A 58,783-nucleotide genomic window follows, 5' to 3' on the forward strand; every position below is an offset into this window, starting at 1 on the left:
AATCTAAACAAAATTAAATTGCATTTAAATTCAGTTAAAATACATTTAATTTAAATTAGACTACACTACACTATAAAAATGATTGACTTTTAGTTAGGTGAATGAATCAAGTTTTGTGAACTTACAGAGTCTAACAACACAATGAGCATGCATGAAATATATTAACTTTATTTAATGCGCATGCGCCAGAAATACTACGTCACGATGACGCACTACTTCACTAGAGTTTGAAAAATGCACTGTTATGTTTCTGTAATCGCGATTCGTGAGGAAAGGAAACTGAAGCTGCGCAATTAGGAAGAGAACGCCACGTTTGATTACAGATGAGACGTTATACTGCAATAATGAGTCAAGTAAGTATATCTTGATGCTTTCTTTATTTTAAAATTTTCACCGTAACATGGCAGTTGTTATTGCGATTAAGAGTGTAACACATTACATTATTTTCATCGCAGACAGACGCTATAGACTCGGGAGGTGAATTAATCAGGTTTTCAATAATTTATCTATGATTGCATTCTAATAATTTCTTACATCATAATATGTTCGCGTGTGGGTGTGTTCGACGAATTTGGCTGCTGAAAAAATATATAATTTAATTAAACCGACTTTTTAAATCATTTAAACATTACTAAATGACAAATTTGCTAAATACAGATCCAATATTGTAACACTCGAAGACATTTATATACATTTAATACATATAATCAATGTTATAACCACCATAAATATTTAATATATCACTCTAGAAATAATGCTTGTAATGTAGCATTATTTTTTTATTTTTGCATTTGAAGAGTGAGTTGTTCAGTTACTATTTGTTTTTATGTTATTTTTTTGTGCTTATCTGGAGTTACACGTTCATTTTGCAGGATCAGTTCATTTGTGATTGGAGATACAGTGCAAGCGGTGTGGAATCACAGGCCCTTATTGATGAGGTGATGTTAAAGTTACATAATTTGTCATGAATTGTTGCACAGACAGCACACCCTGATCAAGCTGAAACACTGCTATCAAGTCACTTACTATCCCTATAGCTTTTAAATACTTTAAATCTTCTCCATTTGTAAGTAATAAATTCCCACCTGTGCATTTACAGATGCCCCTATAATCTTCATATATTTTACAGGTATCAAACCAAAGGAAGAGGGCCGCAGAATTGCTGTGTCAACCGTGATACCAGTAAATACAGGAACATCCTTCATGAAGATGTGCGCGGTAAGCTGAAACTTACAAGCCAAGATGAGGAAACGTTTGCATGGGTCTTGGGTATGGAAGTAAAATAATGGCAAATGTTTTTGAAACAAAAAAGCCTGTTGAATTGCACTACTTTAAAAAAAAAAATGCATTGCATTAACTATGCTTGCATTTTAATGCATTGTATTTTTAGGGCTTGCATTGGGTTGAAATTTAAGCTGTGAATATTTCGATTAAAAACATTTCAAACCCATTTTCATTATTAAAAATCCAATAATCAATATTCACCTTTAATATTTTACTTCAAAAATATTCAAATGATTTAAAAATACAACCTATAATATTTAACAGGTGATTTTCGGTCAAAAAAATGTTTCCGCTTCGCAAATTCAGTGGTTCGAATTGGACAGTAAATTCAACTTTAACATCCAGGAACTGCTAGCCTGGAAATCCAGACCCAAATCCGAAAGATTAAGGGTCTGGCATTGAGTAATATAAATCACCCAACTCGAGGGGCGGCACCAAGCATGTATTTGAAAATCTCACTGCACGCAATTGGATAATACTAGTACGACCAATCACAACTAAGCCCCATACGCCTAGCTACCAGCGGAGTTAACTGGTAGATTAGACTCTTGCCGGCAAAACAGTAAAAACATCCTTCTTGCAAAGGAACGTTTCGAGCACCGTCTTCGGTTCCTCTTTTAGATTAAAGTCTAACTCTTGTTCATTGTAGCGGCCAAAGCTGTTTCAAACAACTGGTGTTCATCCACAGCCATCTTGCAATGTTACTAATGACGAATAATTTGTATAATTATTTTCGTCACCGACATTTTTTCACAGACGAAAACGAGACGATAACTAAATAAAAACCAGTTTTAAATGACGACAACTATGACGAAAATGTATTGACATTTGATTGGGGAATGAATAAACTGCTTCATCAGGGCAGTACTAAATAAAAAGAGAACACAATTTTGTGTTATCCCTCTTATTACTATAATTATTAACATTTTGCAGATACTGCAAGTTGTATATAAACTTTAAAGCGCAACTGTATATCTATCACTTTCATTCAATTGAGCCAAATATAATAATGGACTGGATCTGTTTTTATAAACAAATGTTTTCCTTCTGTTTTTGTTTTCTTTCTTCAAGGTATTTTTTCTGACTTTCCTGCTTCTCTGGAACATTTCCATTCACATATACTCTGGAGAGCTTCTGGGACATAGACATAAACAGCACTTTCCAACAACTTCAAAACATTTGGTGACAAACGATTTTGGTTTTCTTGTTTTTATGCCGTTGGAGTTCTTCAGATTTTGTTTTGTTTTTTGTTTTTAGACAAACTTACATTCACTGTAATTGAGTAAGATTTTAGAAGAAACCATTTGGTCCTGTTGGTGCTAGTAAAGGTTTAAGAGCTTTAATATTTTTACTTTAATATTAAGTCTCATTTGCTAACATTAGTTTATACATTAGCAAAAATGAACTAACAATGAACAATTTATTTACTGTATTTATTCATCTTTGTTAATATTAGGTGTGTGTGCGTGTGTGTGTGTGTGTGTGTGTGTGTGTGTTTTTTTTTTTATGGGGACCAAATTCCAAATTACCCCAAAAGTAGTAGTACCAGTAAATTACATGGAAACAAAAACAATTTTATATATCATACAGAATGTTTTCTGAAAATGTAAAAATGCATAATGTTTTCTGTGATGTTTAGGGTATTTGAGGAAGAAAATGATTGTGCATATAAGCTTCATTGTCCTCCAGACTCTTTCTAAAGGAGTTAAAGTGTTGTAACTGTTTGTGTTTATGTATAGTGTTTCTTTTGATTGTAACTAGGTTATTAAGAGATTTTTTTTTTTATTAAAATTTGAAATGTACTAAATGACAACTTTATTATAATTTTTTTTTATTATAAATGTATTTAATTATATAACGAACGATGTACATGTATATTACATTAAAGTATATTTTAGTTCACATTAATTGCGTGTTAGTATATTGTGTAGTGCACTTAAAGTATATTTTAAAGACACTAGAAGCTGTAATGAAAGTAGATATAAAGTTGTATTAAAGTCCCACTTAAGTTGTTCCAAAAAATCACTCTTAATGGCAACTTATCGCATTTTATTTCAACTTATTATGTGATACATTTTAAATTAATTACACTTAATGTGCATTGAGTGTGCCCAAAACAATACATTTAATTCACACTTAAGTGTATTTTTAACTGACATTAAAGTATATTTTAGTTCACATTAATTGCGTGTCAGTATATTGTGTAGTGCACTTAAAGTATATTTTAAAGACATTAGAAGCAGTAATGAAAGTAGATATAAAGTTGTATTAAAGTCCCACTTAAGTTGTTCCAAAAAATCACTCTTAATGGCAACTTATTGCATTTTATTTCAACTTAATATGTGATACATTTTAAATTAATTACGCTTAATGTGCATTGAGTGCGCCCAAAACAATACATTTAATTCACACTTAAGTGTATTTTTAACTGACATTAAAGTATATTTTAGTTCACATTAATTGCGTGTCAGTATATTGTGTAGTGCACTTTAAGTATATTTTAAAGACACTAGAAGCAATTATGAAAGTAGATATAAAGTTGTATTAAAGTCCCACTTAAGTTGTTCCAAAAAATCACTCTTAATGGCAACTTATTGCATTTTATTTCAACTTAATATGTAATAAATTTGAAATTAATTATACTTAATGTGCATTAAGTGCGCCCAAAAGATTGCATTTAATTCACACTTAAGTGTATACTTTTAAAGTATATTATTTGTGTAATAAGTACACTTTATAAAAGTACACTAAAGTGCACTTTTTTTTCACAAGGGTTATTACACGCATCACATTGACACACCACATACTTCTCACTTTACATCGATGATACATTCACTCCATGCTGACACTGTGTTACGGACTTTACAAGGACTCAGTACTGAAGAATCGACGTATTGTAAATGTGCAAACATTTATGATTGATGTAAAAAAAAAGATTTTTTTTGTATTTTGAGATCTTGTATTTATAAATGTCTCCTATGTGTATTTAATATAATTATCGATTTATAATAATTAGGGGCTGGTATGTAGGAGCCATATAACGGGAAAGTCATGTGACCAAATGATAAGGGGTGTGTCATTAATTAAGTGGGGTTAAAACACCTGTTGTGTGTGTGTGTTTGGATGGAAGAATGGGGGTGAGTGCTGGAGCACATATTTTGTTGACCGTGCAAACCTGAACAAAATAAAACAACATGCAAGCTTCAAAGAAAAACGCGTCACATAAGTTATTCCTCCACTCAGCTCCTTAGCGGTCTTTGGATTGTTTTTATGTGCCGCTACAGGTTGACTTGTAACATCTTGTCCAGGGACTACGGATGAAAAATAGCCTTTGGCTAATTCTGGTACATTTACAGGAATGTTTTATTAATGTACAATGTCCCTGTCAAAAAAAAAAGAAAAAAGAAAAAGAAAAAGTGTGTTGCCATTGATAATAAATAAAAAGTTTGTGTTATTTTTTATTATACATGCATTAAAATGAAAATGTACAAACACAATATTACACATATGCCCCATATTTAATATATATGCATATATATTTAATATATACAGTATATGCATATATTTAATATATACAGTATATATATATTAAACATTTAAAACTTTACAAATATATGTAAATGCTACATAAATAGCAAATTTGCTTTAAGCTGCCATGTTCCAACTGCTGGTCCCTGTCTTTGCAAAAAGCTGCATTTTTTGTGGAGGTGACTCGTCCACACCTGCACTGTCCTGTTGAAGGAACAGCCATATAATCTTTCGCTGACCAGAAATTAAGTGATTCTTAGAGATATCCTCATATTGAACTTGTATCATATAGCCTATCTTAAAATTTTCTCTATAAACAGAAAAGACTATGAAAGACTTGTTTACATCATAAAAAATGAGTGTTTACATTGTTTACACATTCACAATTGAATTCAATTTGAAAGAAAGGAGGAAATAACCAACGCTCTCTTCTAGTTTAGCTGAAGTTATTATCTGGTTCAGTTTAAGATTCAGCTGCACCTTATCAATTTTCACACATATTTTATTTTGTGGAGCTGGCTGACACACGCCTACTGTCATGTTTCTGGTCACACTACACAGCAAGAAGTCCTGATACAAAGTTGCATTCTCGTGCCATATAAGTCCTTAAGGGTGGGAGTGTGGGCACCCTGGAGGCTGACAACGAGGTGGCTTTGCTGAACTGGAAGCCTCCAGTGCAGCGCCGGCAACTCAGGAGACCAGGAAGGCGCCGTCGGTTCAGGGAGCCAAGAAGGATTTGCCCTCACACCTGCACTGAGGAACCTAATCAAATCAGTGGCTATGGAGACAAACAGGTGGCTGAACTAATAGAACAAACTGTAAAGCTAACTAGAAAAAACAGTGAAAACCAAATTAAAACAGAACATACATGTGGCACCTACATTGTCCTGTTGAAGAAACAAACATACTCATGTTGGGCTGGTTTAATAGAGTGGTTAGAGTTAGAGTTAGAGTGCTTCTTAGACTAAATCAAAAGACCTGTCTTTCTATCGTTTTGAAATACAGTTTAAAAGGATTTCAAATAGAAGACCTAGAAAACATAGTAGCATGTTTGAAGTCAATGTTTCTGCTTCTGATGCTTTGGGATCCTGAGGCTTCCTCCCTGTTTTGGGGAACCTGCAGGCACAAGTGCTCCCTGTGCACACCTTTTGGGATCCTTGAGGGCATATCTGCTCCCTTCGGTGACCAAGCGGTAGAGACCTGGCAGACACTGCTGCTCCCTGTGGGGTCCTGGCATGCACAGGCGCTCCCCCACTGGGGTCCTGTCAGGTAAAGGTGTATCCTGTGGTGACTTGGCAGGCATGGGTGCTCCCTGTACGGAAGAGGCTTGGGGCTTCTCCTTCCTCAGCAGCTCAGGGATCTTCAGATTTCTGTTCTCTGGGATCTTGTCAGGGACAGGCACTCCCTGTGCACAACAGGCACTGCTTTGTGGTCTTCAGTGTTGCATCAGAGTGCAGGGACTGAGCCTTCTCAGATGCATCACTGAAGGATGTCGGGCATGAAGTTCCTCTGCCTCCACTGTTTCCCACCACAGCCCTAAGGTGAGGTCACCATACTCGGGCTCCTCAGAGATGGGCCGTGGAACCTCCATTATTGCCCACCACCGCCTTGCAGCGAGGGCCATGGTGAGCTCATCTGAGAGTTCAGGAGATAAGGACTGTCCTCCATTCTCAGGTAAACCAGTGGGCATGGTTAACATACTCATATTGATTTTGGAATTGATGGTGAAAGATGATCTAAAGAATACCGACAGAATGCAAATGTCTCTGACTCGGCGCGATCAGTCATTTCAAACGTTTCAAATGATATTAATAATCGGCCTTACAGTCGTTAAGTTTGTTCCCGGCTTAAGAGGCAGAAGCTAAAAAAGCCTTAGCCTCTGAGACGGGCCCTTTAACAGTTTTGTTTTTGGGGTCTACTAGAATAGGTTTTCATGCATGAATGTTCAGAAAATACATAATTGTTCATTGCTGCAGCACATCTTCTACCAGTCTGTAATCATTTTTCAATCCTGTTCCTATGAAGCCCCTAATGAAAAGCACAATGTGCTCCGATTGGTCGGATGGGCCAGTGTTCTGACTGGTCAACCTCTTTGAGCGTGTTTCGGAAACGTCACATCCTTACCATAACCGTGAGCTTAACATGCTAAACACACTATTAATGCAAGTTTTAAGCAGGCCTCCACCCCTTTTTTGCTTAAACAAGAAATATTGTGATGCGTACATTCCCAGAAGGAAACTCAAATTGAGGCGTTCCAGGGAGATAAGAAACAGTGCTGAGCCGAACTGATATAGAGAATAACACTTTGGAGTGGACATTTAACTTTGCAGGCATTTTTCATGCTCAAACAGCAACATTACACAATAGTTGAAAATGTAAAAAAAAACAATAGGTCCTCTTTAAATGTTTGACAAAAAAAAAAAAAAAATCAAATTACTGAACTCATTTATTTATTTAAACAACCATAAAATATACAGGAATCTCTTGTTCTGAGTAGAGGGACAGCAGTGGCCATCGACTGCACCAATCACTCTCCTTTTTCCACAAAAAAAAGGACAGGAAAGCTAACAGAAACCTGCTGACCCCCTCTCAGCCGTGAAGCTGTTTTAAACAGATTTCCAGTTTCAATCATTCCAAAATCAAAGCTTGTAAAGAGACAAACACAGGTTTTCTGACAGGCCATCAAAGAAGGATCGAGTGGTTTCATTTGCTAAATCAAAGCGAGCATACATGCCCAAAACATCATGTTAATAAGAGCCAGAAAAAATATAATATATATTTATATTCATATATCAACATACAAAGAGATCAAATGCTGTTCTACCATTGGTTTACACAGTGTTCCTCATCCTGGAGCAAAGCATGCTGGGAGCTGTTTGCCCGTTCATTTTCAGTGCTTTTCACAGACGTAGTGTTGAACTTCTTGTGCATCGTAGATTTGTTCTCACAAGCTGCCCCTTCCCTCCATACAGTAATTTATGAAGGCACAAAATGATGATGAAATATGGAAAGTAAAAATAAATACCATAGATAAAAAGAATAATTTATCCTAAAACTGAAGATGGAGACAGTTAGCTTTTAAACATCACTCATGCTTGTGGCCAGAAGCACGACAACGCTGATGTTCATGTCCTCGATTTTGCCCTTGCGGTTTTGAAACTATTGAAACGCTGTGATTATTATTTTTTTTTCCCCCTCAGAGGGACAGAGAAATTGACACGTATTAAAATCGGATTTTAAAAAATAAATCATTTCTTTACCCAAGTTGTAAATGATCGATTCAGAAGTGCACACTGACTTGAAACTGTTGAAAGCATCACAAATATTCCAGTCTTTTGTGAGGGACTGATTCAAATCTTCTCTCACGATCTGAATCTCAGATGCACTGTGACAGTGTCAAACTGCCCGTGCAAATGTTGGTCCCAGGCTGCTGATTCTTGTCTCGTTATTGCCATGTCGGGAGGTCCGCCCATTTATCCATTACTTTTGTGTAGGGCAAGATGTGCTGGCAGAGGTTGAGCTGATGGATAAAGGGGCTGGGAGCGCCAGCCTGCTGCGCCTCATATACACGTGTATTTGTGTGTGTGCGTGTGTGTAGAGAGTTAAGGCTCTGCGGAGTGGCCGGCCGCTGGGTAAATTAAGACAAGATGTGAGCCTCTCCTTTCCTCCACCTCAGTAAGTCTCTGAGTCAGAGTCGTTTAGCTCGTCGTCCTTGTAGAAGCCGTCGTGGCGGCCGATGCTGTTGAAACTGCAATAGGAGCTGTGTTCGGAGCGGAGCATGGGCAGACTGTCGAACGTGACGCTTTTAGTGGGGCTGGTGTAGTGATTGATGGCACTGAACGTGAGACTGGGCACCGCACCTCCGCCGGGAGACACTGGCATCATGGTGGCCAGGATTAGCGCCAGGCAATCTGCCACGTCTTTGTTAGGAGCACAAGCCAGGGCTGGAGTGTAGCCTTTCAGAGAAATGAGAGAAGAGTCTTCAGAATGGTTTTATGCTATTATGGTAAACAAAACTGCCATGTGAGAATTAGGGATGCGACAATGCTGAAATTTGGGCTCATACTAATGATTAAAAAAATATTTTCCAATATAACGTACGGATAAATTAAATTATACAAATATTATTATATAAAAGTTTTGTTTTATGTATCTGTAAACCCTGCAACCAAAATACCATAATTTCTTGATTTTTAAATTTCCATGATTTACAAAATTCTATTGGTTACTAACAAAAAGAGGGGAAAAAGGTTATAAAATTTACATATACAAAGAAATATCTAAAAACATATACACACAGCACCACTCAAACGTTTAGGGTCAGTAAGATTTTATGTTTCTGAAAGTAGTTTATGATCAACAAGGCTGCTTTTACAAAAAATGCAGTAAAAACAGCAATACTGCCAAATATTACAATTTACAATAAATGTTTTAAAATATAATTTATTCATGTGATGGCAAAGCACATGAATTTTCAGCAATATTACTTTTGTTACAGTGTCACATGATATTTCAGAAATCTTTCTAATATGCTGATCTGGTGCAAAATATTTCTGTTACTTCTGATCTATTTAATAGATACCCTTGATGAATAAAAGTATTATAATGAATAAAATCTTACTGATTCCAACATTTTTCAATGGTAATATGTGTATGTACGTAAAAGGATCACCAACTTTTTGCACATTTCTAAGCATAATATTTATTAACAACTCTAGTCATGATTATGATAAGGTTATAAATCATCAGCATTTACCATTTTCATCCACGGCTAGCACACTAGCACCCTTAGCTAGTAGTTCTTGGACAACCACAGTCAAGCCATTCCTGGCAGCAACATGCAGGGGCCTGGAAAATGAGAACTTAATATTAGGCTTAATCTTTAATCAGGCATGTGATCAGCTAAAGGCAATTATTATTCTTAATTTTTTTTAATTAATAAAGAATTATCTTAGTATCGCAATAATACATACGATTTGAACAAATACAACGCATATACATACTGAATAAAACAAATTGAGTATTTATGATAATCATAATAATACATTACATTATAATACAATTTACAATGCCCAACTAAAAAATAAATGAATAATAATTATTATTAATAATAATAATAATAATAATTTGCTGTTTGGATTTAAATAGGCAAATACTTAACAAACATTATTGATTATCATGTTTCTAGCATGTTATATGTTTGGCATATGATTCTTCTATGATCATTCCTAATTGATAAGAGTGTGTAGCTTTTCATTTCTTAAACAACCATGTAGGAAGACACATCATGGCCATATTCCAGGATGACAATGTCAAGATTCATCAGGCTCAAATTGTGAAAGAATGATTGGGAGGGAGCATGAAGAATCATTTTCACACATGAATTGGCAGTCCAGACCTTTAATTCATTGAGAGTCTTTGGAATGTGCTGAAGGAGACTTTACAGAGTGCTGGACTCTTGCATTGTCATTTCAAGATCTTCAACCAAAAATGTATGCACTTCTTGATGGAAATAACATCACAAAAAAATGTTTTCATCAAGAGATGCATATATTTGTCAGCTTTTATTTTGGCGGAATATTGTCAAAATTCATTAAGAAGTTACCGGGCAACTGGTGAGTAACGCGTTTGGCGCTTTGAAACCCTGGCTTAAAATGTTAATAGTGTCCCACAGATGGCGCCACAAGCTCGTGCACCGCCGTGAGAAGCAATCCATGCATAAAATAAAAGTATTAGAAAAAGTAACATTTAGCAGTTTTAGTAATCGTTTAAGGCCATTTCGTGATTTCAATCATCATACAGTAACCAGCCACCACCCCAACAACTTTTTTCTTGGATTTAATCAATTCACGTGGGTCATACTTTTAAGGTCAGAAAATACGGGGGGAAAAACCCATCCCGTTAATATATTTTGGTACATTGGTGCATCATTTCTACGTGTTGACCGTACGTTTGTAAAGCTGCGTTGGTGGAGTTGATGAGGTTTCTGTCAGTGATCTTCTCCAAGATCAACAAGGCACTGGTTTCATGACCCTATAGAGAGCAAATGAAAATCAATAGTGTGAGTAACAGATAGGAGAGAATCACCAAATCTATACTAGATGCAATGTCCCATTGCTTGAGCTCAATGCAGAACGCAAAAACAACTTCTACAGAAATAAAGACATAACAGAACAGTTTCTTACCTTACTGCAGGCCAGATGGAGAGCAGTGTTTTTGTTGGCATCCTGTAGCGTGAGATCTGCTTTTGCACTGCTCACTAACACCTCTGCCAAACACAGACAGACATCAAAACCAAACACAAACTCAGTTAACTGTAAACGAAAAAAACATGAGATTTGAGTGTCAAACTCCTACCGACGGCATTGGTCTGGCCGTTCTCTGCAGCCATCATGAGTGGGGTTTTGCCTCCAGCATCCACACAGTTCACCTGTGCGTTATGACCCAGCAGGAGCTGCAGACACTCCACGTGATCTGTGAATGCTGCAGCGTGAAGAGGGGTCCTGTTGCAGAGAGAACAACAATTACAGCCTGGACCTCAACCACAACAAAAGATGGTAAATAATAACAATTTAACATGATTATTTATCATCATAAAACATTAAAAAAAATTGCAATCTAATATTTCCATTTTATTTCAGCTTTATTCCAATTGACAAAAACTATTTTTATAAGCATTTAGTTTTTGTTAATAATACTTGTTTGCACACCCTTGATTTTCATTAAAGAAACGAAAGAAAGAAATGAAAGTAGCATAGGCCATATTAATCTTACCTGATTTAAGAATGAATACAGAGAAGTATGAGTGGTACCTGTTTTTGGAATCAGTTGAATTGACGATGGCAGGACTAAGTGTTTCTATCAACATCTCAGCTGCTCCTTCATTGTCATTTATACTGAAGGTCATAAAAAAAACAGAGCTTCAATACTTGCCCTTCTAACACACACACACACCAAACCAAATCCACTTACACAGCGCAGTGAAGGGGGCTAAACGTGTTCCCCTCAGTCTTATGAAATAACTCCTGCTCCAGCAACACTTCAACACAAGTGTCATGACCTGCAGAGAGAGAATATGATGTAACAACGGTTTATCTGACTCCTGATAAAAAAAATAATCCCTCAATAGCCCTATTCGGACGGGACTAGTTTTCCAGGAGGACGTTAGAAAAATTCACGTTTCACAGACGTACTTTGTGATTTTAATCCTGACCCAATCTGCCAAGTCATTGTTTTTCCTCACACCTCTGTAAAAATTCAAAATTTCAAGAATTCCAAGAAATCTAATCCTGTCAGAATGTGAATGACTGTGATTGCGGAGCTACCATTTCTGCAACAATCTTTGGCATGCTTTTATTTCAATATGGATGGTCTCCGAAGGAAAAAATAACATATACAATCAATAAATAGAGCCAAATCGTGGAAACTGTGAAGACTGCCCATTTTAATATCAATGTCAGGTAAGAGTAAGATACTCACTTATGCAAGTTTACTATAAGCAGCCGCTGCAAAAAAACTTGTGAAGTTGACTTAAATAGGGTTTTTATAATAAATTTAAATTATATTAACAAATAATAAATTAAAAGACATATGTTATACGTGATGCACGCACGCCCATCACCCACGTCTAGAAAACACGCACTCCCATCTCTGTAATAAACATGGAGATGTCAGTCCCGTCCGAATCGGTAAAAGAAATCACAGGCGTCGAGTGATAAGAATTGCAACTCAAACTAGTCCCGTTCAAATAGGAATAATGACAGACTCTGTCTAGTGAACATGTGACAGCGATAATATTTTGTGATTATAGTGGTTTGACCTTTTTTAGGGTCTAGTCACAACAAATCAGACCATTGATATTGGTCTTCACTGCCAACTATATATACACATGTATAAAATATGGGCTGTTTCAGATTAATGCAAGTGAAATCTCAGACCATTTCATGCTTTCATTCTGATTTAAACATTTTGCAGAAAACGAAACTGTCATTTACAGGGTTCCCACACATTTTGACCAATGACTTTCCATGCCCTGTCCTATAAGATTATGATTACTACATAATATTTTATAATTTATTATTATTATACAGATTATATATAATATATATGATTATATTTATTTATTATTATTATTATATGCCTTGCTAAAGAGGCATCCTTTGAATGCGAGGTTGTTTTTCTTAAAATGAGATTTCAATAATTATGCTTATCTATTAGTCTCTAAAAATGGCTAACAACCTGAAGTCTGAATGTAGTTCAAAAAGAGGATTCAGCTTCCTGAGCCTCTAAACAGATGATGGAAATCCAAACAGATGGAAATTCCCATTCTTAAATTCCCTGATATTTCCTTGACTTGTGGGAACCCTGCATTAAGTTTCATCAGACTTGGTGTGAGCAGGCCTTTAGACAGGTATGGTGTATCCATCTGTGACTGGCAAGTGTGTTTATTCACCGTTGTAACAGGCCCAGTGAAGGGGCGTGTAGCCCTGGTGGTCAGTGATGACAGGAATGGTCTCTACTGACTGGGCAGCATGCAGAAGGCCCCCCAGAACCCCAACATGGCCACAGGCGGCCGCAAGGTGCACTGGAGAGCGCCCCCTACAGTCCCGTACCATGAAACTGGCACTGTGCTGCAGCAGAGCCTCTACACACTCCTCATGGCCCGTCACCGCCTGGTTGGAACAACACACACATCCATGAGCCACGACAGGAAGCACTAGCAGAGGTGAGAGCCAGTGCCTGTAGAAATACTTCTAGTGCAATGAGTTGCGATTTACCCCTCTGTGCAGAGCAGTGCGGCCCCACTTGTCTTTGGCATCAACATTGGCTCCTTTATTAATAAGGGAGTAAACACAGTCTGTGTGTCCGCCCAGGACTGACAGCATCAGAGGAGTCCTGAGAATCACGTATATGAATATATCTGTAATTTCCATTGACTTCTACAAGAAGAACATGAAAATTAATGTTTCTTGTGTACTTTTTGTAATGTTTAATGTACTTACTGGCCAATCCCATCCTGGATGTCCACTGCACTCTGCAGGTCAGCATTTCCGATGAGCAAACGGAGACATTCAGAGTGACCATTTGTGGCTGCAAGGCAAGAGAATAGGCACAAATACACGTGTCATGAGTATTTATGTCCATACATATACAGTAACAGGTTAAATCCCTCTGAGGTTAGCGATAGATCGATGTATATTGGCCAGGATGATAAATCTGCCAACAACATCGACCTTGTGTATGCCTTGTGTCAAGAATCTATAAACAGCTTTGTCAATGGATCTGAACATTTTCTGTTTCCAAATATTTTTAGCGATTGGAGTAAAATGTAATTTTAGAGTTGAAAAAAAAAGTTCAAAATTATTTCAGCATATATGCAATCATTCATTTCTATCATTAAATGCCTTAAAGAGATAGTTTACCCAAAAATGAAAATTAGCCCATTATTTACTCACCCTGAAGCCATCCTAGGTGTATATGACATTCTTCTTTCAGACGAACACAATCGGATTTATATTAAAAAAATGTCCTGGCTCTTTCAAAGCCTTATAATGTCAATGGGTATATTTTTTTGCAAGTCCATCAAAGTCTATCTATCCATGCTCGAAACGGCTACGGCGGGTTAATAAAGGCCTTCTGAAGTGAAGCGATGCGTTCGTGTAGGAAAAATATCCAACTTTAAAACTTTATCGACTAAAATAACCAGCTTCCAGCAGACGGCCTACGCAAGTCGACTTACGCCAAAAGAGTAACACTTGACCTTGACGCACAACGTAATGACGAAAGTGGTTGCCCAATCCTGTTTGTTTGTACCGTGAGAAGCGTCAAAGCCTCTGCTACTCCCACATCATTCCTCATGAAGTGTTACTCTTTTGGCATAAGTCGCATTGAGTAGGCCGTCTGCCGTAAGCTAGTTATTTTAGTCGATAAAGTTTTAAATATGGACATTTTTCTTTGTTCAAAAGGTTTTTTGTAAAATTTATATTTAAAAACATTAAAAAGATAACAAGTATTTAATTTTTTTGCATATTAAATGCTAAATAAATAAATATTAATTCATATTAATTGCTATCCTCTTAATCCTTAGAGTAATGATACAAATATATAAAACAGATCAAATCATAAAAAAAGTTTAATTTCAGCATATATGCATTCATGTTTGGAGACAAAATTAGATTACGATTTTTCTCAAAATATGGTTAACCGTTAAGATACACAATTGATTGTCTTTGGTAAACCGTCACAAATTATGGGGATAACTGAACTTCATGCTATCTAATTACTCTTTGTATAACATACCAGCGGCGTGGATGGGGGTGCGTTTGAGCGTGTAGTCTTTCACCAGGATGGAAGCCCCCTGGTTGATGAGCACATCCACACATTCAACATGGCCTTTGAAGGCAGCCAGGTCCAGCGGCGTGTGCCCTTGTGCTGTTCTCACATCCAGGTCCAGCAGAGACTGAACCAATACCTCAAGAGCCTGGTGATGTCCATGATATGCCTGAGGACAACCATTACATATAATCTGAGATGAACCCCAGCAAGAAGGCAAGAAAATGTAAATGTTTCCCAACATTTGTTGAACAAACAGATGGAGATTGTACTCACAGCCAGGTGGAGTGGGCTCACAGGAGCACGTACATCAGAGTCATTTAGGATGTCTGTCCCTGAGGTTTCCATTAACTTCAAGACAAGACACATCAGATTTAATTAGGTCTGATCACTTAAGGGCAGTGATGATCTTTAATGTTGAGTGTCATAGTACTTACCACATCTAAAGGAGTTTCACTAGCAATCTAATAAAGAGGACAGAAATACAGTAAGTTGAAAATATTAAAAGCATAGACCTATCACGTGATTTTAAGTCGTCTCACCAGCTCCAGACACAGGCGGTGTCCATAAGCAGAGGCGTAATGCACTGCATTGTAGCCCTGATTGTCTCGGATCCCTGGGTTAGCATCATTCCTCAGCAAATATTCCAGGCACCTAGGGAGGGAATGAGAGAGACTGGTAAATTCATTTGCTTTGAAATCACCCATCCAACTCAACCATAGTGCATATGGTAACTCACTTTCCATCTGCGTCAGAAGCAGCGGCGTAGTGGAGGGGGGTGCAGCCCCTCTTGTCCAGCTCATTGACATTGGCTCCTGAACCCACCAAAGCAAACAGGCACTGGTAGTTGCAGTTTGCAGCTGCATAGTGCAAAGGTGTCCTAAAGAAGAGAATAATTTCTCAAGCCCCAGAATCAAAAACTCATTAGCATAATGGATGACACTGGTAGTGTACAAGTAAACACACCTTCCAAAACTGTCCTTCCTATTGAAATCTGCCCCCGTGTTGAGGAGAAGATTCAGACACTCAAGGTTCCTGCAGCGGAAAACATGTTTCATTAAATCCTGTAATACATGCTCAAACTGCGTGAATAAACATTAAATGGGTTACACTAGGTTGGTTAATCACAACCACAACAAAAAGTATTCACAATAAGAAATATTTAGTCTAGTTGAAAATGTCAAGAAAGTTTCAATTTAATGACTTTAAAGTGAACTATGTGTGGTGTAGCCATCATTAATTTATTTTATTTATATTTTTAAAACATGTTCCTTGCACCCTGTGTGTTTCCTTACATCAGTGTACAAATTTGAAACTTGACAAAAATGTTTTATTTATTAATATACTTTATAAATACCATTAGTTTTTGGGGGGAGTTACACCACATGGCATTTTACAACCTGAACTAACCTTGCCTTACCATAAAAAGGTCAAATTATCTGGTATTTTAGGAAACTTATTGACCTTGGCACACAGTCATGAGGGTCTTTATGATATAATTTTATGATTTACGTTTTTCTCCATGTTGGTCGCACCACAAGACAAAGTTTTTAAAATATTAATACGAAGCAATTTTGTTAAACTATTACTTTGTATTATAAATATTATTTGTCCAAATATTTTTTCTAAGTAACAATAATAATAAAAAAGATGCAAAACTAAGTTTTTTCAAATTTTTTATTCTTTTAAAGTGTTTTTTTTATTGATATCAGGAGATTTGTCTACCCCAGACATTTATGCCTTAAAAAAAATAAGGGTGCTTGGGTTGATCGGGCACCAATCGTTATCAGCCGATAATAGCTTTATATAGTTTGATCGGTGGGTAAGGGTTCAATTAAAGGTGCATTAAGCAACTTTTCATGTAAAAAAATACCCGTTTTCTAACCCATACATGCTTAAACAATTGCCTGATGGGCTGAATGAGCCCTTCTCTGATCACTGAGATTGTCTCTATAATCCTGTAAAGTAAAATTAATAAGAGGGATTCGGGCCGGAATTTTAGACTGGGCGTGACGTCATGCGTCACAGCACGCTCACATAGCTATGTCTGGCAGGTTTGTGTATTCGCCGGCATTCTCCGTAGAAGATGGATTGTAAGAGACCTGCTTATAGTTAATTTCAAACACCAACGCAAACTCCACGTAAGATGAAAAAAAAGAAAACTTTTGTCTAGTGCGTGCACATCTCTGGCTGCAGTTTCGCTTGCCACCAGAGGTGGCATAGTTCTGCAAAAACTCACAATCTTGCGCTATGCACCTTTAATGATACTTTCTCATCTCATCATTTTTTATACTTAAATATATTCTTGAAATACATTCTTGTTAACAATAGCTAAATACACCAGTGGGTATATTTGAAGTATTCTATTTATCATGTAGTATTATAAAAAAAAAAAAAAAAAAAATTATGAATAAATTCTAAATACAAAGATTTGGACCAATGAAAAACATTGCATCATGTCATTGACCATAAAATCTAAAAGAAACTCACCCGCCAGCAGCAGCAGCATGTAAACAGGTCCTTCCAAAGTCATCAGGGGTGTCTATATCAAAGCCTAGAAAACAGAGACCCATTCAGTTCATCTTTATATTGAAAAGAGCAGACTATTATAAAAGAACAAATATTGTAATCCATGCACAGAAAGTGTCTTACCAGATGACAGCAGCTTCCGGCAGCAGTCAGAGAAGCCGCTGAGAGCAGCCAAATGCAGTGGAAACATGCCATGAACTCCCCTCCTAAATGAAAAAGAGCAAATGTTACAATCAGAAAGCCAGGAGCATCTCACTGTGTGTATGCATGTGGGATCAATTACATCATTCTTGGGATTTCCAAAGACGACATATAATTAATTCCTGCCTACATCTATGTCAACAGTTAGTGCACAAATGTAACAAAGCTGTTAAGTTCAGTAATTAACAAGCGCATGGGGAATGTGAATTCATACTTGGCTGTATCAGCTCCATTAGTGATCAGTGTGTTGATGAGAAGCTCGTGTCCGTATCGAGCTGCGATGTGCAGAGGAGTGTTCCCGTTCTTATCTTCACAGTCTATCTCAGCACCTACACGAAACAGACAAATTTGACGCAGTCAGATACTGCAGGTTTTAATAATGGAACACAGAAAAATGAAGACTCACCATTCTGAATAATCGCCTGAGATCTTGAGAACCTCCCGTGGATTGCGGTCATATGTAGAGGGGTCTTACCGTCCTTACTCTGTACAAGGAGAAAACAATGATAAATAATCAGTCATACCTGTTTTTTCTTCAGCTAATATATTAATCTAAACAAATCCAGTGGTGATTTTTGTCATACGTGTGAAGCCCTAATAGAGGCTCTACCTTGATATTGACATCAGCTCCATTGCCCACAAGCAGCTCAAGGCAGAGCGCTCCGTGCCGTGAGGCTGCGGTGAAGTGCAGGGGTGCGAAACCCTTCTCATTAACCTGGTTCACATTCGCGCCACACTCGATCAGCTCGTTCACCACCACATCCTGACCGTTGTAGCATGCCACATGCAGAGGAGTGTTCCCATATGCGTTTGGCTCATTCATCTGCAAGCAAGTTTAAATGATCAGGTACACAACATTCACACTGCAATCTATCGATTTATTTTACTGTTAATAAATGTATAAATAATTTTCTGATTAATTGATTAAAATAATAACCGTAACTTGTAAACTGGCATTCAATTTTCAATGTTTTATCCAAAAAATTCTAATAACTGCCAAGAATGAAAAGACATCTATCAGTAATACAAATGATGATGGCTGCATTCAGTCACTGTTCGGGATTGCCAGCAGTATTTGCTTACAGGTGTGAGTCTTGAAATATTTTGTTCATTCAGCAGATTAAAGTAGCTTCTTGAATACATATCTGTATGAACGAACAGTTGAAGTCAAAACCGCATTCTAACTACGACAACCATAGCAACAATACCAAAGATGACACCAATCAAGGGGTGAGTTCATCTATCAGCCATTTTGAAACTACTAGATAATCTAAATGTTTTGTAAGCAAGTGTAGAGTACGCTTGAGCTGCATCTGAAGATCCACTGAAGCTGCTGTGGGTGCAAATCATTTCTCTGTCTCCGTGAGTTAAGGAGTCTTCTTTTGTGTGAACATGCAGTGAGACGCATTGTCGCAAATCAACGTCATCGATTACGCAGATGCCTCATAACAGCCCTACTTTAAACTGCGCAGGCTTTCAGAAGAGTTTAATTACAAACGTGTCTAATAGAATGTGCTACTGAATGAAACTAAACACAGGTGTGCAACCAATTTAAGCATTGCGGTGTGTAACCCAATTAGCTATATATGCTTCTTTTTTTTTCAAATGCACAGCAGGCTACTTTCTTAGTGCCTTTAAAGTGGGTCTCTGCATGAAAAAGTGAGCATAATGCCCTCTGAAACATACTTGGACCAAATCACCCAGTGCCGAGACCACAAATGCCAGTGTGAAAGCAAATCCCATTTGTGCATTTTATTATGTTCTTGTCAATCAAACTAACTGCCACTTTTGACTGGACCAATGAAAATCAAAAATAAAATTGTGCACTGCCAAAATAAAATAAAAAATAAAAACTGAAAAAGAAATGATTTGCAGAAATTAATTTAAGTCACTGACTGAATGGCATTAGTGATGTATAAATATTCTTTGATATCTTGCTTTGGAGGCAGGCATATGCACATTTATTTTACATACGGAAATGTATTTTACATATGCAATTTGTTTATTTGTTCTTATTGTTTTTGTTTTTTTTACTTGTGTTTTTTTAACAATAAATTACATTTTGCATTGAAGAAAAGTAGATTTTTGTTTGCATATACTGTCAATAATAGGTCTTAGAAAGAAAATCGCAATCGGCAAAAGAAAAATTTAAGAAAATTGCAATTGGTACATCTCTAGTATTTAATTCCTTCCCTAGTATTTACTTTTTTTTCTACAATTTCTTTATGTGTGAAAAATACTAGGATCACAGAATCAAAGAGCTGCTATCTAAAGTATAAATACTTGAATCTGACAGGTTTATTCTTTATAGTTTCAAGTTAAAAAAATGTTTTATTATATTAAATTATTTTTTTTAAATTATTTTTAATTTATACTTATTTTAATTTTAAGTGAATATGTAAAATTATAAATTTTAAAACATTACATTTAATTGCAGCATGTTTAATTTTTCTTCAATTAAACTAAATCGTTTTATAAATACCGCCATCGACCACTAATGTGTTTTCAATATCGGCAGCAAAATCTATATATTATCAATATTATCCATAGTAAACATTTATTTTAAGACAATGATTTTGTGAAAGGTTAACACTCACATCCACTCCCAAATCCAGCAGATATTTCACTACACTGATCATCCCGCTGGACGCCGCAGCGTGGAGGGGTGTGTAAGCTTTTTTATCCTTACACGTCACCTCAGCGCCGTGCGACACCAGCAGTTTCACGACCTCCATGTGACCTGAGATACAGGAAATATTATGAGTTGAGGATTTCAATGGGTTTTCAATTTATAGATCCCACATATGGTTTTGAAAAGGACTGGAAAACAAACATTGCTCTGTCTCACCCATGTATGCCGCCCAGTGGATCGCCCTTCTGTCCTTCTTATCAAACGCATTTATATTAGCTCCCCTGGATAGCAGTAACCGCACCATCTGAAAAAAAAGAAGAAAAACATGCATACTTTACACAGGGAGGACATTAATTAAACAATACATCTGCAGTGTAAAAAAACCCTCAATTTATATAATGTTAAAATATTCATCTCTCAATTTTACCTCAAGCTCTTAATGAATTCTGAACCATAATTTCAACAAACCCACACATATGCAAATGCTTCTTCACTGACCTCCAGGTGGCCACTGAAGGCAGCGTGGTGCAGGGCGGTTCGTCCAGCCCGATCGGATACATTAACGTTGCTAAGCAGCGGCACCAACGCCTCAGCGCAGCGAACCGCTTTGTTAGCAGCGGCCACATGTAGAGGGGTCTGCCAGTTCTTATCTCGAGCGTTTACATCAGCAGAGTGCTTCAACAAAACCTGCACTGCCTCCTGCAACACACAAGGTTACACGAAGAGGCAGATCAATAATCTGAAACATTACTTTTCTTTGCCTTATTTTGTCAAGTAACAATTAGCCAATTTACTGGCATGAGCTCAAGTCAAAAATACTGGTATTTTTGCACTGCTAAATGTCGAGAGCAAAAATAAAAACAAGAACAGTGGCAAAAAACGAAGACTGGACGCGTGTCAAAATAAATCGTTTTGTATGCTTGAAGTTTCAGATTTCTTACAGCAGTGTTTAGCTCACTTATATCTTTGTTCTACTGTTTTTATTAGGGGCCATGCCCGTAGGGCAAGGCACCTATTGTATCCGTTAGTTTTCTTATTCTTTATGATTGTAATCGTAAATGTTACCGTTTACTTTGATAATTACTAGATTCAATTATTTAATTAATCATGTAGGCTATATTTTATTGTTTTTATTTGTAAAATGTTAATTAATTTAACTTTTTAAATATAATATTTTGTTAGTTTCAAAATAGTTTAGAATAGTTTCAACTGCGATGCCAAAATTTATATCAGAATTGTCAGAATATCAGAATGATATTTGATAGTTTTTATATTTATTTTTGCATTTTAATTTTAACATTTTAGTCATTTTGTTGCGTGTTTTTTACTTTTTTTAAACTTCACCTATAGTTATTTCAGTACATTAAGTTAAACTAACTTAAAAAAGGCTGAAATAAAATACGTTTTGTAATATTTTATTTCACTTATTTCAATATTTTATTAAACTAGTGTTTATTTTAAGGCTTCACCGATTGGGCCCGATACTGAGCTCATGTACTCGTAAAAATGCTCCGATACAAACAACCGATACCAGGCAGCGTTTGTACACTTGTGTCCAGACAACGAAACACCACGGACAACAGAGTATAATGGAGATAAAAAAAGGCGGCTGTCTATGAAGTAAATGTATCTTATTAGTGGAATATTAAACGAAATATAGTAACACATAGCTGTGGTGCGTGAGCTGATAAGAGAAAAACGCTCAGTGGATTGAGCGCGTAGCGGCACAGACACGCAAGCTTCTCGAGTGCATCCCTTTAAACAGACGTCAGTGGAAAGTTTGTACAGTAGTTCAGTCGGATGTCAATGGCAAAGAAAGTGAAACGAGGCATGTAGCTTATTAACGTTAACTGACGAGAGTGAAAGAGAGAGAGAGCACTTCTGTTGAATGCTTTCGATTGCTGATCGTTCACTCAGCACGTGTTATTTGGATTAAAACTAAATTGTGTATCCAAGTAAAACATGAACTGTTACCTGATTTATGTATAACGAGTGATTTCCTACATTACAGGACGTGTGCAAGTCAAAAAGTTCGCAAGAACGCAAACATCCAAAGCGTATCCACCCCGAAAACCGGCGTCTCAGCGCACGAATACTGAATTGAATTGTCTTTCACATCTCTTGCTTGTACTGACGAATTCAAATGAACATAGACAGTATATTTAAAAGGAGTCTGTGCGTTCGGTCTTAAAGGGGCAGCAGTCTAATAAACCTGCTGCTGTGTTTTAATGTTAATCAAACAAAGGACAAATAAATTACTCGCTGCTCTTGACTAAATGGGCTACCCTTTTTAACTTTACAAAAATATCCATCTATATTTCATTTATTCAGTAATGAATATGCAGTGTTTTTTCACATTTGATTGATTACTGTAGTTTTTGTTGTAGTATCAAAATTGGAATAAAGAATTGATATTTCACTGGTGTCTAAACATTTGAACCACTGACCCAATCCTCAGCACTGAGCCCTGCTGGAGCAGCTCTAAATATATGCTGTACTATTAAATAAAAGATAAAATATGATAGAGCAATAGAATGAAGACTGAAAGTAACAAAAGCTCATACAACGCATTTTAGCAGGCTTAATTAAGCATGAAAATAACTGAAGGAAAGCCAACTAATATGATTTATATTATTTTGGTGTCTCTACCATTATACATTTAAAAATTAAAAATGCCGTGAATATACAGGTATCGCTCATAAGGTATCGGCGAGTACCAAAAATTAAAGTATCGGTATCGGACTCGTTCTTGAAAAAGTGGTATCGGTGCATCCGTAGTTTATTTTATTTTAAACAACAACAAAACATTTTAAATACACTTTTAGTTTCAGTTAACTATAACAACCCTGTTATGCACTACTGATATTTTGGTATTGTGACAATCCTACTCTTCAGGAAGTAGTTTTTGCAAATTCTAAAGGATCCAAACGCGAGATTGTTTTACACGTATAGATTGTCGAACGGCTCTGTGTTTGTAGTACCTCACTGCAGGATGCCACTGCGCGGTGAAGAGGAGTCAGCCATTTGTTGTCTTTGGCATTCACCCTCGCCCCTACACCACAAAAAAAAACATTGAAACAACAAGAGATTAATGAATAACAGTATAACAATACATCAAAGCCACATCTGATCTGAAGACACCTGGAATCAAAGGGAGAAGATACTAGAAGCTTCAGGAAATGCATTTCATCGTGATGAATATTTCAGGTGCATTTACCTGATAAAATTAAGAGCTCTATAATTTCAGCATCTCCTAGGTAAGCAGCTGCGTGCAGTGGTGTCCTTTTCTCATTGTCCTGAAAGAAATAAAGAGAGTTCTTAAATCTCAATTGAGTCAGTTAAAAAAACGTGGAGGTTCAATTAAGCAATCTGGTCATGATTATTTTATTTTTTTTTACAGGTTAAAATCTTACTTGTACATTCACATCCTCTTTTTTGAAAATGAGAGAGCGTACTTCATCCGGATCAACATTGAAAATAGCTTTTAGCAGGGCAGGCTGAAAGACAGACAGAGAAACATCAAGTTACACAACTGACAGTGAGAAACATGGCCTAGTCTGAATCGTGACATTTTGCTTGTGTCCTGAGGGGTGAACTTAAATGCAGAGTGAGTCTGAGATTGTATTTGCAACAACTGAATAAACATGGTTGCATCTCCCCCCCCAAAGACTTCCGACAGCAAACCGAAGCAACAACACCTTGAGGTAGTGTTGTCATGAGACTGCATGTGTATTGCTTATGTAAGTGCATCCTCAAGGGCCAGAATGATTCTAAATAAAACCAGCCTCGCCTCGTCTTTTTGAGCTGCAGTGCAAATTGGCACTAATGGGTGATTCTTCAATCAGTCCATTTTCTTTCCCTTACAATGATTTTAAAGAAAACATGCTTTCTTTCTAGTTGACAAACATTCAAGCTTTAAAGGATAGATTATAATAGCGTTAAAGGTTGTCTCTAAATAATATTTCCTCATAGAATTTCACAATTTGGAACTTGTCCCCATGCAGACTTAACTCTGCCACTAAAATATATATTTTTAAATTGTATACTATTTGATTAAGTATGATTTTTAAGTTGTTTGGAAAGAAGAATTCCCCCTATTTGTAGATACTTTGCAATTTCATTTTAACAAAGAATTGCTCCCCAACAATGTTTTCATTACCTCTGCATTTCTCCTCTTCTCTAGCTTGCCTCAAAGCCTCCTAATCTCGTTGCCTAATAAACCTGCCATTGTATATTACGATTAGTGTTGGTTAGCTATTTTATGAGTCCCTTTTGTTTTTGTAATGAGGATCTCAAAATTATATAAAAATTTGTCTCTCTAATAAATGTAAATTTGATTGACAAAAATCAACGACACATCTCTGCCAGAACCACATATCGACACATTGAAAACCAGAAATGTAATTAATTGTACTTTTAAATCATGACTTGAGAGTAGCTTTGCTCTATTAGGTGTCAATAACAGTCATCTAAAAATGATAATTATATTAATAACTTCAAAAACTGGGATCAAAAACTGCCACCACACACACAATATTTCAAATCCACACCTCCACAAACTAAACCAAAATCAACTTTGATTAATCAAAGGTTAATCAAAACCACGAGCAGATCCTTATTCCAAGAAATTGTACATTTAACATGGATGAAACCGTTTGAAGAATCTTAATTTTTCAAGATTAAGCAGTCAAATATCCACTTAATGGGGGGGGGGGGGGGGGGGGGGGAGACACACACCCTAATATTAGTTAAATGGGATTAAACACCAGCAGTGAATCCTAACCAGCGAGAAACCTCAAAATGATAAATTCAAAAATGTTCTTCATTAATTGAAAGATGGATGCAAAATATGATGGTCTCCACTAGTGTGGAGAGAGCAGATGGTGCAGACAAGGCAAATCTGCTCCAAATCGGCATGACTGTTCAAGCTGGACACCACTGTTCCTCCCAGCAGCGAAGCTTGTGCAACTGGTCATTTTGTGTTCATCAATAAATATTTAGCCAGCTTTAACAAACAAACAAATCCAAAAAAATGTCAGTGATAGGAGGAGCCAAATACAAAGAGAAAAAGATGACACCAGTTCTCCTCTGCAGACTCCTTTCCATCTCCATCTCCAGCTTTACCATATAGTACACACTGTAAAGTTTCGGGGCCATTAACTGCGGGAGTGAGACCCCTAAATTATCGTTCTGTGTGTATGGAAAGCGACTCGCTCACGAAACTGCGATGATTGACACCATATATAGCGTCTCGCCTGTTCAGTATCTGCTATCATGACCAAAGTAATATACAGTGATAAAAAAACGTGTGTTTAACAATTTTAACTAAAGCACACTAGCACAGTCGACAGAGGCGTAGTGTTTTGCTTATGCTTGTAAAGGCTGCTTCACAGAGCACGCTCTCGCAGGGTTGACTTGGCCATGTCCACTTATCAGGCTATACGCATTTTTGGGCTTATTGTTTAAGCTTGGCTCATAGAGCGATTACATTTATGGAGTTATTAAAGTGAGCAGGTGTGGGTCGAGATATTTTTGTATTATTTTCAGCATAAAACATTTTTTTATTTCGTTGTTTTATGGGCTTCTTGTTCTCTGTTTTTTCATAGCAAGATCTGACACCATGAATGAGAACCACTTTCACTGCACATTAAGAGAGAAACATCTCTGATGCATATTAGGCTTCCTGCGATACTCAGTGTTACCGGTGTTAAGCCGCAAACTGATTACATCACTTGCCAACCGCGGCACTGAATTTAGCTGCAGTGTGTACGTGGCCATAAGTATTCCATACTTTATCTCTATCATCACTTTCAGAAAGAAAAAAGGTGGGTTTAGAACAATTCACGTGTCTTCCGCATCTCCTGCAGAGCATGCAGTGTGACTCATGGGAAGTATGTGCACTATGCCCGAGTTACAGGAAGTGTTCAGTCACACATTCTTGAGAGTTGTGAAATGAGACGCAGAAAATTCTGATAAGAGCCAATTGTTCATTTGCCTCAGGTTTCACACCATGCACTACTTTTGAGAATAACAACATCAGCACGGCATTTAAAATGAACATTAACATGTTCTTTTTATGAGCAATATACAGGTGGTTGAGAAGTTTCGTAAATCTGAGGTCATATTAGATAATATAATGGATATGTATAAAAAAGCACAACAAAAAAACGCTGTTGATTGACACATTTACGTCTCTATCAACACAATATGTAGCACACAAATCAACAATATGTAGAGTTCATCTACCCAGATCTTCACTTGCTCATCTAAATCCAGTTAGTCTCAGTTCAGGTTGTCAGTGGAAGGACAGGCTCACACTGAGCGTCGTGAGAACATAACAAGAAAGCACTTGTGCTTGAAGAAAGCTTCGTTTGAAAAGCCTCCTTTAGTGGCTCTAAGCTGAGACAAGGCTCTATTTGTCACATGTGGCCTGTGCTCAACTGGATGCATACAGGGTTTTAAACTTCTATTCAAGCACTGCGATCGTGTTCTGTCTCCTTTAACAAGCTCCTCTAGTTAATGCCATCGCCATGGAGATGAGCTCTTCGCTATCTCCACATCCTCTAACCAGAGAAACACATGTGCACAACACATGTACAAACACTAACAACCCAATGCTGAAATCTCCTGTTCCTGGAGGTCGACAGGGAGAACATGGAACTAGTAATGCCAAGGTCATTGGTTCGACTCCCAGAGAACACCTGGAATACACTGTAAGCGCAGAAGCAGGGCTCAACAATAAGAAATGTTTGACGGGCAGCTGAGGGAATTGTCCCGGAAGTTTATTATATGCATGTGCTTTTTGGTCTCGCCAATTTCAACGTCCAATCGATTTCAATTCATTCAGGTGCTAAAGAGAACTCAATTTGGTACACAAAATGGGTTCTCTTTTGTGTCTTATCACACTTGAACAGACAAATACACATAAAATATTCCAAATGCAAGTCTTGCCGAGTATATTTGTAAACAGTTGGCTATGTTATAAGTGAACATAAACAGTGGAGAAAGAAATCGAATCTGCTGTATCTAATGTTTGAACTTTATAAAATTACGTAAGGTTTTTGCTGTTGTATCGAAATTGTGAATTGAATTGAATTGAGAATTGTGAAATTTCCCTGGTATCAAAATGCTGGTGTTGTAACATCCTTTTAAGACAGGACAAGTGAAAACCGAAACCATTGGGCCGGAAGCAAAAATCCTTAATGTTGAGCACTGCTAAGCATCCATCGAGTACATAATGGCTGCGTTATTCCAAAGAAAACCAGGAATTACATTAATGTAAAATCACTAATACAAGAACAGTAATGTAATAATGTAAAAATAGATAGATATCCTGCAGGACAAAGTAGTGTGACAGGTGAAATCTATGACGTCAGTAATTAAATAAAGCCTCTTTGGCAGTCTCATCACTAGAAAGGTCAAAATGTCCAAAATATTCAACATCTTGAATGTGCTTATACTAGTCACCACTCATTCAAAAGCCAATAAAGTTTACGTAACATAAGTGTAAAACATCAACTGCAAAACCCAAATCACCACATTTTAATTATTTTTTTAACTGCTGTGCATGACTGGATTTGTACATCATTGATAGGCAACCATACACCTGTCGTGCACCCTGCAAAGTTGTAAGCCAACGCAGAATGACGTTAAAGTGATCAATCTTTAAAAGACCTTCAACTTATTATCAACCCTATTAATAAAGCTACATAATCAAGCCACTATAATCTCTGATAGCTGTGCATTTTCATAGCCAGGAGTAGTACAACGAGATGTCAACCCTCTGCCCTCATGAGACCAACTGTTGACTGAGCCTTAAGATAACTATTAAACCGAAGAGCGATTTATGAATTACATTTAGTAGATTATTGAAGACATAAAGTGTACACTTCATCAGTCATGATCCGTAATACTAATATCGAGGCTCGCGGACATTTAGCTTAGCAACTATTAGCCACATTCCTACTGTACGGGATGACAAATACCTAAATACTACGTTTCGTGCTTATTCACTTGTAGCACTGAGTATCACTTCTTCAATCCCATTCTCGGTTTTAGTTAAATGACTTTGTACAGTCTAATCGTCTGTAAGGTTTCTGGGTAGTTCACTAGCGTGTTAGCACTTGTTAGCCTAACTCGGCTAGCTGTTTCACACATCACTCACCTGGTCTCTAATTTTGAGAACCACCATGTTTCGATGCTCTCTTTGGCTCTCATGCAGGACTAAACGGATATTATTTACCACCACCACTTGAATGCTGATGTTTTATTGTCGGTAAATCTAGCGCTTCCAGTAGGCCTGGGGTTTCCTATGTGCCACTGGTGATGAGCAGGGGAGAAAACTCCATAACATTACCGCCACTGCTGCCTCACAAAGAACGAAGACGATGATTGGCTAGACAGTGGTTTGAGCGAGAGTAAGAAGAACGATGATTGGTTAAAAGCAATATGGGGAGCTGCTTGTGTGTGTGTGTGTGTGTGTGTGTGTGTGTGTGTGTGTGTGTGTGTGTGTGTGTGTGTGTGTGTGTGTGTGTGTGTGTGTGTGTGTGTGTGTGTGTGTGTGTGTGTGTGTGTGTGTGTGTGTGTGTGTGTGTGTGTGTGTGTGTGTGTGTGTGTGTGTGTGCGTGTGCTACAGCTAATTTCAGAGAAGTGAAGGAGAAGTGCGTGTTTCTCTATCGCAAAGTGACTTCCACTTCACGTTTGAACAAAAATGAATACACAAAATAAAGTGGATTAGGACTTTATTAGGTGGATAAGGCTAGTACACATATAGCCTACATTTATAAAGGTTTATTTTATATATAGCCTAAGTAATTTAAGAAAATAGTTACCAAATGACCATGAACATTATGGAAAATTGTTATAATATGCCAATATCAATAAGGATAGGTCTACCATTATTATTCACCCCAATGATCAACTAAATGTCACTGTTTAGGTATAGAGACGGACCTGTTGTTAAGTTTAAAAGTGGTCCATTTCAATATAAAACTGTCAAATTGTAGCTATACTCAAGTGTGTGTGTGTGTGTGTGTGGGGGGGGGGGGGGTATTATATGTAACGAAATGCAATATGTATCAATGATAAAATTACAGCAAACTTGGAAAATCCTATTTTACCCTTTACTGGGTCTTGCCTTTGTGTTAGAGGAAATACATGTTTTCATGGGTCAGAAAACAATGAAACCGGTTCCTTGTATTGTTCCTTAAAGGAACAGCTCATCAGACGATAGTTGCTACAAGTTGTGTTAGATAACAAATATAAAGACAGATTTAATGAAAAACATAAAATCAGTTTATCTCAATAAAAAAGGCCAATACAACTAGCCTATGAGAATAAAGAGAAGTATACAGTATACATTCATTTGGATTAAACGATGTTTTAAGTTGGTTTAAAGACAATGAGCGTTAAATAAACGCAGAACGAACAGTCTGCACAGATGACTCTAAAGATTTACTTTACAAAATACATATCAGTGGCAACACACTGCAACCAGTCACAGAAACTGGCACGATTTACATTTACAATAGCAGTCTAATCCACAGCAGTCATCGGATATGCTCATCATTAGCGCCATATCTGCGGTTATTAGCATATATGCATAAAAGATGAGGCTATCCAGCGTTCGTCTTTTCGTAAAGGTAAGATGGGAGATGTCCCATTATACGAACATGGGCATAATTTACTTCGATCAATACATTTTATATAAGTAGCAAGCATATGAAATGATAATGCATCAGCCAATGTGTTATTAAGTGATACATTTAGCTAATTTAGGTGTCATAGCCCAAAAGTAAAAATTAGAGGCTAATTCATAATGCACATTAATATATTTGTCAGGTAGGATGTAGATATAGAGGCATCAACAAACAATTTGGAATAGTAAAAAAAAAAAAAAAAAAAAAAAATTATATAACAATAACTTGCATATTACAATAACATTTTCAGAACTTTTTATAAGTGTATATATACTTTTATAAGAATATTAGGCCCAGCCTACTTACTCACATTGAAGATTCACTGAATTTAGAGATAATTCCTATTTTTGACAGTCTATGGATAATTCACACAAAATTTTAAATTCTGTCATTACTCACCCTCAAATTGTTCCAAACCTGTATGAATTTCTTTCTTCTGCTGAACAAAAAGGAAGATATTTTGAAGAATATGGGCATTCATATGGATGAGAAAATACTATGGAAGTCAATGGGGTCCCATCAACTGTACTGAAATTCTTAAAAAATATATTCTCTTGTGTTCAGCAGAAGCAATGGTTTGGAACAACTTGAGTTAATAATGACAAAATGTTCATTTTTGGGTGAACTATCCCTTAGATGACAAAGCTTCTTGGAATTCTTTGGAGTATGTGTTCTTCACAATTAAAATGGTGAGGAATGTAAAAACAAGTATGGCTGAGCTGCAGGCCTAATTAATGTATTTTAGTGAACAAGCCACTGTTGTTAAAGCAACATGAAAGGATGCGCAAATATTTGATGCGGTGACATTTGACCATTTGAGTCAGAAACATTCCAGTCCCCAGTGTGTATTGTTACTAATAATAGGCTATAGTTAGACATAATAATAATAATTAAAAAGCTCAGGCTCAGCGTATAGGCCCGCAATTTCAGTTTCTACATCCTCAGATGAACTTTGGCAAATTATATATAATAATTGTAATAGTCAATAACAATAATCAATGATGCTAAACATTTATTTTAAATATGAAATTCTGCTAAGAAGGCACATTGTTACATCCATGTAGTCATAATTTCTATCATATTCTAGTAAATTTGATTAGTATTCAGAGTTTCATCTCAACTTTCTTCATCAGTAGGCTAAAGTCATTCAAAGTGGTCTAAAAAGTGCAATTAACTCATCATGGCTATATGCTAAATTGCTTAAACATTTTATATTTGTTACCATGCTAAAACTGGGGTTTCGGGGTAAGCTACTAGACGAAGTACTGGTTCACTGACCCATGACTGAAAAGGAATTGTAGGAAGTGGTTAGCAGGTGGTTAGTGGATGAGGGAGAAGCCCTGCCTCTGATCAGATTGTCAAAAGTTACAGCAGAACTGTCAAACTAACTCCAAGTTAGCCAGCCCTGGACTATTTTGTTAGTTAGTAGCATCAGCTGAATACAAACATTTGTGGAGAGCAAAAGGCGCGTTTGAGTCAGTAACTTAGTTGAGTTTTAGAAAGTTAGACAAAACTTAGCTAATAACAGACAGCTTGTCATTTTAGCTTAGCATTGACAGGGATGTGTTTATTCTGCTCTCGTGTCAACCATGGGCTTTAACTGTTCACGAACACAGGTGCATGCTTCAGATTTAAAGAGGACTATACCGGGTAATTGTTTGTAAGGTTTGTTTATTTGGGCAGAAAGCTAACAGCAGATTAAGTTTAGCCTGCTAGCACCACCCGACTAACCACGAATCTGTTTCTGTGGGAATTATGAGCTCCTGTAATGTTTATGCAAGTCGCAAACGGAGGAAACCTGCCCAGAAAAGGTAATAAATCATTGTTTTACTAAGCCTGCTTAGTTAAACCTATAACAGCACGGTCAGCCTGTAGCAGACACTTGACTATCGTTGCATAATTCGTTATATAGTTTTTGTTATAGTATTTCTTTGAATATTTATTCAGTTTGACTCAACTTTGAGTGGTGTTATCGATGCACTTTCTCCAAATCTAACCAGACTGTGTTTGCGAAATTTTGGACGTCGCTTATAACGCGTTCCACCGTGTGTTGTGTTTGAGCGTTTTCATGAACATTGCGTCACCTGGTAATTAAGCGATCCAGGACCTGGAGGTGAACCATGGGTGAACTAATAATTTGTGCTTTCCATAATTTATATTTGTCTGCGTTATAATGAGTTCCTAAATCGGAATATTAAAAGAAATTATCCAAAAATTGCGAATGAACGTGTTCTGTTATTTTGACTATTGAAAATAACATCCACCTGATCCAAAAAAAGATTTGTTCTTTGTACTGAACGACAAGTTCAAGTCAGTAAAAAAGGGCACGCTTATACTTAAACAAATATATACATTCTTTAACAAATGGTCAGGTGTAGTAGAGGTGTGATTTATTTTCTATAAAAAAAAAAAAAATTCTTCAGTTCTGTTACCCAAAACGTGGGAAGTGTTTAAATATGGGATAAACCCCTGAATTTGTGAATACATTTAATAAACAACCGGACCTATTCTAGGTTGTGGAATTAAGCATTAATGACAAATATTCTTTTCAACAAATGACCATTGAATAGCCTAGGTGTTTAATGTTATTTTCTATTTATATTTCACCAGGTTTTTGTTTTCTTACCAAAATTTGGGCCATGTATAAAAAACAGTCTAAAAGTTTGTGATTGATTACGTCTAATTGAGCAAACTTTACAAAATATGAAATTATGAATGTCTGGCTATCCTGTCATAATCTGAAAGTTACAGTAAAACTGAATGTTTTCTCTTTTTTTAGTAAAAAGCAGTCTCCTCCTGAATGCGTCAAATCGAATCCATCCAAACGACATCGGGACCGGCTGAATGGAGAGTTAGACAGGTTGGCCAGCCAGCTCCCCTTCCCACAAGAGGTCATATCCAAGATGGACAAACTGACCATACTGAGGCTAAGTGTGAGCTACATGCGGGCCAAAAGTCACTTCAATGGTAATACATGTAAATGGAAGATGCAGTTGTATACTGTGTACTATATAGTTGTACAATTTCTGACTGTATTTAAATTTATTGATGCAATAGTCCCAAGGGGTCCAATGCTGATCCCAGAGGACCAATGTCCTGCAGAGTTTAGCTCCTAATTCTCCAAAAATACCTGCCTGGCTGGAAGATTCAAGTAATCCTGAAGACCTTGATTACCTTGGTTCAGTCGTGTTTAATTGGGATTAGAGCCAAATTCTCCAGGAGAAGGACTGAACACCCCTGCAATAGTCCCATCCAGTTTATGCAAATTTGAAAGATTATTGTTTATTATTTTGATGTATTTTCTATAAAATTCTGTCATAGTTTAGTATCTTGTGGACTGCATCCAATGGCAACACTTTTTCTTTCGTTTAGTTCACTAGCGTTTTTACACTAGCAGTTTAGTTCGAAACAGGGTGTGGTTCGCATGAATAAAAGAGTAAGCAAAAAGTACCCGGGTGCCATACTTCTTCCGGCGAGATTCTGAAGTGTGTATACGATGGACACTTTACTGTCCCATGTGGCCACGGAAGAGAATTTATGAATGACAGTGAAGCGACGTAACTGACGCTGGTAGATCACATGATAATGACTACATGGTGAATGTAGTGCGTCCAGATTACATTCACACTACACACTCATACTATAGGCCTATAGAACATACTTTGTAGCGCTTGTGAAGTAATAACTTAATAAAATTAATTAAAAGCTTTAAACCACAATATATTCACCCGCATTTTGTTTTCGATCATGTAGGCTACTGTGCCCATTTGTGATGACTTAAGATGAACGCAAATTCATTTTAGCAGAAACAATCACGCCCGGACTAGGACTGCGGCAAACAGTGCCAAGTGTAAAAGCGTTTTAGATCACAGATCATTTGAAGTGGTTAGAAAACCAGCCCCGAACTCTAAAGAACTTCAATATTTATATGTTTGTTTCCTCCTATCAGGGCCTGCCATTGCAATCCTCTGAAGGAAAGTAGGGGGAGCTCTTTCAAATAACAGGATGCCATTGGGGTGTGCGAGATCCTGCGGAAAGTAAAATATAAATTTGTAATCCAATGCAGCAGAAGATCTGCAACAATAGCATTTTCCTTTCAAAGAGCAGAAAATGCAGTTGTTCTGACAAGTAAATTCTCTTAATGATCACCCGAACGGCCTGGGTTCACAGGCAGGGTTTAGATTAAGCCAGGATTAGTCCTTAGTTAAATTAGGACATTTAAGTAGCTCTTTTTAAAACATGCCTTAGAAAAAACATTACTGATGTGCATATTGAGACAGAACAATGGAACTGACATATTTTAAGATATGTCAGTGCAAGTTGCTTTCAGTTAAAACAGCTCAAGCATGCATTTTAGTCTCGGACTTAAGCCTTGTCTGTGAAAACGGCCAAAGAAGTTTACCTGGCATTAGGCAAGAGGTTTTTGAGGTGTGTATATGAATTTATAGCTTTTAGTTGCATTATATTAGTCAAATTTCCAGCTATTACTGCAAATCAAAGTCTTAATATAGTTTTATTAACAATACTGTAAAATGTAAAAGTAAATGACAATGTTAAATAAATATATATTAATTTCAAAAGTTTAAGGTCGCTAAGATAATGTTTTAATGTATTTTATTTCTATTTCTTGTTCCTATTGCTTACTGCATTTATATGATAAAAAAGACAATATAAACAGTAATATGGTAAAATATTGTTCCAATTTAAAATAAAAAAATTCTATTTAATGTCATTTTTTTATGAAAACCATGCATGATACATTTTTTCAGGATACTTTAATGAATAGAAATGTAAAAATGTTTTTATTTAAAATAAAAAATAGTTTGTAATAATATATAGTATAATTATTGCATTATATATAGTATTATATCATATAATATCTGTCACTTTTGATCAATAAAGCACCATTGCTCAATAAAAATATTAATTTCATCAAAAGTAATAATAAAAAGCTTACCGACCCCAAACTTTGAAAGTACATTTAAATATTATTTGACTAATAGAACACATTTAGCATTGACAATGTAAAATGTTGGCAGGGAAAGTAGACATATCTGAACTACTGCCCTGATCAAACATATATTTCAAGTGTTAATAATTAACCGGTTTAGAGAGTTTAATATCAGTTCATGTAGCGTATGCATGTGATTCAGATGAGCCTTACACAATTATGCTCTCAAGGATGCAGTTGTACATCTTTTTTGAGATTTATAAAAGCAACAGTCCAAGTTTTATTAAGCAAGAACCTGTCATGTAAAAGTTTTCCAGTTCCCCTAGCTTATATTCTTCCAATTATCCTGACCAGTTCAGAGGTGTGTTCAGGTGGTCAGCATTGAAGGGATTCCATGAGAAACAAGCTGAACAGGTGCGCTGTTAGTTACGTGCAATTACTCTGACTTTCTGGAGGCCATGGCAGGGTAGGGTCTGGGTTTGCGTGAGTAATTGAAACCGACTCGTTGACATTTTGACTTAGGTGAAAAGAGTTACGAAATGTTAGTCATTGGCTCTAGCAGCATACAGTACTTTGACCCGAGTTGCTGTGTAGCATCAAAGACCCTGCCAAGTTTTGATCATTCGAACCAGTGTGTGAGGATCTTTAGGGTCAGAAATTGCACGAGAGACGAGTGCAACACCAGTTGAGATATGATCTCAATGTTTTGCCGGCACACACTTCCAAAATTCAGGGGTTTGTTGACACAGTGACTAGTAATGGCATCTAGTATGTGAAGACTGTGTAGATCATTGTTCTCAATAGAAAAGAGTTTGCTGGCTGAGTCAAGAGTACATTTTTGTGTTTTGTTGCCAGTGTTTTGGTATTGTGGAGTTATGTACAGTATAGCATATTGAAGAATTGATGTTCCCAGCAGATACATTTTTCGAAACAATTAATTCGTTAATTACATGACTGGGTCAGTGTCACAATGTATTTTTATTGATTTATTTAAATGTATTCAAAACTATATTTAAAATGCAATTGATTCCTACAGTGGCTTCAAAACAGATATTCTATGATGAGCGTGGTTTACATTTCAGTTCAAATTCATTTAAATATACATAGCCTACATACGTAATATCTAAATGAATTGAAATGGAAACCATGCTCATCTTAGAATAGCTGTATTGAAGCCACTGTATGAATCAATTTCATTTCGGTACAAATAAAAATAAATAGATAAAAAAAGTTTGAAAAAGTTAATAAAAGTTATTATTTATTTGATCATCTTATGATCAAATTTTATGATTTTATAATATATTAAATTCATATCAAACCAATATGGATAGAGAACCATTTAGAACTTGGCACATGCTTTTTAAACTAGATTTATTTATTTTCTTTAACATGGGCTCTCTTATTTGTTATTGACCCAATGTCTGTTTGTTAAGATACCATTGCCCTTGCATGTCATAAACCACTCTGTGAGCAAACCTTTCACGACGCATGTGTGCCAAGCACAAGTATTTTTCAACCATGACTGTGTGTATTGTTAAACCACTGGGCATTATGATTCGCTTTCACGGTTGTTCAGATGCCAACAGCTCTCTGTGATATAAGTTGCCATTGTTATCCATTTATTCATGTTTCCCTCTCACTATCATTATTAATGCAGGGAATTCTTTCTAATGCAGGAAGTTGTGCTGTTGTTTGATTATGCCTGATCAAGTGCCCTCACCTGGCATTAAATATTGTGAAAGGTTACCCATCATTTTCTCATCATGTCTTTGTTGAAGAATTGGTATTATCTGTTTTATCTATTGTGCAGAGCTTCTTGCTTTAATGCTTGTTTGCTGTTGCAGTGACCCTGAACTCAAAGAACTCCAGCCAACTAGCAAATAACACTAAACCACAAATTCAGGAGCTTCCGGAGGGAGAATGTTTACTACAGGTGAACTCACTGCTGTGAAACATTAGTATTTTAATTCAAGCACATAGATCTAGACAAAAACACAATAAAATTGATTTAGAATTCTATTTATTAGCAGCATAACTTAATCTACCTACGTTTTTTATAGCTTATAAATGGCTTTGTGTTGGTGGTCACCTCCAGTGGTGCAATCTTCTATGCTTCCTCCACCATTAAGGACTACTTGGGGTTCCATCAGGTTCGTATTGGTTTGCATATGTATTGTGGGGGTGGAAGAAACTGCAGCCCAAAGGGTTTATTTGTAGGGGCTAAATTGGACCGAAATGTAGCATAAACATGAACTACACACAAAATGACACAAACTTGAATATAGACGTCAATAAAAGCTTGTAATCAATCTCATGTAACAATATATTTACCTCAGAAAAGCCATTCAATGAGATTTGCTTGATAGTTAGGTAGAAAAATTAACATTGAGCATTTTGCTAAGTATATGCAGTATATATATCTTTTTTTACTTGTAGTTCTTCAATGTATGAATAAATCTGTCATAAAAACAAGTTTAGGAAAGCCACCATTTAAATGTTTTTTATATATAAAATTTTTCTATTTTTTTATATATAAAAATTGGAGTAGAAACTGGAGAAATCTGAGTTATTATAAAAACGGCCTTATGTTCAATTTAAACGTTTGTATACAAATCAGTTGTTAATTTTAACAAGTGTATTTTTTTCCTTGAGATAAATTGACATGTACTCTACTGATATTAATCGGTATCTGTCACAGTTGGGTTGAATATAGAGATGAGTAAAGGATCTAAATATTTTACGTATATATTTTACAAATAACTCAGGAACCAGGAAACAAGAACACATTTGAATTGAATAATTGAATGGCATTTAATTGAATCGCAAGATTGTGAATCGAAATTGAACCGAATTGTGAAATTTGTGTCAATGTTCATCCCTACAAAAGAACAAACAAAAATATTGGCAATTTGTTTGTCAGTCCAGTTTGTTCAAATTTCACCAATCCAAGTTTTTGTTTGATCCACTGCACACATCCCTCATCAATTTAGTGAATCTACTCACTCAAAAACATTTCAAGGGTCATTACATTAAGCATTATGGACCTGATTTTATCCAAATTTAAGCCAGTTATTCAGTTGTTGTGAAACGCTACTGAAAAGAGATCTTCATTTATGTCACCAGTCTTTTTAAATCCCTCACAGCAGCTTTCTAATTTATTGTGTGTGAAATTCCAGCTTCTTCCCACATGTGATTCTAAAAGCACTTCCTCATTTAGATAAAAACAGGTTGCTAAGACATTTACCATTAGTTTTCTTCTTCTTCCGCATTTAGATTCAGATTTCTTCATAAATTTGGTACCAGCTGTAATGGGCAGCTGTGAAACTGCTTGCAGTAAAACCGACGTGTTCTGTTTGCAGTCGGATCTCATCCATCAGTGTGTGTACGATCTCATTCACACTGAAGACCGGGCTGAGTTTCAGAAGCAGCTCCACTGGGCGCTCAACCCCAGCTGCACTTTAGACGCCGGACAGCTAGTGCAAGGTAGAAAATAAGTTAACTAAACATCTCTCCAGATAGACCATGAACAGACCTGAGCATTGTGCCTGGACAACTAAAACATTCTGTCCCCACTCCATCAACACAAAGAGTCAATGAAGATCGATCGCATTTGTCTGCAAACAAAGTTTGGCAAAGTTCCATTGTGACAGACATCCTAGTTTACAATCTTCATGAAATAAATCCACGGATAAACATGATTTTAAAACAACAAAAGCAATACATTTCAATTAACAAGTGATCTGAAACATTGTCGTTTTTCAAATGGCTAACAATTTGTTAAGGTATACAAATGTTTTTTTCTTAGAATAACAAAGAAGTTTGTAATGGACCATGTTTTTAACCAACAGCTCACTTGATCAGACAATCTGAATATTTCCCAAGATGCTTTTCTGTTATGCTCTGAGGATTCAGGTTCATATGTGTAACCGCCTCTTATAGCTGGTGTTCAAAGGCTGTGCCAGTTTGCTCTGGTTTCAGATTGGGCTTTTTATTCTCAAGCAAGCTGGATCAGTTTTCATCAGATTTAATGACAGCTGTGTCAGACAGCGCACGCACGCACGCACGCACGCACGCACGCACACACACACACACACACACACATTTATATCTGTACATTTATCTTGTATTAAATTAGGCTTTTCTCTATAATCACTATATAATGCACTTGCTTTGCTTTTGTCAAGCTTCCCATGATTCACCACTGCCTCAGACGTACTACAGTCCAGAGGAGTTGCCACCAGAGAACTCCACCTTTCTGGAGCGAAATTTTGTTTGCCGGTTAAGATGTCTCTTAGACAACTCATCTGGCTTTCTTGTAAGTTAAAATGATCATAAATAAAAAAACTAAAAAGCTTTTTTGGTCACACTTTATATTAGGTGTATTTAACTATGTATTTACATTTAAAAAAATAATTGGTACAATGCCCTCATTTTTCATGTTGTGCTGCAAAACACGTTTGCTGCTGTTGAGGTGGGATACAGGTAAGGTTAAAGGTTTAGTAGTATGGGTAGGTTTATGCCCCTTTTCACAAGATGTAAAATAAGTCTCTGATGTGATGTTTTAGCTCAAAATACCCAGCAGATCATTTATAATATAATTAAGAATATATGCTGTATTGAAATTGAACAGGTATAGTCTAGTAAGTTTAATTATGGTTACAACTTATTTTTCATCTTGCTTTTATCCACTATTACTGTAGTACAAGCCTGTTGTAGCAGACAAAAATATACTGATGAGTTTAATGAAGTTTATTGTACATCGCACAAAAGATTATTATAACCATATTAGATTACCTCAATTCACCAGTGCTTGCAAGGCAGGAAAAACAAACAAACAAACAACATTTTACTCAAGTTCTGGGTAAAAGTATAGTTTATAAATTATACTTTCCTAAAGGTTTACTTTCCATTAATTTAACCATGTAACCCAGATGTTTGATGCATTCCAATCACAATTTAATAAACATTATTGCTTGCAGATACATTTTTAACACTGAAAATTCTGACAATGTGAAAAAAAATAACATTTATAGTTGGATCCCTATAAATAAAGTTCATAAAAACTGCAAATACATAGCACACACAAGGCTGATATTGGGAGTCTAATGATAGTCCGAGCTCTCCTAGCTGAAGGCTAAAAACTGTCAAACTGTAAAAATGGAGTCAGTCCTTGGTTGAGTTAATTTTTGGTCCAAAACTTTCTCACAGCTTGGAGTTATGACTCAGCCTATTGAGAAGTTTCTCAGTTAACTCTCTGCTGGATCATTTGTAAGCGTATTAACCGAAAGCCACTGTTATTAGACTTTTCAAATAGCATTACTGTAAAGTCAACATGAAATTATAATTCACATTATCTATTTTCTAAATGCATTTTATAGAAGAATTCATCCGTGAATGTGTTTATATATATATATATATATATAGATAGATAGATAGATAGATAGATAGATAGATAGATAGATAGATAGATAGATAGATAGATAGATAGATAGATAGATAGATATAGTCTGGTTAAACCCTGGCCCTGCAAACTCAAGTAAAAAATTTCACACAAAAAAAACTATGTTTATTTTTCAATAATCTGCATATACATTACATTGGATGTAGATCACAATATAGAAGAAAAGATATGTCACTATTTCCATTACATCACATAGCTCAAATAACAATTCTCAAATGCATCATCTCTTCATATTGGTTTCAAAGATAAGTTGGGGAAAATAAGCTGAATGTTGTGGAATGTATTTACATATGGTCGAATGTGCTAAATAGATGGCTTGTACTTTTATAGCCCATGAACTTTCAGGGGCGTTTGAAGTTCCTGCATGGGCAGAATGAGAGGACAGCAGATGGCAAACCCATCCCTCCTCAGCTGGCCCTGTTTGCCCTGGTCAGCCCTCTGCAGCCGCCTTACATACTGGAGATCCGCACCAAGAGCTTCATGTTTAAAACCAAGCATAAACTGGATTTCACGCCAACCGCGTGTGACCCAAAGTAAGACATATAAGCTCCTATCGGGTCAAAAAGCATTTGGATTTTTTCTCTCTTCACTTTAGTTTGTTTCTGTTGACTTGTAGTGGCATCTTTATCTCTTTAGATTTGTGAAAGTTTTAAAAATTACTTACAATACCACTTACATTTTTTGTTGTTGTTGTAAACAATAATTGTCTCTTAATTTAGTGCTCTTATACCATCAGTATCTCTTACTTTCAAAGCCATGTGTTTTTTTTTCTTCTCCTCCACAGAGGAAAGATTGTTCTGGGCTACACAGAGGCAGAACTGTTTTACCGCGGCTCAGGCTATCAGTTCATCCATGCAGCAGACATGATGTATTGCGCCGAGAAGCACATGCGGGGTAAGACTCCTTTTTATCATAAATGGATAAAGAAAACACACTCACCTCACTCACGCTGGGTTTCAACATTGATGTGTCAGAGGGTGGAGATCTAACTGTTGTTGAAATAATTGTATTGCACCTAAAAGAATAGTCCACTCAAAAAAGAACAATAAAAAATCCCATAAGGCTTCCATTCATATTTAAAAAACAAATGAACATATTTTTTTATATTGTCACATAATTTTTGTCCATAGGCAACCAAAATTTCCACACTTCAGAAGTACAAAAAGACACCATAATCCACATGAATCGAGCGGTTTAATCCAAGTCTTCTGCAGAGACACCATCACTTTATATGATGAACAGATTTAATTTAGGCTCTTATTCACATATAAGGATCGATCAGTGCAGATACGTAGATAGAGCACATTAAATATGGCAAACAGAAGCTCAAATGTGTTTGTTTGACGTGCAAGAACCAATGACAAATCTACATATACCATATACATAAATCTGAAATTAATCTTTTAAAAGGGGACTGCTAAAAGCATATACTTTGTTTTATTATTAATGGTAGCAACATAGACATAGTTGCTGATTATTTAAATTAATTCAATCATTTCTCCCCCTGCAGCGATGAAGACAGGTGAAAGCGGGTTGACTGTTTTCAGACTGTTGACTAAACAGAACCTCTGGATTTGGGTACAGTCCAACGCTAGACTTGTCTACAAAAACGGGCAACCAGATTACATCATTGCCTCTCAGAGAGTCATCACGTATGCCTTTATTTGTGTCTTTGTGAAGTTGTCTCTTTTTGATTTTGAAGATCCTGTATATGTTTTTCGATGTTGTTTTATTATGATGCAGTATTAATAGCAAAAGGTAACCGCAGATAATTTAATCGTAGTTGTCATAATTGTAGATAAAACTGTATACCTTAAAGTCCCCCTGTAGTCAATAATTGTATCCCTAAAATAAAATCTCCATGCCTTAAAATAGCTTGAATGTAGCTCTACACCCGTGCTTCATTTAGTATACGGGTTCTTTGAATATGCAAATTAGCCCCGCCTCCACTCACTCACATGTCTTGCTTGAGAATGAGTCACTCTGTCTTCTGTAGGGACGAGGAGGGTGAGGAGAACCTGACAAAGCGTGCTGTGACGCTTCCCTTCAGCTTTACTACAGGAGAGGCTGTTCTCTATGACATGAACCTGCCCAGATCTCTAGGTAACACCACACCTTCTGATCCCACTGCTCAAGACAACAATAACCAACTCAGAACCACTGGAACTGTAGACCCTGACTCCCTGCTGGGCTCCATGCTGAAGCAGGACGAGTCAATATATCTGTGTTCTGCAGATAAGCGCTCAGTGTCGGTACAGGGATTAGGGAATGAGGATCTTGGTGGGATCTTTTCCAGTAACTGGCAAGAAAGTGTTCTTTCAGTCTCCGAAAGCTTTGTGTTCAAACAAGAACCAATCGTTGGCTCTGGAGGAGATGACAACTGTGAGATACTGGACTTCATGCGGAGTTTAGGTGTCAGCCCAGAAGATCTGAAGTCCCTACAACAAGACGAACTGTTCCTCAGGATTGACCTTGATGGTCGAAATGACGTGGCAGACCTCACAGATGGCATCTTGTCCTATGTGCAACAGTCTCTCGGGACGAAGACGGACAGAATAGGTGATGTCCAGGACAACGTGAAGGAGAAGTGTCTCGTCGGGAAGCCTGCTCAGACCTTCACACCTCCACAGCAAGCTCTTGTGTTAATCCCAGAGGATTCATGTGATCCTCTCACATTAGTACCTCAGGAACAACAGATGCATTTTACTACAGCACACCCTGAACCAAAGGCACACCCTGAACCAAAGACACAACCCTTCACACGTACACAACCTCACACGGAACTGAAGGCTGCTGCAGATCTCCAAAACAATCCTCAAGGGCAGCAAGACACATTGAGTGTGCCATACAAAGAGACTGGAATCTCACAATGCAAACTTTCACACATTACAATCCAAAAACACCAGGTTCAGACGACGAGCCAACAGTCACAGTGTTCACACCTTCCACCTCTGGATCAGCAGGTGTGTAAAACACTCAAAGATGCTGAGGTTTGTGGGAACCTCACTGAAGTTCTAGCCAGTGACACACAGCAGGTTCCTCCCCTCCTCCAGCCAGAGCTCCAGCAGCCTGGATGCTTTTACCTGGAGATACCTCATGTGGATCTGAAGCACCCTTACAGAAACCATCTAAGCACTGTGTCCATCAGCTACTCCCAGCAGCTCTCTTCACCTTATATCACTGCTGGTGACGCAGGCTTGAGCGAGTTCACGGCCCAGGACATCGAGGAGCTGCTCAATGGCCTGGATGGTGATGTGGAGAGGAAGAGGTACTCAGGACAGGACGAAGGAGTAGGTTTCCGACCAAGCCTGGATCAACAAGCATACATAGGCCAGGTTAGAACCAAACCACTCATGTGTGGTTTACCTACCTTCATTCTTAAAAATTAAGGTTTTTAATGGGCATCTATGGTTCCATGAGGAAACTTTTACATCCATGGATCCTTTGAATTACACAAAAGGTTCTTTATAATGGACTTTAATTTTTGCATAATACATTGCAGCATCATCATTTTTCTCACAATGTCTGAACCTGTTTGATGAAGGATATGGTCTCTGTAAACCCTTCCTTTCCAAGAGCCTACTCTGCTCTAATTTGGTCAGATGGCCTAGTCTGTTGTGATTGGTCTACTACTTACAGCGTGTGTTCAGAAACGAAACAGCCATTACCATGTCTGAATTCCACTGTATGGTACTTTACTGAATTATACTTCACTGTATGAGTAAAATCACTGTAAATATTGATAACTGATGATTCAGTCACAAATATGGCAGATTTAGTGAGGGACTGATTGTGAGTCTTTTTGAATGGTTCATTATAAAGACTGGCTTAAAAGTATAATTTTGCTCATATTTGGACTACACTATGTTTTTTGATTCACTAAAAAGAACATAAGAGGCATTTGTTCATAAATTAGACTACATTGGTCACGCTGTATGTTATTTTTTGCAGCCCATTCGATTCAAAAATGTAAATTAATTTGCTGTGGGCCTGTAAAATCAGTACTGGAAAAGATTGACTTTGGGATTTTAGAATTAACATTAGCGGCAGAACTAGAACAGACCCCATCCAAACCTGTCTTTTGGAGGATACTTGCAGCTAACAATCATGAAAAATAATAATAATAAAAAAGGTTGTTCCTACATATTAGAGGGCACCATGCTCTGAGCTGTGATGATCATTGGCTGTCTAGAGATGGCAGATGTGGTAATATGAACCCATAATGCCTGAGCCAGAAAAGATCACCAGTAGAATGCTGGATGAGGAGGAAGAAGCAGAAATTGGGGTGAAGGAAAGGCACAACTGTCTTGTGGCTCAGCATGAAGTGTAAGATGAATGGAGAACCAGCCCGTTTGGATCAGCTAGATATAAAAATCTGTGGCTTCCCTGTTAAATGAACAGTGCTGTCACTGTGCTTTGAGAAATGTCTCTTTAAATGTCTCTCATGAGATGTTGCGAATCTATTGGCCTGTCAAACATGTGTCCTACTGTATATCAATATATATATATACTTCAGATGACAAACAAGCCTTGGTTTTTCAAATATGTAATAACGTTTATAAATAGGACAACATATCTATCTAATTTCCCGTTCTTTACATACTCGCTACTTGTTTCCTCTTTAGATTAAAGTCAAAAGACAAATATTGTACAGTATATGATTTATTTGGGTGATTTACTCTACATTGACTTCCTGTCAGGAATATTTTCAATTAAGCTGAGAAACATTTTTGTTGGTATTTTTTAAATAATTAAATTAATTAAATGTTAAAATGGAAGATATTTCCATATTCAAGTTTTGTAATGTTTTGCAGTATTGATGGGTAATCAGGGTACCTTCATTGGTCTCTCTGGACTACCATTTGTATTGTTATCTTTTTTTGTATCATTTATTCTTTGGGGAAAGCTGTTAAAGATAATCAGACATGTGTAGCACTTATGAATAGATTAATTCAGCTCCTTAACTTCACAGGAGACACAAACATTCACCAAACTGTAAATCAAGCAATGCTTATTTTTCTGCAGGAATGTTGTATCAATAAAGCACTATTATTAAACGAGCAAGCGAGATAATATGACAGATGACCAAAGCATTTTCCTAATGCTTCTGAAAAAATTGGGTTGAGATGGATTTGTTTTAATGTTTTTGAAAGATGTCCCTTGTGCTCACCAAGGCTGCATTTATTTTAAAAAAAATACAATAAAGACAGCAATATTGTAAAATAAAATTACATTTTAAAAGAACTGTTTGCTTTTTCAATATATTTTAAAATGTAACATTCCTGTGATGGTAAACTTAGATACCGCCATGGATTAAATTTGTTGGTCCAGCATGTCCCGCAGATGCTCAACTGGATTGAGATCTGGGGAATTTGGAAGTCAAGGAAACACCTCGAACTCTTCATTTTGTTTCTCAAACCATTCCCGAACAATGTGTGCAGTGTGGCAGGGTGCATTATCCTGCTGAAAGAGGCCACTTCCACCATGGGAACACCATTGTCATGAAGGTGTGTACCTGGTCTGCAACAATGTTTAGTTAGGTGACATGTCAAATTTACGCCCACATGAATGGCCGGACCCAGGGTTTCCCCAGCAGAACATTGCCCAGAGCATCACACTCCCTCCACCAGCTCCTACAGTGCATCCTGGGGCCATCACTTCCCCAGGTAAATGGCCACCATGTACACGGCAGTCCACGTGATGCAAAAGAAAACGGGACTCATTGGACCAGGCAACCTTCCTCTGCATTATGTTTAGACAGTGTACAGGGGTCATCATAGGCAGTAGGCACTCTGATTGGTCTGAGGCTATGCAAACCCACACGCAGCAGAGTGCGATTCACTGTAATACAAAATAAAAAATGTGTGACTTGTGCCACAGTAGACCTTCTGTTGGCTCGAACCAAACGGGATAGCCTTCATTCACCTTGTGTAGATGAGCCTTGGGCGGCCAACACCCCTCAAACCCCTCATAGTTCGTCCCTCATCGGACCGCTGTTGGTAAAATACTCTTGACAGTTTGTTTGCCATTACATTTTGGCCTTTGTCAAAGTCACTCAGATCTTTATTCCTGGCCATTTTTTCTGCATCCAACACGTTACAAGAGCTGATTGTTTGCTTACCATCTTATCTCTTAATATCTGACCTTGTTAGGAGATGATCAATGATATTCCCTTTACCTGGGACTGGTCAAAATGTTTTAGCTCAGTGTAATTGGATATGAAAAATGTATTAACTCCAGATATTTGCTTTTCTTGACCACAATCAAATGAAATAACAGCTTGAACTCAGGTCTGGTAAATTAATGGATTCCTTCCACTCATTTAGAGCAACACGGTAACATGTTCTCAAAGAACACTTAAAGGAGAACTCCGGCGCAAAATGAACCCTATTTGGTCTAATTACACATTGTTACCTAGTCAACCGTTATCTGAGATTTGTTTTCATGATTATCGAATGTAAATAGTTTTATCTCTAAAAACAGTTTAGCCTATAACGCTAGTATATGCATAGTGTAATGACAAATAAAAACTGTGTAGAATCTCATATGGTACAGCGCTTTTGGATCGGTGTTCCTAGATCGATTGATAGAGACTGTTTTTCAAAGATGGCTAAGCGAAGACTGCATGTATAAAATATCTTCTTATTAAACTGTCTGGACACTGTCAAAGTTCTCAATGCTTCGGTTTGAAGGTAGGGACCCTCATTATGCTACCGTGTTAGTGTGGGGCTATTTTGAGCCTTGTTAGTGGTATTAACAATCAATTTTTATTTGTCATTACACTATGCCCTATATACTAGCGTTATAGGCTACTAGTGTTATAGGCTAAACTGTTTTTAGAGATAAAACTATTTACATTCGATAATCATGAAAACAAATCTCATATAACGGTTGACTAGGTAACAATGTGTAATTAGACCAAAGGTTCATTTTGCGCCGGAGTTCTCCTTTAAAGTTCATCGGCCTTCTAATGAACAGTTCAATAAAGCTTACAAAGCATGTTTGTAGCTGATCGGATCACTTCAGATTATCTGACCAACTAGAATAAGTATGAATGTGGCATCCTGGTGGGATTTTGCGATACATTAATTATGATTATTTAATCATTTTTAAGATTTAATTACTGGGTCTGTTTGAAACATTTCCTGTATTTGAGACTGTACCTCTCTCGTTGTTTTTCTCTCCTTTGATTGTGTAATACCGCCCTCTGTTGTTTGAAACAGTATTGGCAACTTTGTGATTCGGTTGGTGATTAATGAAAATTAAAATGATAATAAAAATGTTTTGAATTTTATTTTTCTTTAAAACCAATTATATTTATATTGACATAATAGAATATATATTCCATAGAAATACTAGATACATAATAATGCTTAATGCCTTTCTATATTACATTAGATACATATTTATATGAAATTAAAATCTAAAGTGTATTTGTAGTGTAAATGTAAAGTGTAATATATCATGTAATAATGTATGTGTGTATATATAATAGAATATTCCATATAACTGCTTTTTATACATAAAATGCTTACATATCTGAGGAATGTTTGCTGCACCTTTTTGCAGCACAAATAATTATAAGGCAAATGGGGGTCCAAACCAAACAGCAAAGTGTAGGCTACCTAATAAAGTGGCCAGTGAGTAGGCTATATATTTTGTCAGATGGGGTGATGTTTAGTTTTACAGCTAGTGTCATAGCTTTTGGGACAAACCCATTCATAGCAGGATAATCCCAATGGATTGGGCTCCATAAGCCCCATGAAACCCCACTAACACCAGTAGGAATTTCCCTTCACCATGGCTGAATGTTCCCACAAATTGAATTAGTAGACAGTCAGCAAATGGAGGGTGAAGGGAGGGCACAGGGCAGGTCAAGCCCACTCTGCCACTATATTCCAGTCCTGTCTGAGACCTTCTGACCTTTACTTTACACTTCCCGTGAGGTTTATGGTTCATTGTGGCAATGAACATATGTGATCATCATCACCGTCTTTTTCTAAAACAAAAGGGTCTCACTTAGACTATGTACACAACAGGCAGGTCTTTTGCATCATGTCCTTTTATATGGCTGTGACAATAGTTAAAGGGTGAAGAAGCTCAAAAGAAATGTGGGCAATATATAATTTCCATCCATATGTAATTCTAATACTTGCATTTGTGTTATTTTTTTCATTTTAGAATTTTACTATCGCTTTAAAGGGCACCTATTTTGACATTTAAAATGTTCCTAATGTTGTTTAGGGAGTCCCCAACAACAGTTTTACATGCATGCAATGACAAAAAACACTTTTGTTGTCGTATAATATGCATTTATTTTTACCTGATTTGCTCACCGACTCCCAAATGATTCGTTCAACGACTCATTTTCAAAACCCCTCCTCTGCGCGACGCTAATCTGCGTTGATTGGTCAGATGACCCAGCAGTGTTTACATAGATAATACTTATTGTTTAACACGGAGTACAATTATGCTTTTATCAATTAAATTGCGTTATAATAATGATTATAGTCCACTGCTTTGTAGTTTTAGTAAAAAACTAAAAATAAGATAAATAATTTAATGTTAGCGAGCATAGCCCAGAGTTCATATTGTAAAAGCACAATCAGTCTTTGTTTGCGTTAGCCCGATGCATAAACATAACGTTTAAAAAAAAAAAATGCAGGTAGCCTACATTACTACGAGGTATTACTAGACAAACTCCGAAAACAACGACAAACACTTCACATATCTCAATACAATTGTCATTGAAGACCTAGAAGCTAAACCGTGCTTACACAACAAACAAAATAATTATTAAGCATGCTACATAAAACATAAAAGCAACAATTATTAATAACACTTACAGGTTGTGATACGGAGGAGAAAGCTGATGCAAATACACTTGGAACTGAACCTTTCTTCAATATCAGCCGGCTCGCGAATCCAAGTTTGATTGCATTTAAGTTGGTAAAACAATCGTCTTCAAAATGGCGCGAACAAAGCACAAGGCTCGGACTATACTTCTGTGGTATAGTTATATGAATTGTAGCCACTTAGTCTTCAAATGCTCCTCCTTGGGCAGATGAAAAAAGTTGGCTTTTGAGTCGCACTTCAGAACGCAGCGTCTCTTCGCCAGCATAAGTGGGCGTATCGTATTCAAATAACTTGACAAGTTGACGTCATCTAGTCAGAGAAAAAGCTTCGGTCTTCTAACGATTCATAAAAATGACTCAGAGTCGACTCTTACTTTTGAAAGACAATAACTTTATATATGGTGCACTTTCATATTTCAAACTTTGCAGGATGTTTTTGTTCACTTAGATCTATACACACTACATGAAAGGTAAATTTCAAAATTCCATAATAGGTGCCCTTTAAATGTGGAAAATAGTAATAAATAATGAATAGGTGTGCTCGAATGGGGCAATGTGAAAAAATAATCCAGTTGTTTTTACAGAAAAGACAAAAACTGGCAGCTGTGGTTGCCAAAATAATACTGTAAAAATACAGTGACAACAAATGTAAACATATTCACAGAACAACCTGTAACACACACACATACAAAATATAACACACATGACAAAATAACGCAATAAACATTAATTTAACAACAGGTTGTAAAAACCCTAATGTACCCGATAAGGAAACATGAAAAACCGCCAAATGTGAAGTGTCACACAGGGAATTCTGGGAATATCCTTTTAAATTGTTTCACTGTAGTTTTTTTTTTTTTTTTTTTTAACTTCCAGAAATGGTATTAAACACTTTTTAGGCTAAGGGAACTTTACCAATTAAAAGATTTCTACTGAAGCATTTTTTAGTCTTTTTATGGGTAAAATTACAATAATTTTTACAATCAATATATGCACAATAAAAACACCTGTAAATGTATCTATTGTGAAGCAATTAACATTGTCTCAGTGCGGCTCAAGGCAGATTTGTGAAAGGATGGGGACACTGGGTCAAGGGAGACTCCCAGGCAGTCAGCATGAGGAATAGCAAACAGCTGGCAACACACACACACACACGCACGCACGCACACACACACACACACACACACACACACACACACACACACACACACACACACACACACACACACACACACACACACACACACACACACACACACACACACACACACACACACACACACACACACACACACACACACACACACACACACACATCCAGATGCTTAAAGGAGGTGAGAGGAGAAGAAAGGATATGAAGACTAAGAAGAGGAAGGAAAGTCATGATGAAAAATTATCCAGGGTTCAGAGTTAGACAACACATTACGGATGACTACTGGGCTTCCAATTTGCTCCTAACAAGCATTCAGGAAGCATGACGTGAAACGTGACATCTCGTGGAGAAGTGCTGGAGAAGAGTGACCCTCTTCGGTTGCCGTCAGTAAAGTTGGACAGAAGCTGTAAAGCAGGCGGAGACAGACAGGAATGCGTTTGAAGTGACATGTAAAAATGTGAAGCCTCCGACAGCTGTGGATTTATGACGATGACAAATCTGTACATAATCGGTGCTAATCGCATCCTCCACCAGCCCTCAGGAGGGATGAAAGAGTCCCTGTCCTACTGCGTTCCCAACAGTCATCAGTGACAGACGGTAGGAGTGGGAAAGACCTTCGTGTTATGAGGCATAACTGATCATTCATGTCTTTAATGTCAGGCTGGATGGCTGCAAACTCATATAGGCCTAAAAGTTTTTTTTTATTTTGTACAGGATAATGTTCAGTTATTGTCATTTGAACAGTAGGTGGCAGTCTTCCTCTTCCTTAAATTGTAGAGAAATGCAGCAGGTGCATAAATACTTCTGTGCCGAATGAATTTCCCTCCAACTCAGACAACAATGCAATTTAGACAAATTGCAGGGCTCCAAAATTATTTGAACTCCCAACCCACACTTAAAAGTTGATGAATGTCACTGTTTATCAAACAAAAAAAATATCAAACCATGGAATTAATTTAAAAGAAATTAGCTACTTTTTTTTTGTCATTTAATATAATGGGGGCGGGGGACACAGTACTTCATATAGGTTACCTAATAACTATTCATTCATTCAGTGAAAAGTGAAAAATTATGCTTAGACTTTCCTCCCTCAGAATTGGGACAGAAGGCCTGTAGTTGCGCTTGTTACATGATTTATCTTATTAATAATTATTATAATTCATTGAGCTGTTATTTATTATATCACTTCAGTTAAAAGTATAGGGCTGTGCATAATTCATAGAATTAGACTTATTCACATGTATCTCTTTGAGTGGGATTCTGTTATTTTATTGAACTGTCATCATTTAATTATTCAAATGTATTATTTGTCAACATATATTTACACAGAATTCCATTTAGCTTGTTACATTAATGACACCTTTCTTTGAAAACATAAATTAAATTAAATTAATTTCAGATGTAATTTAGATATTCTGTAATATTCAGATGACAGTTGGTCTAAGTTTACACGAGGGGGTTTCTTGTTTCATGTAGGGGGTCATCATACCTCAGTAGTGGTCATACTTTCATAATTTTGTGCAAGAACGACTACTGTAAATTAGTTATAGATTCCAGTAATTTCCATTAACAATAAATGGGATCCCAGCTAACAAAAATATTTTCCAAGAACGTTTTGCTAACATTCCCATCAAGATGTTCTCTGAACGTTCAAAACTTCCTTTTTTTTTAAATGTTTAAAACACTTTATTTTCTTGGTTATGTGAACATTAATGAAATGTTCCATTTGTTCTCCGAAACATCTGAAACTAGTAAGTAGTAACAATAACAAAAAGTTAGATGAAACATCTAACTAAAATGATTCAGAAAAATGCACCATGAGAAATCCTGCTGCTCAAACAGAAAAACATGGTGCTAACAACGCCAATGTAGTGGGTTTGATTCCCAGGGAATGCATGATTTGAAAAAAAGAAAAAGAAAAACGTTTCATGACCGATGCATAAGTAATGTTTTTTGTGCTAACGTCTTGAAAACGTTTTTAAAGACCAGACAATTTTGAACAAACGTTCTGTTAACGTTACTAGAAGAATGTTTGTTCATAACATTGTTCTTAAGTTCTGACAGACAGCAACAGACATTCGCCCCAAATCTGGGACACGTTGAATCCACATCTACCAGATGTGGCCCGGATCTGGGCCGACACTATGTTGCTGCCTGGGGATAACATTTCCTGTTAGCTGACATGATCATTATCTTGTACATGCTAAACTCTTAAACTCTAAAATATGTTTCATTAGATAGTAAATGCACACTGTTTACATGTAGCCTACATCAGAATCAAATATTCCAGTAACTCAAAGTGGTGTGTGGCAGTAGAAACAGCAGGATCATGGGTTTGAATTATAAAAATGTATGCCTTGAATCAATGTGATAAGAGGCCAAATTTAAGGTTCCAAAAGATGGTTTAACAGCGATGCCATAGAAGAACCATCCTGGCTTCCTTAAAAAAGAACCTTTCAGTGACCAGTAGTTTTTGTGCTATATGGAAAGGTTCCATGGATGTTAAATGTTCTTCGTGGACCCATCAATGGCAATAAAGAACTTTATTTTCAAGACTAAGTATCGCTTCACCTTCATCGTTGGAGAACTATCTCATCTCAAAAAGACAAGCATGTGTCATTTACCTGATATAATTTTTTTTTTTAAACAAGTTCTTGGACTCCTCCTTTGCCTGATGTTCTAGAGTGTTTTTGAGGCCGCAGGGGACGTTTAACCTCCGTCGGAACCCCCGTTTCCAGACACAATACCGAGCCAGGATAAACACTCCTGTGGCAGCCGTACACCTGCACAAACCGGCTCTTTCTCCCTCATACCGCAAACATCGTCTGCTGCACAGTAAACTACGTCATCATCCATCACAGAGGAACTCCCCACTGCATCTCTTCATCATCACACAAAAGTAGGGAGAGAAGATGGTTGGGAAATGTGTAGATGGATCCTGCAAACAAACGTGATGATGTATTTGCTGTGGTAGCGGGGGAAAAGCTCTCAGTTTGAGAATATGTAGTCATGTTGACATGCGAATGAGCGCAGTGCTCCTGGCTGGAGACCAACGCTTGAGGTTACACACCAGAATAAATTTAACTCAGGTATTAATTCGACACCTGTAGATACACTAATTCAGTCAAACAAGGCCATAAGAACATTAAACATGTTTTTGAAAGAAGAACAGAGAAGAGTGCAAATGGAGAAGCAAGCTAAAAAAAACTGCTCTATAATTTTACAAGATGCTCCTGTATGAAAATAACTCTACCATAAACTGTTATTTTGAGGTCATTGCATGCAATAAACCCTGGACACAGTGATGATCAGACCATGCATCTGTTATGTATTTAAATTAACCTGCGTAGTGCTTATCATCAGTGTTGGAGAGTAACTACAAAGAGTGACTCTTCAAATTTAACACTATTTTTAGTAGCATGACAGCAGTTTAGCTGTTTTTATGTGTGTTTTTTTCAGTAACAAACCCAACCCCCCTTTTTTTATGGTACATTGCAGTGTTTATTCTACATAATTGATCCCCTTGTAATCTTCAATCAACATTATATTCCCATCTTTCAACGATATCTCTTCACTTCTCTAATGACGTGTTTCCTGGCGCGAGGGCGGGACAACCTGTCACTCACATGACATCAGCAATAACAAATGACTGCGATCCAATCAGTTGCTGATGGACAAATCCAAGTCATATTTTTTCTTGTTTGAGAAGCCATTTCAGGCCCCGTTTACACGTACATGGTTATTTCGAAAAACTGAGACATTTCCCTTCATTTGTGCCCTTCGTTTACACGCAAACGGAAAATCCGCCTTTGAAAACGATGATTTCTAAAAACTCCGGTCAGAGTGGAGATTTTGGAAAACTTTGTTTGCACGTTTGCATGTAAACTGAGAAAAACTGAGTTTTAGGCAGCCGACGTCACAGTATGCGACAGCACTTGCACCTGCGACAAAAGTGCGACCTATGTTTACATTTTCATTTTGCTATGGTGATCATGGATGCATTAAGAGTAGCAGTCGCATTTATGTTGTGTCTATGTCTGTTTGCATTTGCAAATACAGCTGCTCTATTATACCGTGGAGCAGAGACGAATGAGTACTCGGAGGTCAGCAATTTTGCAACAACTTCTCCTCCCTCCAACACTAAGAGCCAGTCCATCTTTGTTCAAAAGAGAAAGAGGAAGTGATTAGTTGCTGTTGTTGCTATTTTCGGGATTCTGATTGGCTAACGTGGGCTTGAGCTTCTAGTTACACTGCCACCTACAGGTTTGGCACGCTCTTGACGGCATATACACGGGTTTGTGTAAACAAACACTTTTCTGAAAACTGACAGGTGTGCACAATGTTATTTTTGAAAACGGAGAGGGTGAAATGTCCGTATATGAAAATAGCCGGTCACGTGTAAACGTAGCCTCACTCGGATATACATCACAATAGAGGAAAAAGACTATTGCGACTTCTGTTTCATGCTGACTTTAATTCCAGTGAATCCGTTTGTTCTAAACCACACTCTCTCACATGTTTGGAACGTCTGATTTATTCTAACAAATCAGTTTGTTCTCTCTCATGTCTAGTATTGGGAAATCCAGTTCATTATTGCAAACCATTATTAGCTGGTTCAGGTGTGTTTAATAAAGGTTGGAGCTAAACTCTGCAGGACAGTGGCCCAAACAGATTAAACAGATTAAAATATGTTATGTTTTTGACTTGGATATATGTAAATAAAGGATGTAGTTGTTCTACTTAATATAAATGTACCTGTTCAAATTTGAACAGAATAAAAACAATTGAATAAAAAATTCTCACAATTCTGACTTTTTCCCTGGCTAATTAATTGCAATACTGTACATCTCACAATTACGAGAAATAAAGTCAGAATTCCGAGTTTATATCTCACAACTATTTCTTGTAACTGTGAGAACTGTGAGATGTAACAGAACTTGCCATTCTGATTTTATTTGTTTTATTCAGTAACACTTTATTTTGATGGTCCCTTTTGAAAATTCTGTTGACTATAAATAACTGTCCGCTAACTCTCATTAGACTAGTAGACTGTCTACAAAATATCTGCTAACTCTTTATTGTGATACTCCTCCAACAGAAATTCTACTATGAGTAACTTTGCAACTATATGTCAACTTATTATAACCCTACCAGTAATAATACTCTACTAAACCTAATGAGAGTTAGTAGACATGTATAGGTGCAACGCTACTTAGTCAACAGAATGTGTTAAAGGATTCCATCAAATCCTTTAAAATAACCATCAAAATAAAGTTGATGACCATCAAAATAAAGTGAAACCTTTTATTCTGACTTTTTTTTGGTTTCTCAGAATTGTGAGATTTAAACTCACAATTGTGAGAAAATATTTGTGATTTAAAAGTCGCAGTTACCTTATTTATTACTTATTTTATCCCGTGGTAGAAACAAGCTTCCATAGAAAGGCCTATTGTCAGAGTTTGTTCATTTATTCAAAACCCTTCATTGTTTTTTATATCAAAAATAGCTACTGCCGAATAAATTATTAATTGGCTTTGTAATCCTTAAAGGGGACCTATTATGCAAAATTCATTTTTACATGGTGCAACATAAATGTGTGCCACTCACTCCTTTTTTTAATCCCCATAAATCATAAGCAGCAGGGTTGCCAATCGTCCCGTATAATACGGAATCGTCCCGTATTTGACACATAAAAGTCTTGTTCCGTATTGAACTGATAAGTAACGCACTTTGTTCCGTATTTTTTGAGAATCAATTCAGTGCAAATCCATGACAGACACACACATAGCTTCTAATATGTCAGACTATGAACGAAGACATTTGTAGGCTATGATAAGAAAAAAACAACAACGGTGCGAGCGGTAGATACTAATCAGCGTAGCGTTTTTAACATCTTGGAACATCATCAGAGAATGCCCTTTTAATTGGTCGTTTCAGTCATTGTGAGTCATGTATCGTAGCAACGATGACGACAAGTGACAACAGCGGGAAATGTAAAAATGACTACCTCCGAGCAGCCGGCGAAAAAGAAAAAGAAAAGAGCCCAAAAATATAGAATTGAATGGGAAAATAGGCACAACACCCCTCTGCCCTATTGCATAAACCCCGCCTTGAATGAGCTGTACACAGTCCGCCATGTTTATCTCCTCACCAGAGCATAACAGCAGCATTCAAGTAAGAAATATATTCTTAATAAAGCTACTAAAGTTATTCAATCAAGAGTAGTTAGTGATTTTCGGTTTTCTTTTGTTGTTTTATTAATTTTAACAGCAGTTAGGTACTGTATATTTTGCTGCTTTCACTTTAATACACAGATCTACACATGTGATTTATTTACTGTTTACGTTCACAGAAATAACTGACTGTGTTTATGTGAACTTTGTGATTTTTTGACATAACCTTGTGCGTATTTGACAATTTAAGCGCAATAAGACGAGAAAAAGAAATTCGCTTCAAGGGGTGGTATAATGCCCTTTTCACAAGATGTAAAATAAGTCTCTGATGTCCCCAGAGTGTGTGTGGGCAGTGTTAGCTCAAAATACCCCACAGATATTTTTATATAGCATGTTAAAATTGTTACTTTTTGAGGGTGAGCAAAAAATATATATTTTTTGTGTCTGTTCCTTTAAATGCAAATGAGCTGCTGCTCCCAGCACAGAGGGTGGAGCTACAACAGCTTGTGTCCTGAAATTTTCAAAAACGTTTAGCCTTGTACGTTCAAACCGGAGTCAGACAAAGACGGAGACACTCAAGAAAAAGTGACAACATGTAGACAACATTTCTGAATGGTTAGTTGGTGAATTTATGTAGCTTGTGTAGTTATCTTCTAGTAATTGATTACTAGGTTTTTGTCAATTAGTTATGTCACTAACCCAGGAGAAATGTTGTGTAGTCCCTACCAGCCGTTTGTTGTAGTCCTTAAAAAGCAATTTCTTCAAAAGCAAATATCTCTATTTGCTTTGAACTTTGAGCGTTGTGACTTTGCAGATGTTGTTTATGGTCAAACAGCAACATTACACACTATTTTTGGGCATCCTTCTGTCTTCGAGAGACAATGGTTTAGAATCTGCACCCAGGTCAGTCTGTGGTTTGGTTGCAGACTCTGCTATGACTGTAGAGTCCGATACGGGAGCGACAGCACCGCTGGCACTTGCTGCAAGTGTAAGCAGTGGTGGTGTCAGTGGGGGCAAGCTGAACGCTTTGCTGCCGACGGGTCCTCTTCTCCTCCCACTGCATTGCTCTTTTTTCTTCGGCTAGAAGGACACCGGTCTTAACGGTGGATCGCCAATTTTCGCGGCCCGATGTCACTGCTTCCAAATCAGCTGGGCAGATGCTGCATGCTTTCAAATCTCGCTTGCAGGCGTCCTTGTAGCGCAGGGTTGGCCGTCCAGTTGGTCGTGTTCCTGTGGCAAGCGCCCCGTACAGAACGTCCTTTGGGATACGACCGTCATCCTTCCTGCACAGGTGGCCAAGCCAGCGCAGTCGCCTCTGTGTGAGGATGGTGAACATACTTGGCATACCTGCCTGAGCCAAAATGGCTCTGTTGATACGATCCTGCCAGGTGATGCTCAGGAGTCGTCTGAGGCAGCGCATATGAAAGGCATTCAGTCTTTGCTCTTGGCGAGAATATAGAGTCCAAGCTTCACTGCCATAGAGGAGGGTGCTCAAGACGCATGCTTGGTACACCTTCAGTTTAGTTTTGAGTGTCAACAGAGTGTTGTCCCAAGCCCTCTTTGCTAGTCGAGCCATGGTGGTAGCTGCTTTGCCTATCCTTATATTGAGCTCGGTATCCAGGGATAGGTTGCTGCAGATGGTGGAGCCAAGGTAGGTGAAATTCTCCACTACGTCCAAGGTGTGGTCGCCGATAGTGATTGCAGGAGTGGTGTTGACATCTTGAACCAATATGTTGGTTTTCTTGAGGCTGATGGCAAGGCCAAATTCTGTGCATGCATCTGCAAAGCAGGTGATAAGTCGCTGGAGGGCACCCTCAGTGTGTGCGGCAAGAGCAGCATCATCTGCAAACAACATCTCCCGTATGAGTACCCTGCGGACCTTAGTCTTTGCTCTGAGGCGGGCGAGGTTGAAGAGGTTCCCATCACTCCTAGTATGGAGGAAGATCCCGTCTTCGGAGTTGCAGAAGGCATTGCGCAAGGAGCAGG

The 58,783-nt window shown here is 37.2% G+C and overlaps 2 protein-coding genes and 1 long non-coding RNA gene across 3 annotated transcripts; 2 read left to right on the forward strand and 1 right to left on the reverse strand.

Annotated features, from left to right (window-relative positions):
- The first annotated feature begins 233 nt into the window (after window positions 1–233).
- LOC307005790 lies at window positions 234–3,187 on the forward strand. The gene is made up of 4 exons (XR_013799329.1): window positions 234–353; window positions 873–938; window positions 1,130–1,218; window positions 2,356–3,187. It is a non-coding gene; the product is annotated as an uncharacterized lncRNA (long non-coding RNA).
- Window positions 3,188–7,212: 4,025 nt separating this feature from the next.
- On the reverse strand, window positions 7,213–28,921 carry ankrd28b (ankyrin repeat domain 28b). Its single transcript, XM_079626655.1, has 28 exons — window positions 28,671–28,921; window positions 23,920–24,003; window positions 23,724–23,802; window positions 23,488–23,558; window positions 21,005–21,205; window positions 20,723–20,810; window positions 20,472–20,614; window positions 18,485–18,697; window positions 18,281–18,359; window positions 18,089–18,203; window positions 17,797–17,879; window positions 17,635–17,698; window positions 16,111–16,179; window positions 15,884–16,024; window positions 15,687–15,798; window positions 15,582–15,608; window positions 15,421–15,495; window positions 15,112–15,313; window positions 13,815–13,902; window positions 13,590–13,707; window positions 13,265–13,484; window positions 11,785–11,872; window positions 11,625–11,708; window positions 11,170–11,315; window positions 10,998–11,080; window positions 10,763–10,845; window positions 9,569–9,660; window positions 7,213–8,768 (listed from the first exon to the last, which is right to left on the reverse strand). Exons 1-28 carry the CDS (start codon window positions 28,695–28,697, stop codon window positions 8,485–8,487), a joined length of 3,159 nt encoding a protein of 1,052 aa, XP_079482781.1. The 5' UTR covers window positions 28,698–28,921; the 3' UTR covers window positions 7,213–8,484.
- A 2,565-nt stretch (window positions 28,922–31,486) lies between these two features.
- On the forward strand, window positions 31,487–45,853 carry ahr1a (aryl hydrocarbon receptor 1a). The gene is made up of 10 exons (XM_079626351.1): window positions 31,487–32,015; window positions 32,984–33,171; window positions 37,000–37,088; window positions 37,216–37,305; window positions 38,515–38,638; window positions 39,340–39,470; window positions 40,947–41,149; window positions 41,401–41,510; window positions 42,127–42,268; window positions 42,613–45,853. The coding sequence occupies exons 1-10, from the start codon at window positions 31,960–31,962 to the stop codon at window positions 44,003–44,005; spliced, it is 2,526 nt and encodes an 841-aa protein (XP_079482477.1). The 5' UTR covers window positions 31,487–31,959; the 3' UTR covers window positions 44,006–45,853.
- The last annotated feature ends 12,930 nt before the right edge of the window (window positions 45,854–58,783 follow it).

This window comes from Phoxinus phoxinus, assembly GCF_949152265.1.
Source record: "Phoxinus phoxinus genome assembly, chromosome: 10".
Taxonomy (NCBI): Eukaryota; Metazoa; Chordata; class Actinopteri; order Cypriniformes; family Leuciscidae; genus Phoxinus; species Phoxinus phoxinus.

Bases quoted from the DNA above. Each gene is read 5' to 3' on its own strand.
- ahr1a (XM_079626351.1), top strand. From the start codon at position 31,960: ATGAGCTCCTGTAATGTTTATGCAAGTCGCAAACGGAGGAAACCTGCC. The intron at 38,639-39,339 runs GTAGAAAATAAG...GCTTTTGTCAAG, and splicing joins CGCCGGACAGCTAGTGCAAG to CTTCCCATGATTCACCACTG. The intron at 41,150-41,400 runs GTAAGACATATA...TCTCCTCCACAG, and splicing joins CCAACCGCGTGTGACCCAAA to AGGAAAGATTGTTCTGGGCT.
- ankrd28b (XM_079626655.1), bottom strand. From the start codon at position 28,697: ATGGTGGTTCTCAAAATTAGAGACCAG. The intron at 17,699-17,796 runs GTAAGACACTTT...TCTGTTTTCTAG, and splicing joins CCGGAAGCTGCTGTCATCTG to GCTTTGATATAGACACCCCT. The intron at 13,903-15,111 runs GTATGTTATACA...CTTGCCTTGCAG, and splicing joins CACCCCCATCCACGCCGCTG to CCACAAATGGTCACTCTGAA.